Below are 72089 nucleotides of genomic sequence, written 5' to 3'. Positions count from 1 at the left end.
GCGGCGTTCTTCATCAGAGTTTGACGTGAAACATCTGGGTACATTACTCCAACTGATGCAGCTGCGTTCGGCGCCAAATAATACTTCGTTTCACTTTAGGTCCGAGCAAAGTCAAAGCTACAGCAAAAAATTGGGTAGTGTGTATGCTTATACAGCCTAGAACTTGGTCTGCCTCAACAGGCGACGAGTCTCCCAGCTGTAGATAAGGAATCTAGCCAGTGCAGTACAACCGTTAGCCTGGGGCCTTAAACGTGCATCACGCAGTGGTGGTCTATGACCACACGCCGGTACGATGCTCATCCAGATCGAAATGGGCAGGGGTGGAGATTGAACCCAGGGTCGGGGGTTCTGCAGCGCGAGCTTTCGCTCCATGTGCTCCGAGCTGGTGTGCGTTAGCCCACCCCGCTCCAAAAACCCGCAGACCCATGGGGTTATGAAACCGTGTGGGTCCCATAGAAATTGTGTGGGTGTTATTGTCCCTATGGGCCCCCGCACAGCTTGTTTGGGTATGCGGGTCCCCACAGAGTGTGTGGGTGTATAGGTCCCCATGGGTCCCCGCACAGTCTGTGTGGGTCTACGGGAGCTGTGTGGGTCCTGCAGAGATCCTATAGGAGCTGTGTAGGACCAAAGTCCCGTGGGAGCCGTGTGGGTAACCCATAGGTTTTCATGACCCTATGCTCTGTGGGCAATCCCTGTGGGAACCTGTGGGGGAATGCATGCTTGACACCGTATTTCACTGCAGACCATTGCCAAGAACCGCCTGGTTATATCTTTATTTCCCGCAGTGCCATGCTCTGTAAAATTCTGGCCCTGCATGTACATCTTTCGTCCACCTGCAGTACCATGGACAACAAAGTGTCACTTTTGCCCTGCCTAACCAGGACAACCTGGGGGAAGGCCCCAATCGAGGTCATCTGAGCAAATATCTTTGATCCGTGAAGACGAAGGAACCATACCTGCTCAAAATCGCTGGAGAGCTTGTCGAGGCCAGATGGAAATCTGATAACCCTGTAGGCGATCTGGCATAGATGCGTCATCACTCGTGTTATCATAGCGTGGCACGTGCTCTCACTCACTCCAAAGCGTCCAGCTACATCTCGGATGGACGTTTTGTTGCCAGCATACCTGACAAGGAAACGCACAGAATACAGATCAATATTCTTCATACTGTACAACAGTGAGTGTTTTTGTTAAGTACACCGATTCAACAACATGCAAAAATAATCTAATTCAGGGAACTAAACTTTGCTTCAGTATAACTTGGCAAACAGCAAAAGCTACGTCCCCAATTCGCTAATTGCAGTATCCCGGCATAAGGCTCGCAACAGTGGGGACGTCATCGCTGTAGAACGGTGACTTTTGGCCCTTTATGAGATACGAGACATTGGTGATGAAGCCTGGGTCGGCTTGCTCGAACAGCGTCTCAGTGAGAGAAAACTCTGCCAAGGTTATCGTTTGAGTCTGAACTTGAGACGCGTGTCAAGCCTTGGCAGTGCTTTCTTTCTCCCAACCTAGGCCGATACGCTGCTTCGAGCAAGCCGGCCCTATGGTTCACACGCTATCGTTTGACTGCGTTCAAGAGCAGAACGGCACACTTGCAGTTAGTTGAAAGCTGTCACCTCGCAACGGGACTCCTCCGGCCGTATCGTGACACACCGTAAGGAAGTTGGATTCGGTTAAACTTTTAAGTGTGGAAACGCTTGCGGTGTGTTGCGGCGGGCCAATCAGAGGCCTGCCAGGCCCACCACAACACGCAAAAAGTCCATCATGTTTGTTTCTCCCCATTCGTCTGTGTCGTCGCAGAAACGTGCTTCTACGAAGTGTTTATACGTTCAACAGTCTTAAGGACTACCACGGGATGACGTTCACCAGTGACAGTGATAAGATATATTCACACGGGAAGTACTTTCCACTTCTTATACTGTCGGAATGTTCTCTCGCTGGCGGTACGGCTAGCCGGAGAAGGGTATGCCCACGGGTAGCCATTGGTACTTTGGGAGGTTTCGCCAGCATATCAGGGAATTCTACGCTTTTTAGTTCCTATCGCTACTTGGAAGGGGTTAATTCCGACCTCGTGTAGCCTGTATCAACTTTGTATAGCATGATATTTAGCTGAGCTGGCAATGTATAGAGATAGCGACTGATGGTCGTGCCAGAACTGTCATCTGACAGTTCTGGCACGCATCATATCCCGCCTGTTATGTTATACGCCTCGCAAGTGGGCTCATTTTCGTCTTCTGCGCATGAGAAAGGAAGTAGTGGTGACGTCAGAACGCCGAGCCCTGATTGGCTGATCGAGACCCCCTATCTCAGCGTTGTCTGCTCCTTTGCAACGTCGTCTACTCGCAACGTTGTCTGCGTCTGTCTTACCTTTCCTGCGACTTTCGGAAGTGCAGGTCTTTACGAGCAAGCTCGACTTCGCCTTTCAGAGAGGGCAGACGGAATAACTCGAGCGGTACGTTGTTTTCGTCTAACAGCTAGCAGACGCGCATCAAGGAGGGAAGTCAAAGGACTCACTGGCGAGGTGTCCCGAGGCGCCGAGGTCTGTTTGCTAAAAACTGAGAGTGAGCGTGTTAGTGTCCGCAAGTTCCCACCCCAATACTTTTTCCCTTTTTTCGCGTGCGGCGAGACCCCTCATTCTTTAACGGCGTCGGCGGGTTGGCGCAGTTAACGTCGTCTGCTTTACGTCTGCTAGTCTAAGCGATGGCTGCTTTACCTTTCCTGCGTCTGTCGAAGATTCACCGCTTTTTCACCGGCGAGAGTCACCGTTGCCTCGGGAAACAAGGAGATAACAAGAGGAAGAAATTGACCTCTTAATCTAACATTGAGGTCAGCGATCAAAGTATAATACGGGAAGGGTTCACAAGTGTCGCGCGGGCATATTCCATTCAGCACGCCAGCCGGTCGTTGGCAGACGGTTGCCGAGTCGCGGAGTGCCTGCTAGGCCTAACTGCGGCGCTCGCTTGGTCGCGTTCGGTGGAATCGTAGCCGTTGGAGCTTTGCACGGGTGTTTGTGGATCCAGCGTTCTTGTTCGTCGTGGTCTGTTTCAAGTACTTTTCCTTTTTTTCTTGCTGCTTGAAGTCAGGACGCGTGTGAAGCGCACGTAGAAAAATTAACGTCCATGGGTCGTCGCGACCGCGACGCTGTAGGCCATGCTGATTTGATCGTAAGAAGTGCATAAAGCGCGAAACACATGTACGACGAAACCGTCCGATCCGACGTGCGGACTGCCAGAATGTCCTTGGCGGGAGAGGGTTTTCGTAGCATCGGAGAGCGTTGAAAACCCTCGCCTTCGACCGTCGTATTGCGCGGTCGGACGTCGGATCGGACGGTTTCGTCGTACATGTGTTTCGCGCTTAAAGGCCGACGACCAGACGCGAGATTCTGCCAGGCAGGAGATCCTCCTCACCATGGGGGAGGAGGGAACAGGCAACGGTGGACAGGGTAGAAGGAGGGAGAGGAGGAAGGGTGGGAAAAGCGGAAAGCGCGAACTGGACGCCGGTCTTTAAGACAGCTTCGGAGCTGTCGTGGGATTTCTTCGTAACCTGCGCAAAACTTACGAAAATTTCGTTTCGTGAATACGAATTTGTTCTTAAGTTTTGTCTTACGCACATTTTTGGCATAAGGTCGTTTTGTGAATCTGGCCTCTGCACTTCCGAAAGTCGGCCCAGAAAGGTAAGACACGCAGACGACGTTGCGAGCAGACGACGTTGCAAAGGAGCAGACGACGCTCAGATAGGGGGTCGCGATCAGCCAATCAGGGCTCGGCGTTCTGACGTCACGGCTACCCCCTGCGCAAGAAGCAGACGAACTTGCCCTCCGCATTGCGACATGCGTCAAACCCTCATGAGGGCTTGAAATGCTCCGAGAAGACGACAGCGAGGTCGCTTTCGCACACAGCATATAACTTCTCTACAAGTGGCATTGCTAATTAATCAATTTCCGTAAGAGTGGCACCCCCTGCTGCATTCCTGGTTTGGGGATTAGCTTGATCGGAAAAGATGCACAGTATTAGGACTTACCATAGGAAGACGAGAATGTGATGCTCAGGCGTCTTCTGCGGTGTTCCTCCGTGAGTTGACCTGTCAGGGTATGCAGTTGATGCCGCGAAGTCGGCAATCAATTTCTCGCAGGTACTCCTGTGAAGCCTGAAGTTCCGTCGAAACTACGGTGAAAAGATATTTGTTAGCAACGTGCCCCTAGAACTCGCACTACTTTATAACATACCTCCTCGTCGCTGTACCTGGAGACGACGGTCTCGATGTAGCCCTCGATTTTTGGCCTCGGCTCGGGAACCGAAAACATCAAACAAAAAGCTGTTTGAAACAGAAGAATATCCTCCTCTATGTCGTCCCTGCCGCTCCGATCCGACTCAGGGTATATAAACAACAAACTGGCGATGGCGTGCGGGTCTACGATGGAAAAAGGGGGAAATGACAAGCGGTCATCTACTTCCATGTCCTCCATTTTGCCCTCGGTGTGACGCGGTCACGCGGTCATGGACGCGGTGGCGCGATGGCTCGCTCAACGATTCGCGTTGGCTTAAGCATTGCATTCCGAGTGACTTGAGATCAGTTTTGTTTTCTCCTCGACAAATTCGGATGTGACGACACCGACGTCACCGGATATCGACTGGTCGCCCGCTGGCCCGGTCGTTTGGAGCTCGGGCGAAAAAAGCGCCGGAAAGTTGCCGGCGCTTGCCGATGAACCGCCACCCGAACGATGCGCGCCCGCCGGATCCCGACCACGCGAACGCTGTTGCCGGGCGTCCGGCAAAAAAAGTTACCGGAGATTGACCACGCGAATTCGCCGTATGTTTCACGCACTGCACACGCTGCCAGAGGCTTGTACACGCGCTCCCCAGCGTTTAGTCACATTACGCTGTTTGTGGCCTGGCGTCAACGCAGGTGTGAGGCGTCGGTCGCAATTGTGCCCTCGGTGTAAAAAATTGAAAGTTCATCAAAACGCGATCACACCTCGTGGCATTTTTCCTGAACCTGACACTCGCTTTAGCTATGCACATCAGGACGTTGTGGGACCATAACCATCATCGCAGGGTTTCCAGCAGTGGCGTAGCCAGGAATGTTTCACGGTGGGAGGTCCAGTGAGCGAAAAGGACGCCGGAGACGCCGTGTCTGTACCAGACTTGTACACGTTACTGAAAAAAAGTAACTGATTAAATTACAATTACTACAGTCAAAAAAGTAACCGATTACCGTTACTGATTACTGCCTCCCAGAAGTAATTGAACAATTACTGCAAAGTAATTGATTACTTTTCAAGTTACTTTCACGTTACTTCTTATTGCGATGACAGAAATACACAAATACACAGTAAAATATTGCGTACACAATTTTGTTTGGTTATTGTTCCCTTTTTTGTATTCAGACCCGGACCTTGTCGTGTAGCTGACGCGTCGACCTAAGCAACAAAGCCCACTAAAAAGTCAATAGCGAGTTCCCGCTTCCCGTCGACTTTATCAGCAATCTGCAACGAGATCCGGAACTCCCCAGCCAAGGCTGGTGGCGCGCTTGTAGAAGAGCGTGGCGTAAAAGAAAAAAGGATTTGCCGACTAATCCTAGTTTTATTTTTTTTAGATGTTAAAAAAATGTCAATCATTTTTGCTCCATGGCTGAGTGACTATGCTGATTTTTGTGAGAAAAAAGAATTGTGGGATGAAAAATGTAATTGGTAATTGTGTAATTGATTTTGTAATTGATTACAGAAAAAAAGTAATTGAATTACTCCGAGCGTTACAGCTTGACAAATGTAATTGAAGCGTTACAAAATTACACTTAACTGTAATTGATTACAAGTAATCAATTACTTGTAACGCGTTACGTACAAGTCTGGTCTGTACCACTGCTTTCTCAAGGGTGGTGGATGTTCGTTCCGCGCGTTCGTGGTTTTCGCTAAGCGTGCTGCGGACAGTGTGTGTGTGTGTCTTTCTGGTGCACCTGCTCGGTTTTATTTGTTGGACTACCGCACATCCAGGAATTTACGCGGCGAAATTGGGACTACTTTGATAGAGATTTTTTGCTGCAAAGAACTCAGTTGTTCCTATTTGGTCTGATGGCTTTTGTCTGCAGCTGTGCAAATTGTTTCACTTGTATCGACCCTGTGAAATTAAGACATTGATCTTTCAGGCCTATATGAACTAGCCATGTTTTAATTTGTTAGCGAATAGTCCAGCATTTGTTAAACATACACCGCCCACAATTCACAGGCTTCTTCTTTTACGCCTTCCGTTGGCGTACGAAAAAAAGCACGGTAAGTACCGCTTAATTGTGGCAAATCAAATGATTTCCGGTAAATTCTGGCTCTACTGGAAGAGAAGAGAGCCCCATAATTCAGTAAAATAATTTTTTACTGGAAATAAAATTCCAGTAAAAAATCTTTTTCAATAGGCAGTTATGACATTATACAATAATTCTTAGACAGAAAAATTCACCACGCGTGAATCATGACGAATATGAACTCGGGCCTATTCACATAAAGCAGAAATCTAATGAGGATGATGGGACATGTATTGGTAATACGGAATACAAGTCACACAAAGAGTTAAGCGCAATACATATGAGAAAGCAAAATACTTTTAATGCCGTGTTGAATCAACCTGAAACTGGGGTAGAGAAAACTCATCGAAACGTCGTTTTGATTTTTCTTAACCCGGTCTCCTTGAGACTGTGATAGAGAAGACACATCAAAACCTTGAATAGACAGAAACTTTTGAGACGTCGTCCTGTCTATTTTCTGTCTCGTTTACGTTTTGATCTTTCTTCTCAACCCTGTCTCCTTATTATAGGGGTAGAGAAGACACATCAAAGCCTTGAAGAGAGAGAAAATTTGAGACGTCGTCCTGTCTATTTTCCCTCTCGTCTACGTTTTGATCTTTCTTCTCAACCCTGTCTCCTTGTTATAGGGGTAGAGAAGACACATCAAAGCCTTGAATAGACAGAAAATTTGAGACGTCGTCCTGTCTATTTTCCCACTCGTCTACGTTTTGATCCTTCTTCTCAACCCTGTCTCCTTGTTATAGGGGTAGAGAAGACACATCAAAACCTTGAAGAGACAGAAAATTTGAGACGTCGTCCTGTCTATTTTCCCACTCGTCTACGTTTTGATCCTTCTTCTCAACCCTGTCTCCTTGTTATAGGGGTAGAGAAGACACATCAAAACCTTGAAGAGACAGAAAATTTGAGACGTCGTCCTGTCTATTTTCCCACTCGTCTACGTTTTGATCTTTCTTCTCAACCCTGTCTCCTTGTTATAGGGGTAGAGAAGACACATCAAAGCCTTGAAGAGACAGAAAATTTGAGACGTCGTCCTTTCTATTTTCCCTCTCGTCTACGTTTTGATCCTTCTTCTCAACCCTGTCTCCTTGTTATAGGGGTAGAGAAGACACATCAAAACCTTGAAGAGACAGAAAATTTGAGACGTCGTCCTGTCTATTTTCCCTCTCGTCTACGTTTTGATCTTTCTTCTCAACCCTGTCTCCTTGTTATAGGGGTAGAGAAGACACATCAAAGCCTTGAAGAGACAGAAAATTTGAGACGTCGTCCTGTCTATTTTCCCTCTCGTCTACGTTTTGATCCTTCTTCTCAACCCTGTCTCCTTGTTATAGGGGTAGAGAAGACACATCAAAGCCTTGAAGAGACAGAAAATTTGAGACGTCGTCCTGTCTATTTTCCCTCTCGGCTACGTTTTGATCTTTCTTCTCAACCCTGTCTCCTTGTTATAGGGGTAGAGAAGACACATCAAAACCTTGAAGAGACAGAAAATTTGAGACGTCGTCCTGTCTATTTTCCCTCTCGTCTACGTTTTGATCCTTCTTCTCAACCCTGTCTCCTTGTTATAGGGGTAGAGAAGACACATCAAAGCCTTGAAGAGACAGAAAATTTGAGACGTCGTCCTGTCTATTTTCCCTCTCGTCTACGTTTTGATCCTTCTTCTCAACCCTGTCTCCTTGTTATAGGGGTAGAGAAGACACATCAAAGCCTTGAAGAGACAGAAAATTTGAGACGTCGTCCTGTCTATTTTCCCTCTCGGCTACGTTTTGATCTTTCTTCTCAACCCTGTCTCCTTGTTATAGGGGTAGAGAAGACACATCAAAACCTTGAAGAGACAGAAAATTTGAGACGTCGTCCTGTCTATTTTCCCTCTCGTCTACGTTTTGATCCTTCTTCTCAACCCTGTCTCCTTGTTATAGGGGTAGAGAAGACACATCAAAGCCTTGAAGAGACAGAAAATTTGAGACGTCGTCCTGTCTATTTTCTGTCTCGTCTACGTTTTGATCTTTCTTCTCAACTCTGTCTCCTTGTTATAGGGGTAGAGAAGACACATCAAAACCTTGAAGAGAGAAAATTTGAGACGTCGTCCTGTCTATTTTCCCTCTCGTCTACGTTTTGATCCTTCTTCTCAACCCTGTCTCCTTGTTATAGGGGTAGAGAAGACACATCAAAGCCTTGAAGAGACAGAAAATTTGAGACGTCGTCCTGTCTATTTTCCCTCTCGTCTACGTTTTGATCCTTCTTCTCAACCCTGTCTCCTTGTTATAGGGGTAGAGAAGACACATCAAAACCTTGAAGAGAGAAAATTTGAGACGTCGTCCTGTCTATTTTCCCTCTCGTCTACGTTTTGATCCTTCTTCTCAACCCTGTCTCCTTATTATAGGGGTAGAGAAGACACATCAAAGCCTTGAAGAGACAGAAAATTTGAGACGTCGTCCTGTCTATTTTCCCTCTCGTCTACGTTTTGATCCTTCTTCTCAACCCTGTCTCCTTGTTATAGGGGTAGAGAAGACACATCAAAACCTTGAAGAGACAGAAAATTTGAGACGTCGTCCTGTCTATTTTCCCTCTCGTCTACGTTTTGATCTTTCTTCTCAACCCTGTCTCCTTGTTATAGGGGTAGAGAAGACACATCAAAACCTTGAAGAGACAGAAAATTTGAGACGTCGTCCTGTCTATTTTCCCTCTCGTCTACGTTTTGATCCTTCTTCTCAACCCTGTCTCCTTGTTATAGGGGTAGAGAAGACACATCAAAACCTTGAAGAGACAGAAAATTTGAGACGTCGTCCTGTCTATTTTCCCTCTCGTCTACGTTTTGATCCTTCTTCTCAACCCAGTCTCCTTGTTATAGGGGTAGAGAAGACACATCAAAACCTTGAAGAGACAGAAAATTTGAGACGTCGTCCTGTCTATTTTCCCTCTCGTCTACGTTTTGATCTTTCTTCTCAACCCTGTCTCCTTGTTATAGGGGTAGAGAAGACACATCAAAACCTTGAAGAGACAGAAAATTTGAGACGTCGTCCTGTCTATTTTCCCTCTCGTCTACGTTTTGATCCTTCTTCTCAACCCTGTCTCCTTGTTATAGGGGTAGAGAAGACACATCAAAACCTTGAAGAGACAGAAAATTTGAGACGTCGTCCTGTCTATTTTCCCTCTCGTCTACGTTTTGATCCTTCTTCTCAACCCTGTCTCCTTGTTATAGGGGTAGAGAAGACACATCAAAACCTTGAAGAGACAGAAAATTTGAGACGTCGTCCTGTCTATTTTCCCTCTCGTCTACGTTTTGATCTTTCTTCTCAACCCTGTCTCCTTGTTATAGGGGTAGAGAAGACACATCAAAACCTTGAAGAGACAGAAAATTTGAGACGTCGTCCTGTCTATTTTCCCTCTCGTCTACGTTTTGATCCTTCTTCTCAACCCTGTCTCCTTGTTATAGGGGTAGAGAAGACACATCAAAACCTTGAAGAGACAGAAAATTTGAGACGTCGTCCTGTCTATTTTCCCTCTCGTCTACGTTTTGATCCTTCTTCTCAACCCAGTCTCCTTGTTATAGGGGTAGAGAAGACACATCAAAACCTTGAAGAGACAGAAAATTTGAGACGTCGTCCTGTCTATTTTCCCTCTCGTCTACGTTTTGATCTTTCTTCTCAACCCTGTCTCCTTGTTATAGGGGTAGAGAAGACACATCAAAACCTTGAAGAGACAGAAAATTTGAGACGTCGTCCTGTCTATTTTCCCTCTCGTCTACGTTTTGATCCTTCTTCTCAACCCTGTCTCCTTGTTATAGGGGTAGAGAAGACACATCAAAACCTTGAAGAGACAGAAAATTTGAGACGTCGTCCTGTCTATTTTCCCTCTCGTCTACGTTTTGATCCTTCTTCTCAACCCTGTCTCCTTGTTATAGGGGTAGAGAAGACACATCAAAACCTTGAAAAGACAGAAAATTTGAGACGTCGTCCTGTCTATTTTCCCTCTCGTCTACGTTTTGATCTTTCTTCTCAACCCTGTCTCCTTGTTATAGGGGTAGAGAAGACACATCAAAACCTTGAAGAGACAGAAAATTTGAGACGTCGTCCTGTCTATTTTCCCTCTCGTCTACGTTTTGATCTTTCTTCTCAACCCTGTCTCCTTGTTATAGGGGTAGAGAAGACACATCAAAACCTTGAAGAGACAGAAAATTTGAGACGTCGTCCTGTCTATTTTCCCTCTCGTCTACGTTTTGATCCTTCTTCTCAACCCTGTCTCCTTGTTATAGGGGTAGAGAAGACACATCAAAACCTTGAAGAGACAGAAAATTTGAGACGTCGTCCTGTCTATTTTCCCTCTCGTCTACGTTTTGATCTTTCTTCTCAACCCTGTCTCCTTGTTATAGGGGTAGAGAAGACACATCAAAACCTTGAAGAGACAGAAAATTTGAGACGTCGTCCTGTCTATTTTCCCTCTCGTCTACGTTTTGATCTTTCTTCTCAACCCTGTCTCCTTGTTATAGGGGTAGAGAAGACACATCAAAACCTTGAAGAGACAGAAAATTTGAGACGTCGTCCTGTCTATTTTCTGTCTCGGCTACGTTTTGATCCTTCTTCTCAACCCTGTCTCCTTGTTATAGGGGTAGAGAAGACACATCAAAACCTTGAAGAGACAGAAAATTTGAGACGTCGTCCTGTCTATTTTCCCTCTCGTCTACGTTTTGATCTTTCTTCTCAACCCTGTCTCCTTGTTATAGGGGTAGAGAAGACACATCAAAACCTTGAAGAGACAGAAAATTTGAGACGTCGTCCTGTCTATTTTCCCTCTCGTCTACGTTTTGATCCTTCTTCTCAACCCTGTCTCCTTGTTATAGGGGTAGAGAAGACACATCAAAACCTTGAAGAGACAGAAAATTTGAGACGTCGTCCTGTCTATTTTCCCTCTCGTCTACGTTTTGATCTTTCTTCTCAACCCTGTCTCCTTGTTATAGGGGTAGAGAAGACACATCAAAACCTTGAAGAGACAGAAAATTTGAGACGTCGTCCTGTCTATTTTCCCTCTCGTCTACGTTTTGATCCTTCTTCTCAACCCTGTCTCCTTGTTATAGGGGTAGAGAAGACACATCAAAACCTTGAAGAGACAGAAAATTTGAGACGTCGTCCTGTCTATTTTCCCTCTCGTCTACGTTTTGATCTTTCTTCTCAACCCTGTCTCCTTGTTATAGGGGTAGAGAAGACACATCAAAACCTTGAAGAGACAGAAAATTTGAGACGTCGTCCTGTCTATTTTCCCTCTCGTCTACGTTTTGATCCTTCTTCTCAACCCTGTCTCCTTGTTATAGGGGTAGAGAAGACACATCAAAACCTTGAAGAGACAGAAAATTTGAGACGTCGTCCTGTCTATTTTCCCTCTCGTCTACGTTTTGATCTTTCTTCTCAACCCTGTCTCCTTGTTATAGGGGTAGAGAAGACACATCAAAACCTTGAAGAGACAGAAAATTTGAGACGTCGTCCTGTCTATTTTCCCTCTCGTCTACGTTTTGATCTTTCTTCTCAACCCTGTCTCCTTGTTATAGGGGTAGAGAAGACACATCAAAACCTTGAAGAGACAGAAAATTTGAGACGTCGTCCTGTCTATTTTCTGTCTCGGCTACGTTTTGATCCTTCTTCTCAACCCTGTCTCCTTGTTATAGGGGTAGAGAAGACACATCAAAACCTTGAAGAGACAGAAAATTTGAGACGTCGTCCTGTCTATTTTCCCTCTCGTCTACGTTTTGATCCTTCTTCTCAACCCTGTCTCCTTGTTATAGGGGTAGAGAAGACACATCAAAACCTTGAAGAGACAGAAAATTTGAGACGTCGTCCTGTCTATTTTCCCTCTCGTCTACGTTTTGATCTTTCTTCTCAACCCTGTCTCCTTGTTATAGGGGTAGAGAAGACACATCAAAACCTTGAAGAGACAGAAAATTTGAGACGTCGTCCTGTCTATTTTCCCTCTCGTCTACGTTTTGATCTTTCTTCTCAACCCTGTCTCCTTGTTATAGGGGTAGAGAAGACACATCAAAACCTTGAAGAGACAGAAAATTTGAGACGTCGTCCTGTCTATTTTCCCTCTCGTCTACGTTTTGATCTTTCTTCTCAACCCTGTCTTCTTGTTATAGGGGTAGAGAAGACACATCAAAACCTTGAAGAGACAGAAAATTTGAGACGTCGTCCTGTCTATTTTCTGTCTCGGCTACGTTTTGATCTTTCTTCTCAACCCTGTCTCCTTATTATAGGGGTAGAGAAGACACATCAAAGCCTTGAAGAGACAGAAAATTTGAGACGTCGTCCTGTCTATTTTCCCTCTCGTCTACGTTTTGATCTTTCTTCTCAACCCTGTCTCCTTATTATAGGGGTAGAGAAGACACATCAAAACCTTGAAGAGACAGAAAATTTGAGACGTCGTCCTGTCTATTTTCCCTCTCGTCTACGTTTTGATCTTTCTTCTCAACCCTGTCTCCTTATTATAGGGGTAGAGAAGACACATCAAAACCTTGAAGAGACAGAAAATTTGAGACGTCGTCCTGTCTATTTTCTGTCTCGTTTACGTTTTGATCTTTCTTCTCAACCCTGTCTCCTTATTATAGGGATAGAGAAGACACATCAAAACCTTGAAGAGACAGAAAATTTGAGACGTCGTCCTGTCTATTTTCTGTCTCGGCTACGTTTTGATCTTTCTTCTCAACCCTGTCTCCTTGTTATAGGGGTAGAGAAGACACATCAAAACCTTGAAGAGACAGAAAATTTGAGACGTCGTCCTGTCTATTTTCCCTCTCGTCTACGTTTTGATCTTTCTTCTCAACCCTGTCTCCTTATTATAGGGGTAGAGAAGACACATCAAAGCCTTGAAGAGACAGAAAATTTGAGACGTCGTCCTGTCTATTTTCTGTCTCGTTTACGTTTTGATCTTTCTTCTCAACCCTGTCTCCTTGTTATAGGGGTAGAGAAGACACATCAAAGCCTTGAAGAGACAGAAAATTTGAGACGTCGTCCTGTCTATTTTCCCTCTCGTCTACGTTTTGATCTTTCTTCTCAACCCTGTCTCCTTATTATAGGGGTAGAGAAGACACATCAAAGCCTTGAAGAGACAAAATTTGAGACGTCGTCCTGTCTATTTTCCCTCTCGTCTACGTTTTGATCTTTCTTCTCAACCCTGTCTCCTTATTATAGGGGTAGAGAAGACACATCAAAACCTTGAAGAGACAGAAAATTTGAGACGTCGTCCTGTCTATTTTCCCTCTCGTCTACGTTTTGATCTTTCTTCTCAACCCTGTCTCCTTATTATAGGGGTAGAGAAGACACATCAAAACCTTGAAGAGACAGAAAATTTGAGACGTCGTCCTGTCTATTTTCCCTCTCGTCTACGTTTTGATCTTTCTTCTCAACCCTGTCTCCTTATTATAGGGGTAGAGAAGACACATCAAAGCCTTGAAGAGACAGAAAATTTGAGACGTCGTCCTGTCTATTTTCTGCCTCGTTTACGTTTTGATCTTTCTTCTCAACCCTGTCTCCTGTTATAGGGGTAGAGAAGACACATCAAAGCCTTGAAGAGACAGAAAATTTTAGACGTCGTCCTGTCTATTTTCACCTCTCGTCTACGTTTTGATCTTTCTTCTCAACCCTGTCTCCTTATTATAGGGGTAGAGAAGACACATCAAAGCCTTGAAGAGACAGAAAATTTGAGACGTCGTCCTGTCTATTTTCTGTCTCGTTTACGTTTTGATCTTTCTTCTCAACCCTGTCTCCTTGTTATAGGGGTAGAGAAGACACATCAAAGCCTTGAAGAGACAGAAAATTTGAGACGTCGTCCTGTCTATTTTCCCTCTCGTCTACGTTTTGATCTTTCTTCTCAACCCTGTCTCCTTATTATAGGGGTAGAGAAGACACATCAAAGCCTTGAAGAGACAAAATTTGAGACGTCGTCCTGTCTATTTTCCCTCTCGTCTACGTTTTGATCTTTCTTCTCAACCCTGTCTCCTTATTATAGGGGTAGAGAAGACACATCAAAACCTTGAAGAGACAGAAAATTTGAGACGTCGTCCTGTCTATTTTCCCTCTCGTCTACGTTTTGATCTTTCTTCTCAACCCTGTCTCCTTATTATAGGGGTAGAGAAGACACATCAAAGCCTTGAAGAGACAGAAAATTTGAGACGTCGTCCTGTCTATTTTCTGTCTCGTTTACGTTTTGATCTTTCTTCTCAACCCTGTCTCCTTATTATAGGGGTAGAGAAGACACATCAAAGCCTTGAAGAGACAGAAAATTTGAGACGTCGTCCTGTCTATTTTCTGCCTCGTTTACGTTTTGATCTTTCTTCTCAACCCTGTCTCCTGTTATAGGGGTAGAGAAGACACATCAAAGCCTTGAAGAGACAGAAAATTTTAGACGTCGTCCTGTCTATTTTCACCTCTCGTCTACGTTTTGATCTTTCTTCTCAACCCTGTCTCCTTATTATAGGGGTAGAGAAGACACATCAAAGCCTTGAAGAGACAGAAAATTTGAGACGTCGTCCTGTCTATTTTCCCTCTCGTCTACGTTTTGATCTTTCTTCTCAACCCTGTCTCCTTATTATAGGGGTAGAGAAGACACATCAAAACCTTGAAGAGACAGAAAATTTGAGACGTCGTCCTGTCTATTTTCACCTCTCGTCTACGTTTTGATCTTTCTTCTCAACCCTGTCTCCTTATTATAGGGGTAGAGAAGACACATCAAAGCCTTGAAGAGACAGAAAATTTTAGACGTCGTCCTGTCTATTTTCCCTCTCGTCTACGTTTTGATCTTTCTTCTCAACCCTGTCTCCTTATTATAGGGGTAGAGAAGACACATCAAAACCTTGAAGAGACAGAAAATTTTAGACGTCGTCCTGTCTATTTTCACCTCTCGTCTACGTTTTGATCTTTCTTCTCAACCCTGTCTCCTTATTATAGGGGTAGAGAAGACACATCAAAGCCTTGAAGAGACAGAAAATTTTAGACGTCGTCCTGTCTATTTTCCCTCTCGTCTACGTTTTGATCTTTCTTCTCAACCCTGTCTCCTTATTATAGGGGTAGAGAAGACACATCAAAACCTTGAAGAGACAGAAAATTTGAGACGTCGTCCTGTCTATTTTCACCTCTCGTCTACGTTTTGATCTTTCTTCTCAACCCTGTCTCCTTATTATAGGGGTAGAGAAGACACATCAAAGCCTTGAAGAGACAGAAAATTTTAGACGTCGTCCTGTCTATTTTCCCTCTCGTCTACGTTTTGATCTTTCTTCTCAACCCTGTCTCCTTATTATAGGGGTAGAGAAGACACATCAAAACCTTGAAGAGACAGAAAATTTGAGACGTCGTCCTGTCTATTTTCCCTCTCGTCTACGTTTTGATCTTTCTTCTCAACCCTGTCTCCTTATTATAGGGGTAGAGAAGACACATCAAAACCTTGAAGAGACAGAAAATTTGAGACGTCGTCCTGTCTATTTTCCCTCTCGTCTACGTTTTGATCTTTCTTCTCAACCCTGTCTCCTTATTATAGGGGTAGAGAAGACACATCAAAGCCTTGAAGAGACAAAATTTGAGACGTCGTCCTGTCTATTTTCCCTCTCGTCTACGTTTTGATCTTTCTTCTCAACCCTGTCTCCTTATTATAGGGGTAGAGAAGACACATCAAAACCTTGAAGAGACAGAAAATTTTAGACGTCGTCCTGTCTATTTTCACCTCTCGTCTACGTTTTGATCTTTCTTCTCAACCCTGTCTCCTTATTATAGGGGTAGAGAAGACACATCAAAGCCTTGAAGAGACAGAAAATTTGAGACGTCGTCCTGTCTATTTTCTGCCTTGTTTACGTTTTGATCTTTCTTCTCAACCCTGTCTCCTGTTATAGGGGTAGAGAAGACACATCAAAGCCTTGAAGAGACAGAAAATTTTAGACGTCGTCCTGTCTATTTTCACCTCTCGTCTACGTTTTGATCTTTCTTCTCAACCCTGTCTCCTTATTATAGGGGTAGAGAAGACACATCAAAGCCTTGAAGAGACAGAAAATTTGAGACGTCGTCCTGTCTATTTTCCCTCTCGTCTACGTTTTGATCTTTCTTCTCAACCCTGTCTCCTTATTATAGGGGTAGAGAAGACACATCAAAACCTTGAAGAGACAGAAAATTTGAGACGTCGTCCTGTCTATTTTCACCTCTCGTCTACGTTTTGATCTTTCTTCTCAACCCTGTCTCCTTATTATAGGGGTAGAGAAGACACATCAAAGCCTTGAAGAGACAGAAAATTTTAGACGTCGTCCTGTCTATTTTCCCTCTCGTCTACGTTTTGATCTTTCTTCTCAACCCTGTCTCCTTATTATAGGGGTAGAGAAGACACATCAAAACCTTGAAGAGACAGAAAATTTTAGACGTCGTCCTGTCTATTTTCACCTCTCGTCTACGTTTTGATCTTTCTTCTCAACCCTGTCTCCTTATTATAGGGGTAGAGAAGACACATCAAAGCCTTGAAGAGACAGAAAATTTTAGACGTCGTCCTGTCTATTTTCCCTCTCGTCTACGTTTTGATCTTTCTTCTCAACCCTGTCTCCTTATTATAGGGGTAGAGAAGACACATCAAAACCTTGAAGAGACAGAAAATTTGAGACGTCGTCCTGTCTATTTTCACCTCTCGTCTACGTTTTGATCTTTCTTCTCAACCCTGTCTCCTTATTATAGGGGTAGAGAAGACACATCAAAGCCTTGAAGAGACAGAAAATTTTAGACGTCGTCCTGTCTATTTTCCCTCTCGTCTACGTTTTGATCTTTCTTCTCAACCCTGTCTCCTTATTATAGGGGTAGAGAAGACACATCAAAACCTTGAAGAGACAGAAAATTTGAGACGTCGTCCTGTCTATTTTCCCTCTCGTCTACGTTTTGATCTTTCTTCTCAACCCTGTCTCCTTATTATAGGGGTAGAGAAGACACATCAAAACCTTGAAGAGACAGAAAATTTGAGACGTCGTCCTGTCTATTTTCACCTCTCGTCTACGTTTTGATCTTTCTTCTCAACCCTGTCTCCTTATTATAGGGGTAGAGAAGACACATCAAAGCCTTGAAGAGACAGAAAATTTGAGACGTCGTCCTGTCTATTTTCTGTCTCGTTTACGTTTTGATCTTTCTTCTCAACCCTGTCTCCTTATTATAGGGGTAGAGAAGACACATCAAAGCCTTGAAGAGACAAAATTTGAGACGTCGTCCTGTCTATTTTCCCTCTCGTCTACGTTTTGATCTTTCTTCTCAACCCTGTCTCCTTATTATAGGGGTAGAGAAGACACATCAAAACCTTGAAGAGACAGAAAATTTGAGACGTCGTCCTGTCTATTTTCCCTCTCGTCTACGTTTTGATCTTTCTTCTCAACCCTGTCTCCTTATTATAGGGGTAGAGAAGACACATCAAAACCTTGAAGAGACAGAAAATTTGAGACGTCGTCCTGTCTATTTTCCCTCTCGTCTACGTTTTGATCTTTCTTCTCAACCCTGTCTCCTTATTATAGGGGTAGAGAAGACACATCAAAGCCTTGAAGAGACAGAAAATTTGAGACGTCGTCCTGTCTATTTTCTGCCTTGTTTACGTTTTGATCTTTCTTCTCAACCCTGTCTCCTGTTATAGGGGTAGAGAAGACACATCAAAGCCTTGAAGAGACAGAAAATTTTAGACGTCGTCCTGTCTATTTTCACCTCTCGTCTACGTTTTGATCTTTCTTCTCAACCCTGTCTCCTTATTATAGGGGTAGAGAAGACACATCAAAGCCTTGAAGAGACAGAAAATTTGAGACGTCGTTCTGTCTATTTTCTGTCTCGTTTACGTTTTGATCTTTCTTCTCAACCCTGTCTCCTTGTTATAGGGGTAGAGAAGACACATCAAAGCCTTGAAGAGACAGAAAATTTGAGACGTCGTCCTGTCTATTTTCCCTCTCGTCTACGTTTTGATCTTTCTTCTCAACCCTGTCTCCTTGTTATAGGGATAGAGAAGACACATCAAAACGTAGAATAGACAGAACATTTGAGACGTCGTCCTGTCTATTTTATTTGTCGTCAACATTTTGATCCTTCTTCTCAACCCTGTCTTCCTGAGACTGGGGTAGAGAAGACACATCAAAACATAGAAGAGACAGAAAATTTGAGACATCGTCCTGTCTATTTTCTGTCTCGTGTACGTTTTGATCTTTCTTCTCAACCCTGTCTCCTTGTTATAGGGGTAGAGAAGACACATCAAAGCCTGGAAGAGACAGAAAATTTGAGAAGTCGTCCTGTCTATTTTCTGTCTCGGCTACGTTTTGATCTTTCTTCTCAACCCTGTCTCCTTGTTATAGGGGTAGAGAAGACACATCAAAGCCTTGAAGAGACAGAAAATTTGAGACGTCGTCCTGTCTATTTTCCCTCTCGTCTACGTTTTGATCTTTCTTCTCAACCCTGTCTCCTTGTTATAGGGGTAGAGAAGACACATCAAAACCTTGAAGAGACAGAAAATTTGAGACGTCGTCCTGTCTATTTTCTGTCTCGTTTACGTTTTGATCTTTCTTCTCAACCCTGTCTCCTTGTTATAGGGGTAGAGAAGACACATCAAAGCCTTGAAGAGACAGAAAATTTGAGACGTCGTCCTGTCTATTTTCCCTCTCGTCTACGTTTTGATCTTTCTTCTCAACCCTGTCTCCTTATTATAGGGGTAGAGAAGACACATCAAAGCCTTGAAGAGACAGAAAATTTGAGACGTCGTCCTGTCTATTTTCCCTCTCGTCTACGTTTTGATCTTTCTTCTCAACCCTGTCTCCTTGTTATAGGGGTAGAGAAGACACATCAAAACCTTGAAGAGACAGAAAATTTGAGACGTCGTCCTGTCTATTTTCCCTCTCGTCTACGTTTTGATCTTTCTTCTCAACCCTGTCTCCTTATTATAGGGGTAGAGAAGACACATCAAAGCCTTGAAGAGACAGAAAATTTGAGACGTCGTCCTGTCTATTTTCCCTCTCGTCTATGTTTTGATCTTTCTTCTCAACCCTGTCTCCTTATTATAGGGGTAGAGAAGACACATCAAAGCCTTGAAGAGACAGAAAATTTGAGACGTCGTCCTGTCTATTTTCCCTCTCGTCTACGTTTTGATCTTTCTTCTCAACCCTGTCTCCTTGTTATAGGGGTAGAGAAGACACATCAAAACCTTGAAGAGACAGAAAATTTGAGACGTCGTCCTGTCTATTTTCTGTCTCGTTTACGTTTTGATCTTTCTTCTCAACCCTGTCTCCTTGTTATAGGGGTAGAGAAGACACATCAAAGCCTTGAAGAGACAGAAAATTTGAGACGTCGTCCTGTCTATTTTCCCTCTCGTCTACGTTTTGATCTTTCTTCTCAACCCTGTCTCCTTATTATAGGGGTAGAGAAGACACATCAAAGCCTTGAAGAGACAAAATTTGAGACGTCGTCCTGTCTATTTTCCCTCTCGTCTACGTTTTGATCTTTCTTCTCAACCCTGTCTCCTTATTATAGGGGTAGAGAAGACACATCAAAACCTTGAAGAGACAGAAAATTTGAGACGTCGTCCTGTCTATTTTCCCTCTCGTCTACGTTTTGATCTTTCTTCTCAACCCTGTCTCCTTATTATAGGGGTAGAGAAGACACATCAAAACCTTGAAGAGACAGAAAATTTGAGACGTCGTCCTGTCTATTTTCCCTCTCGTCTACGTTTTGATCTTTCTTCTCAACCCTGTCTCCTTATTATAGGGGTAGAGAAGACACATCAAAGCCTTGAAGAGACAGAAAATTTGAGACGTCGTTCTGTCTATTTTCTGTCTCGTTTACGTTTTGATCTTTCTTCTCAACCCTGTCTCCTGTTATAGGGGTAGAGAAGACACATCAAAGCCTTGAAGAGACAGAAAATTTGAGACGTCGTCCTGTCTATTTTCACCTCTCGTCTACGTTTTGATCTTTCTTCTCAACCCTGTCTCCTTATTATAGGGGTAGAGAAGACACATCAAAGCCTTGAAGAGACAGAAAATTTGAGACGTCGTTCTGTCTATTTTCTGTCTCGTTTACGTTTTGATCTTTCTTCTCAACCCTGTCTCCTTGTTATAGGGGTAGAGAAGACACATCAAAGCCTTGAAGAGACAGAAAATTTGAGACGTCGTCCTGTCTATTTTCCCTCTCGTCTACGTTTTGATCTTTCTTCTCAACCCTGTCTCCTTGTTATAGGGATAGAGAAGACACATCAAAACGTAGAATAGACAGAACATTTGAGACGTCGTCCTGTCTATTTTATTTGTCGTCAACATTTTGATCCTTCTTCTCAACCCTGTCTTCCTGAGACTGGGGTAGAGAAGACACATCAAAACATAGAAGAGACAGAAAATTTGAGACATCGTCCTGTCTATTTTCTGTCTCGTGTACGTTTTGATCTTTCTTCTCAACCCTGTCTCCTTGTTATAGGGGTAGAGAAGACACATCAAAGCCTTGAAGAGACAGAAAATTTGAGAAGTCGTCCTGTCTATTTTCTGTCTCGGCTACGTTTTGATCTTTCTTCTCAACCCTGTCTCCTTATTATAGGGGTAGAGAAGACACATCAAAGCCTTGAAGAGACAGAAAATTTGAGACGTCGTTCTGTCTATTTTCTGTCTCGTTTACGTTTTGATCTTTCTTCTCAACCCTGTCTCCTGTTATAGGGGTAGAGAAGACACATCAAAGCCTTGAAGAGACAGAAAATTTTAGACGTCGTCCTGTCTATTTTCACCTCTCGTCTACGTTTTGATCTTTCTTCTCAACCCTGTCTCCTTATTATAGGGGTAGAGAAGACACATCAAAGCCTTGAAGAGACAGAAAATTTGAGACGTCGTTCTGTCTATTTTCTGTCTCGTTTACGTTTTGATCTTTCTTCTCAACCCTGTCTCCTTGTTATAGGGGTAGAGAAGACACATCAAAGCCTTGAAGAGACAGAAAATTTGAGACGTCGTCCTGTCTATTTTCCCTCTCGTCTACGTTTTGATCTTTCTTCTCAACCCTGTCTCCTTGTTATAGGGATAGAGAAGACACATCAAAACGTAGAATAGACAGAACATTTGAGACGTCGTCCTGTCTATTTTATTTGTCGTCAACATTTTGATCCTTCTTCTCAACCCTGTCTTCCTGAGACTGGGGTAGAGAAGACACATCAAAACATAGAAGAGACAGAAAATTTGAGACATCGTCCTGTCTATTTTCTGTCTCGTGTACGTTTTGATCTTTCTTCTCAACCCTGTCTCCTTGTTATAGGGGTAGAGAAGACACATCAAAGCCTTGAAGAGACAGAAAATTTGAGAAGTCGTCCTGTCTATTTTCTGTCTCGGCTACGTTTTGATCTTTCTTCTCAACCCTGTCTCCTTGTTATAGGGGTAGAGAAGACACATCAAAGCCTTGAAGAGACAGAAAATTTGAGACGTCGTCCTGTCTATTTTCTGTCTCGTTTACGTTTTGATCTTTCTTCTCAACCCTGTCTCCTTATTATAGGGGTAGAGAAGACACATCAAAGCCTTGAAGAGACAGAAAATTTGAGACGTCGTTCTGTCTATTTTCTGTCTCGTTTACGTTTTGATCTTTCTTCTCAACCCTGTCTCCTTGTTATAGGGGTAGAGAAGACACATCAAAGCCTTGAAGAGACAGAAAATTTGAGACGTCGTCCTGTCTATTTTCTGTCTCGTTTACGTTTTGATCTTTCTTCTCAACCCTGTCTCCTTATTATAGGGGTAGAGAAGACACATCAAAGCCTTGAAGAGACAGAAAATTTGAGACGTCGTTCTGTCTATTTTCTGTCTCGTTTACGTTTTGATCTTTCTTCTCAACCCTGTCTCCTTGTTATAGGGGTAGAGAAGACACATCAAAGCCTTGAAGAGACAGAAAATTTGAGAAGTCGTCCTGTCTATTTTCTGTCTCGGCTACGTTTTGATCTTTCTTCTCAACCCTGTCTCCTTGTTATAGGGGTAGAGAAGACACATCAAAGCCTTGAAGAGACAGAAAATTTGAGACGTCGTCCTGTCTATTTTCTGTCTCGTTTACGTTTTGATCTTTCTTCTCAACCCTGTCTCCTTATTATAGGGGTAGAGAAGACACATCAAAGCCTTGAAGAGACAGAAAATTTGAGACGTCGTTCTGTCTATTTTCTGTCTCGTTTACGTTTTGATCTTTCTTCTCAACCCTGTCTCCTTGTTATAGGGGTAGAGAAGACACATCAAAGCCTTGAAGAGACAGAAAATTTGAGACGTCGTCCTGTCTATTTTCCCTCTCGTCTACGTTTTGATCTTTCTTCTCAACCCTGTCTCCTTGTTATAGGGATAGAGAAGACACATCAAAACGTAGAATAGACAGAACATTTGAGACGTCGTCCTGTCTATTTTATTTGTCGTCAACATTTTGATCCTTCTTCTCAACCCTGTCTTCCTGAGACTGGGGTAGAGAAGACACATCAAAACATAGAAGAGACAGAAAATTTGAGACATCGTCCTGTCTATTTTCTGTCTCGTGTACGTTTTGATCTTTCTTCTCAACCCTGTCTCCTTGTTATAGGGGTAGAGAAGACACATCAAAGCCTTGAAGAGACAGAAAATTTGAGAAGTCGTCCTGTCTATTTTCTGTCTCGGCTACGTTTTGATCTTTCTTCTCAACCCTGTCTCCTTGTTATAGGGGTAGAGAAGACACATCAAAGCCTTGAAGAGACAGAAAATTTGAGACGTCGTCCTGTCTATTTTCTGTCTCGTTTACGTTTTGATCTTTCTTCTCAACCCTGTCTCCTTATTATAGGGGTAGAGAAGACACATCAAAGCCTTGAAGAGACAGAAAATTTGAGACGTCGTTCTGTCTATTTTCTGTCTCGTTTACGTTTTGATCTTTCTTCTCAACCCTGTCTCCTTGTTATAGGGGTAGAGAAGACACATCAAAGCCTTGAAGAGACAGAAAATTTGAGACGTCGTCCTGTCTATTTTCTGTCTCGTTTACGTTTTGATCTTTCTTCTCAACCCTGTCTCCTTATTATAGGGGTAGAGAAGACACATCAAAGCCTTGAAGAGACAGAAAATTTGAGACGTCGTTCTGTCTATTTTCTGTCTCGTTTACGTTTTGATCTTTCTTCTCAACCCTGTCTCCTTGTTATAGGGGTAGAGAAGACACATCAAAGCCTTGAAGAGACAGAAAATTTGAGAAGTCGTCCTGTCTATTTTCTGTCTCGGCTACGTTTTGATCTTTCTTCTCAACCCTGTCTCCTTGTTATAGGGGTAGAGAAGACACATCAAAGCCTTGAAGAGACAGAAAATTTGAGACGTCGTCCTGTCTATTTTCTGTCTCGTTTACGTTTTGATCTTTCTTCTCAACCCTGTCTCCTTATTATAGGGGTAGAGAAGACACATCAAAGCCTTGAAGAGACAGAAAATTTGAGACGTCGTTCTGTCTATTTTCTGTCTCGTTTACGTTTTGATCTTTCTTCTCAACCCTGTCTCCTTGTTATAGGGGTAGAGAAGACACATCAAAGCCTTGAAGAGACAGAAAATTTGAGACGTCGTCCTGTCTATTTTCCCTCTCGTCTACGTTTTGATCTTTCTTCTCAACCCTGTCTCCTTGTTATAGGGATAGAGAAGACACATCAAAACGTAGAATAGACAGAACATTTGAGACGTCGTCCTGTCTATTTTATTTGTCGTCAACATTTTGATCCTTCTTCTCAACCCTGTCTTCCTGAGACTGGGGTAGAGAAGACACATCAAAACATAGAAGAGACAGAAAATTTGAGACATCGTCCTGTCTATTTTCTGTCTCGTGTACGTTTTGATCTTTCTTCTCAACCCTGTCTCCTTGTTATAGGGGTAGAGAAGACACATCAAAGCCTTGAAGAGACAGAAAATTTGAGAAGTCGTCCTGTCTATTTTCTGTCTCGGCTACGTTTTGATCTTTCTTCTCAACCCTGTCTCCTTATTATAGGGGTAGAGAAGACACATCAAAGCCTTGAAGAGACAGAAAATTTGAGACGTCGTTCTGTCTATTTTCTGTCTCGTTTACGTTTTGATCTTTCTTCTCAACCCTGTCTCCTGTTATAGGGGTAGAGAAGACACATCAAAGCCTTGAAGAGACAGAAAATTTTAGACGTCGTCCTGTCTATTTTCACCTCTCGTCTACGTTTTGATCTTTCTTCTCAACCCTGTCTCCTTATTATAGGGGTAGAGAAGACACATCAAAGCCTTGAAGAGACAGAAAATTTGAGACGTCGTTCTGTCTATTTTCTGTCTCGTTTACGTTTTGATCTTTCTTCTCAACCCTGTCTCCTTGTTATAGGGGTAGAGAAGACACATCAAAGCCTTGAAGAGACAGAAAATTTGAGACGTCGTCCTGTCTATTTTCCCTCTCGTCTACGTTTTGATCTTTCTTCTCAACCCTGTCTCCTTGTTATAGGGATAGAGAAGACACATCAAAACGTAGAATAGACAGAACATTTGAGACGTCGTCCTGTCTATTTTATTTGTCGTCAACATTTTGATCCTTCTTCTCAACCCTGTCTTCCTGAGACTGGGGTAGAGAAGACACATCAAAACATAGAAGAGACAGAAAATTTGAGACATCGTCCTGTCTATTTTCTGTCTCGTGTACGTTTTGATCTTTCTTCTCAACCCTGTCTCCTTGTTATAGGGGTAGAGAAGACACATCAAAGCCTTGAAGAGACAGAAAATTTGAGAAGTCGTCCTGTCTATTTTCTGTCTCGGCTACGTTTTGATCTTTCTTCTCAACCCTGTCTCCTTGTTATAGGGGTAGAGAAGACACATCAAAGCCTTGAAGAGACAGAAAATTTGAGACGTCGTCCTGTCTATTTTCTGTCTCGTTTACGTTTTGATCTTTCTTCTCAACCCTGTCTCCTTATTATAGGGGTAGAGAAGACACATCAAAACCTTGAAGAGACAGAAAATTTGAGACGTCGTCCTGTCTATTTTCCCTCTCGTCTACGTTTTGATCTTTCTTCTCAACCCTGTCTCCTTATTATAGGGGTAGAGAAGACACATCAAAGCCTTGAAGAGACAGAAAATTTGAGACGTCGTCCTGTCTATTTTCTGCCTCGTTTACGTTTTGATCTTTCTTCTCAACCCTGTCTCCTGTTATAGGGGTAGAGGAGACACATCAAAGCCTTGAAGAGACAGAAAATTTTAGACGTCGTCCTGTCTATTTTCACCTCTCGTCTACGTTTTGATCTTTCTTCTCAACCCTGTCTCCTTATTATAGGGGTAGAGAAGACACATCAAAGCCTTGAAGAGACAGAAAATTTGAGACGTCGTCCTGTCTATTTTCTGTCTCGTTTACGTTTTGATCTTTCTTCTCAACCCTGTCTCCTTGTTATAGGGGTAGAGAAGACACATCAAAGCCTTGAAGAGACAGAAAATTTGAGACGTCGTCCTGTCTATTTTCCCTCTCGTCTACGTTTTGATCTTTCTTCTCAACCCTGTCTCCTTGTTATAGGGATAGAGAAGACACATCAAAACGTAGAATAGACAGAACATTTGAGACGTCGTCCTGTCTATTTTATTTGTCGTCAACATTTTGATCCTTCTTCTCAACCCTGTCTTCCTGAGACTGGGGTAGAGAAGACACATCAAAACATAGAAGAGACAGAAAATTTGAGACATCGTCCTGTCTATTTTCTGTCTCGTGTACGTTTTTCTGTTTGTCCTCAGCCCTTCACCTGCCCCGCCTGCACGCTTACGGTATTTTCCCTTTTAACGCAGTTACACACGTATGAAAGAGTGAACTCAGAAGTGTGATGCCGGTGGTGACAATGCGCAATACATATTGGTCTCAACTTTCAGTGGGAATCGACACAGATTCAGAGTGTTTGGTGAGCGTCGCGACGCCATTACTTTGCATGCTCTTATTGTTGCGCCAGTCACCCCGGGTCTGCTGAAAACGGGCCGCTGTCCCGGTGTTTCTAAAAGGACCGCGGCCAGCCGTGTGCAGGTGAGAATGCCTCCACCAGCCGGATGTGGTCAGCGGACCGTGTTTTGAAAACCCCTGAATTAAACCGTTATACCAAAGAAGTCGTGGGGATCCGTCAACTTTGCGTTCAAAGCAATTTCTAAACCCCTCTGACATCTCAATGCCGAAACGTTTGGTGTGGGTATCAAAATTGCACAATACATATTCAAAGGTGACTTTCAATTGTTTAGAAGTGGGTGGTAACATCGGAATCTGAAACCGCATTTTCGCTGCATCGAAACAACTTCATAGTTCAAATGACATCACACAAGCACTTTGTATTTGAAGATGAAGGCGGAAAATCTTACATCAGCATAAGGTCATTTACGTCATATGTAAGCGTATTTAACACGGACACGCAGCACTTGTGTTTTTCCCAGTTCGGAATCAAAAATCAACCTAGGAGGTCCTTGCCGATATTGGGAGGAATGAATTCACTCTTTCTCATATTCGTATACACCATTGCCTTGCTATACGGTAAGTGAGGAAAACGCCATTAATTAGTAAAGTGATATCCGTTTACTAATCAAGCAGAAAGCATTGGCGACAAAACATATATTTCTGACTCAAGTCTTACCTTTGCGCTAAGTCTCTCTCAGCATGTGCGTAGAGATCGCGCATATGTCTTTTATTTCTGAATACATAAGCTAATGCGCAGTCACTCAGTTAGAACTAAGCTTAGAATTTCTCACGTTGGTGCTTGTCGGGGGGCGTCTATTCACATTAACTTGTTCAAAAAGTTAGTCGCGATTAAAGCTTGATCAAATGTCTATCTTTGTTTCTCTTCATTTTACCCTACAAAAAGTTGTCTTGAAACTTAGCTGAGTGATATTGATCTCTACAACAATATATTTTGAGAAATGCTCGAAAAAAAAAATAAAGCAATACAAGTCTATAAGCGTGTGTGAGAAAACTCCTGCAAAACAGGAGTTTTCTCACACACGCTGAGAAAACTCCTGCAGGCCGATTCTTGAATATGCCTCCGAGCTATGGGACCCTTACCAACAGTACCTCATCAACGACATAGAAAGTATTCAGAATAGGTCTGCCAGGTTCGTTCTTAACTCCTATAATTGGCGTCAAAGCGTGACTGCCTTAAAAGAGGAACTCAAGCGGGAGCTTCTCCAAACTCGCCGTAAATGCCTTCGGTTAAAACTACTACACGCGATCCATTACGAACTCTCTGGAATTGATAAAGGAACATACTTACTTGAACCACAATTCATTTCCCAAAGACGTGATCACTCGAGGAAAAGTAGACCTTTCTCATCCAAAACTGACATTTTTAAACATTCTTTCTTCCCGAGCACTATTCAGAGCTGGAATGAATTACCGGAGGAATTAGTGTTAGAGAAAAACAACTCAAACATTTTTCAAGCTCTGCTTGGCCTTTAGCACTCAATGTATGTTGTCTTCGTTATGTGTTATTCCTTGTTATGTGTATATTGGTGCAACAATGAGCGCGTTTCTCTGCGTTACATTTTCGCAGGGCTGGTTTCATGTTGTTCTATGCCTTGCTGCAGGCTGCGAGTGTTTTTACTTAATGTTCTGTGACGCCCTTTGTTTTTCTTCTTTTTGCCCCTCCCCCACTATAATGCCTTCACGGGCGCTGTGGGGTACATGTAATAAATAAAAGTAATAAATAGACAATTGCATTTCGAAATGGACAGTCAGTGATTAAAAATGATCATGAACTTCCCTGTTTGTTTTACCAGTAAAACAACACCCCTGACAGGCTCCAATACAAACTGACGTGCCTAGGGTTATCTAGTTGCCTTTTGCCACCCTCTGCAATTATTTAGACTTGAAATAAACTTATATTTTTAATAGAACTATAGCAGCGCTGTAAATATCCCTGTGTTTTAAATTAAGCCTCATCAGCATTTATCTTCACTGAAGAGTGCCGGGATTTGGTATACCAATATAAAAACATCAGTTTTACGTTTAGCCTGGAATATTGTTTTGCACGAAATAGCAGACTATTAGTTTATGCATGAAAATTTAGTCTTGGTATTCTTGGTACACGTGATAACTAGGAATGGACGTTTCTTCAATACAGAAGATTGTTCGTTGTTTCGCTCTTTCATGTCCAAGTCTAGAATTCACTTCCGTGGTGTGAGGACTAAAACATTCCTCACTCCCGTGGAGAATACGGTTTGCTAGTCAGTAAGGCTCATGGCTTTGCGTTGCCTTCTGTCTGTTCGTACACATCTGCAGTGAGCATGGTGAGTGTATATTGAAGGTGACGCGATAATCATTCGATTCAACTGTTGGTTAGACTACATTGGTCAGAGGTGAATGCTAAGATATCAACCGTTAGATTCTCTCTTAACTATCTGTCGTTACCCCTTAATAATAGTCCTTCTTACCCATATCAGTGTGTTAAAACCTCACCCGTCGCACCTGCCGAACCAAAAAAACGCGACACGGAAGAAATTACTTCCTCATTATTTATTGCACAGATGTAATGTACTCATGAGGAATTCAGAAATAAGTGTTTGGAGAATCTGTTCCTTCCCGGTACCGCCTTGACGAGTGTTGCGTGTCTAGCGGGCGGCTACACGTACTATCGAACGTCCGCGAAATACTCTGATGCTTTTTATTATAGAATTGGCCAAATTAATTAGAGGGTACTATGAGAAAAAAGGTCTTACTATTCAATAACTTTTGGTTAGTTACTCTTGTCGCATATGCTACTAACTTCTTACCAACTACAGCGTGTAGCAGGCGTGCTCTTAACAGTTAATACTTAAAAATGTATTAAAGGGAACTAGTCTCATTAGCAAGACTATGAAAAAACCACTACGTTGGTTCAGAGTGAATGATAACTGCTGTAAAATATCTTAGTTCCCACTTAAGGAGAAGCTAGAAGGTGCTAGCTATAGCCCAATTCAAAGGTCCCAAATATTATTTGCATTGCTCGCGCGGATATAATTGCACCGTCTACACTTTATATTGCACAAACATTACGCTCGCCATAAATCGGCTGAACTCACTACACACAGGGATCACGTAAACAAACGCAGCACGCGAAAACACGTACACGATCCCACGCTACACCGATCACTTGCTGCGTCGTTTGCTATTTTTACTTTTATACCGGCCTTTCTCAAAGCACGCCTTTTCTCCGGTGACAAACTTACCAACAAATAATTTACAAACAACCTGTCCTTTTGCCGCTAATATCGTTTCTCGACATTGAATATTAATCGAATAAGGGATTAATCTCTTAGTTAACATGCCACTCACGCTGTAAATCGTTGCTCCAGTCGATATTACTACCTGCTCCTCTGAGTTTCACAGCCCATGTTTCCGCCTCTGTGTATATTTGTGAGTATAGTGACTTATTGGGGATTCAAGTATTGGATAAATATGGCGGTCTAAAACAGATCGTGCAGTACCATGTGCAAGCTCAGCGCGCCACGGTGCGGCATCATCAAGCAACCATTTTTCTCAAAATGGCCCCGTATGTTATCTCAACGTTACGAACCTCCAGCAATGTGGTGGCGTAACCGAGTTTTCAGGGGCTTGATTTTTTTAGAAAAAGCAAAGACGAGATAAGAGATGGCCAAATTACTTTAGTAAATACGTTTCCGAAACTGCAAAAAATAAATAAATTACATCACACATTACCGCAGACTAAAAGTAATTACATTGCAATTACTTGAGAGTAATAAAATTACTTTGACATTTATTTTCAATGCATTTAATGAGTCATTCGTGCTCATTTTATCTACAGTATATGTACCAAAACTCAGGTCTTCCTGTTTACACCGCAAAAACACGATGCACCACGAACTGAACGATACTGAACGGTCGTTCTGCTGGCGGACCCGACATGAGCGTTAAACAATATGAAGTGCGAGTGCGAGAGCGCCACTAGGGCTGAGAACGTCACGCTTAATACTTAGAGAAAATACCATTGACCACCAATACTGGAAACTCGAGCCAAATACATGGGGTTGTCAGGAGGCACAGAAGTGCTGCCATCTCTCGGTGTGAGATGGTAAACTATGAGCTCGAAATTAAAAGCATGACAGTCATTCACTACACTATCTTTTCTCGTCACACTATCAGGAATTGTGAATATACGGCAAATCGGTCTGCCGATTTCAATTGAGCAAGTGCTGATACACGTAATTTCTAATAATGAGGAGCGCTTCATATTAGCACTAAGTATTTATATTATATAGACCTATGTATTATACCTGGTACGAATGACCTACTGGCAATTAATGACTTTCTAGTAAATTGACAGTTTATGGACCACTCTAAAGTTTATAGTTCTTACTAGCTGTAGTGACTGGCTCTTTACAGTTGAAAATAAAGCACAGCAATTTAAATATTTAATTGCTCCATAGGTCATTATTTTAAATTATATGAGATGCACTTCCAATGAGGCTGGAAATGCTACACGACGTAGTAATTACAGCCAGTAAATGCTGCACTGGCTGTTTAACGAAGAGTCAGTATTTATAAGAAAGTAGAAATAGTGTCCGGTTCAGTATTACCTGCCGTTATGGGGGCCTGGTTAGCCTCTAATGACTGCAAACACTATTGAATTGTACTTCTGAGTTATTTGGACAAGTATAAACTAGATTGCTTTACAAGGGCTATTAAATTTTACGACGACCGTGGACGATGCTGAACGCATGCGGCGAGCGGCATCTTCTGCCGGAAGGCCTACGCCAGCATCGGGAGCGGTGCCCAAGACCGCATGGAACAAGGGTGCACCCGCCACGTCAGCCATCCCCTTGGCAGACGACATTGTGGGCGACCTTTCAGCACAGGATGACGGTGACAGGCGCAATGCTGGTCAGGCAGCTGCAGCGTTGGACGACGACGGCTTCACACTCGTGAAGCGAAAACGGCGCGCTCTGGCGTCATCCGGAACTGCAAAGTCTGATAAGGTACTTGCCGTGGCTCGCCACGCAAGGGCTCTCTTCATATTGAGGTTGGACTCAAAAACATCAGTTGCAGACATCGAAAACCTTATAGCCCCTTTCTTGGACAGCAAAAGTGCTCGTGTCACGAAGTTGCAGACGAAATTCGAATCATATTCTTCGTTTCATCTCGCAGGGGACTTCTCAGTTTTTGAAATCTTGAACAAAGCAGAAGTGTGGCGAGAGGGTTCAATCTTCGACCAGTTTTTCGGCAAACTAGACCGCTCGAGAGTACATGGGTCTGAATCTTCATCTTCACCAGTTGTAAATGCTTAAAACACTTGAAATGTATTATCTAAACACTCGGGGCCTCCGTTCTAAGGCCGTTGAGTTTATGTCTAATATTTTGTTAAGCCTATCTGAGATCATATGCTTAACTGAGACCTGGCTTTGTCCCGGCATTTCTATAAATCGCTATTTTCCTCCAACTTTTACGGTGTTTCGCAAAGACCGAGTTTATGCTAACACGGGTATGAAACTCGGGGGTGGTGTACTGATTGCTGTAAATTCTTTAGTTCAGTGCCACAGAAGGAAAGATCTCGAATCCTATACTGAGTGTTTCTGGGTTGAACTATCAGCCAGCGATGGTTTTAACTGTTTAATCGGAAATTACTATTTTCCTCCCCTTTTCAGCGATCTTGAATTTACCGAACATTTTGAATCACTGCAGAAAAAGGTCGACTTTTCCAAGTTTCGTGTCCAGATTCTAGGCGATTTCAACTTCCCTGGAATTGACTCGGGCGCCGGCATTAATTTTTGCACAACTGGCGTGACTTCTAGAAAAGCCGCCTGGCTTTTCTAGAAGTTTTTATCAGTAAAATTAAATTCAAAATTCTCGTGGAAATGTTGTAGATATGTGCTTATCTAACGCGCCGTTCGAGCCGGCGGTATCAGCTGTAAACCCACTCGTACCCGTTGATGTTTATCATCCACCGTTCAAAACAAAATTCTGCTTATCATGTAGGCCACGTGTAAAACGTACTTCTGCTGGGTATTCTTATTCTCACGGAAATTATCTCGGTTTATATAAGCTTACAGAGAACTATGACTGGTCAATTGTCTTAAACGATGGCATAGTTGACTCCGTCACAGAAAGGTTGACCGCGATAGTTAAGAAAGCTGTGGATGCCTTCGTTCCTAAACGGTTGACGCGCAACTCCCGTTATCCCAGTTGGTTCTCAAAAGATTTAAAAAATGCATTACGAAAGAAACTGCACTATCATCGCTTATACAAGAAAACAGGGCTAAGTTTATAGTATTAAAAAGTTCAGTATTCATCGTTGTCTCGTTAAGAAACTTTAAGAACAAGATAATCGTTTGCACTTAGATGGCTTCGAGCAAAGCCTTAGAAAAAATCCGAAAGAATTCTGGTGCTTTGCTAAGCAACACTCGCATGGAAGCAAAGAAAGTATCTGTCTTCGAGATAATAATGGGTACCACTGTTTGCCGGCTGATATCGCGAATAGTTTTGCTGACTTCTTTAGTTCGTGTTGTCCCCCTCCTATGAGTAGTTCTTTTAGTGCCACTAATGCCGGTTGTAATGCTTTTTTGTCTTCGTTTACTGTTGGCGCAGAAGAGATCGTAGAAGCCGTGAAGGAACTGAAACCCAAATTATCGAGCGGTGTTGATGACATACCTATGTTTATTATAAAAGGCTGCTGCTCTTTACTTGCCCCTTTTTTGATGCACATTTTTAATTTGTCTCTTGCAGAAGGACACTTTCCCGAGCTTTGGAAAGTGTCTGGAGTTGTTCCTATTTTTAAAAACGGTGATTCGACATTGGTTAATAATTGCCGTCCTGTGTCATTGTTATGTAGTTTTGCAAAAGTTTTTGAAAAAGTAATATATAAACGTGTTTACTTTTACCTTAGCCCAATGATATCTGCATCTCAACACGGTTTTTTTGAAGGGTAGGTCAGTTGAGTCAAATTTATGCTCGTTTTTAAGTTACTGTGCACCAGTAGTGTCAAGTAGGGGACAGGTAGATGCAATTTATTTTGACATGTCAAAAGCGTTTGATTGTGTGTCATAATTTACTGCTACAGAAGCTTGCCTTGCATGGTTTCAGCCCGCATCTTTGCGCGTGGTCTTCCACGTATCTCATTGGTCGTTCAAACTCTGTTCGCATTTCTGATAGCTACTCTGACGAGTTTATTTCAAGTTCTGGTGTACCCCAGGGATTCATCCTGGGACCACTTTTATTCCTTTTGTTCATAAATGATCTTGCTTCCCGTATTACAGATGCAAACATTCTTTTGTTTGCCGATGATGCTAAGCTTTTTATAAGTGTGAGGTCACTATCTGATTGCTCCCGGCTCCAGGCTTACATAGAACGTGTTTCTGAATGGTGTGCCAAAAACCGCTTGTCACTTAACCCCAAGAAAACTAAATCAATTGTGTTATCCAGAAAGCGTGACATACTTTATTTTTTATATAATTTGGGAGGGACCCCGATTCCTCGGGTTCCTTTTATCTAGGATCTTGGTGTATTCATCGATAGTTCACTATCCTTTAAGAATCACGTGTCTATAACCGTGAATGCAGCACTGAGAGTGTCGGGAATGATTTCACGGTTGTGTTGCGAGTTTTCTACGCCCAGTTGTTTACTGCACTTGTTTAAGACATTAGTGAGGTCAAGATTAGAATTTGGCTCAATCATTTGGAATTCATTAACGTTATCTCAGGCTCTTTCAATAGAAAATATACATAAACGAATGATTAGAATTGGGTATGACCGTTATATTGGAAGGAAATATTTTTACCATTATGAAACGTTACTTGTTCGATTTGCGTTGCACAAGCTTGCTGTGCGGAGGCAATACAGAGATTTTATATTACTTCACAAAGTTGTACACGGAGAAGTGAATTCAATTGATCTTTTGCGTTTCATAGACTTTCATGTTCCCTCAAGGGTCAGTAGGAATGTGCTGACCTTTTACCCATCGTGTATGTCATCTGTGTCTCCTTTATCGAGAAACCAATTAGCATTTAATGAGACCCATCTTGACATTTTTCTTTGTTCAAACCAGTTTATGCTTTATGTGCGAAAGTGGGTGTCCTTGAATTACCTATTGTAAGGCGGGTTCTGTATAGTCTTACAGTTTCTGTTATCTGTTTATATTTTCATTGTGTCAAGTATTTCAATGTTTGATATAGTGCTGTGTTTTAATTTTCTTTGTGTGCACCACATCCTAGACTGAAACGTTGTTTGTGGGCACGTAAAATAAAGATTTATTATTATTATATTATTATTATTATAATGGCTCTGGCCAATATCCTAAGCTATTTCGGGGCAAATAGACTGAGCAGCTATTTATTAGGTAGTTCCACTTGTGATAGACTTTAATGACCATTAGTGACCATTTCGTGATATTTGTAATATGTTTCAGATTGGATTTGAATGACTATTATTTGATATTTGATTTTATTTCCTAAATATATGGCGGACTTGGGTTCCAAATGACTTTCACTGATAATCAATGACTATTTGTGACTATTTGGAGTTATTTGATTGCGAGCGGAATGGCTAATTTTGACTTTTAGATCAAAATTTGACATGACAGATATGTAGTATAAATGACTTCTAGTTACTTTCAATGACTTTTGGCCACTATTTTGAGTTATTTGATTATGTGCAGACTGAGTGGGCTTCATATGGCTATTATTGTCTATATGATCATGTTTATAAATTTAATGGCAGATTTGGGGTCCAAATGACTTCCGTGACTATCAATCACTATCAGTCACTATTTTGAGTTATTTGATTCTGAGCAGACTGAGTTGGCTTACAATAGCTACTATTGGCTATACATTCATATTTATAATTCTATGGCAGATTTCGGGTCCAAATGACTTCTAGTGATTCTCCATGATTATCAGTTCCTATTTTGAGTTATTTGATTGTGTGAAGACTGAGTTGGCTTCATATAGCTATTATTGGCTATATGATTATATTTATAAATTATATGGCAGATTCGGAGCTCAAATGACTTATACTGACTATTAATGACTATTGGTCACAATTTTGAGTTATTTGTGTGCGGGCTAAGTTGGCTTTATATGGCTAATAATGGCTATACAATATTATTTTTTATTTATATGGCACATTCGTGGTTCAAATGACTTCTAGTGCCTATCAATGGCTATTAGTCACTATTTCGACTTACCTGATTGTGTGCCGACTGAGTTGGCCTAATATGGCTATTATTGGCTATATTATTATGTTTATATATTATAAGGTAGGGTTAGGGTCCAAATGACTTGTAGTGACTATCAATCATTATCAGTCACTAAATCGACTTATTTGATTTGATGCAGGCTCAGTTGGCTTCCAATGGCTACTATTGGCTATACAATCATATTTTTTTTTGTTTATATGACAGATTCGGGGTCCAAATGACTTCTAGAGACTATCAATGGCTATTAGTCACTATTTCGACTTACCTGATTGTGCGCAGACTGATTTGGCTTCATATGGCTATTATTGGCTATATTATCATGTTTATAAATTATATGGCAGATTTGGGGTCCAAATGACTTCTAGTGACTATCAGTCACTATTTCGACTTATTTGATTTTATGCAAGCTGAGTTGGCTACTAATGGCTATTATTGGCTATAAACATCTGTTATTGACCTGGTTGGCTCGAATTGCCAAAAAATGGCTATTAGTGCTTATTGGTCGCAATATTCTGCTATTCTATACTTATGAATGAAAATGGCTTCGTGGCTATTGTTAGCAATACCATATCATCTTAACAATATCCCCTTAAATCGCTTCAGAATGAACATTAGTGACAATTAGTGAGATAGTATTCATGATGTTTTGATTATGAATGGATTCAAGTGCCTACTATTATTGGCTATGGGCCTACTATTATTGGCTTGGCCAAATCGGCTTGAAATGGCTATACATGTCTATCAGCGACTATTATTGGCAATTTATGCAATTGGAGTGTGTATAGATTTGAATGACTTCAACTGGATGTTATGGGCTATAGGCATCTATTCTTGACTAGGTTGCTTGGATGGGCTATTTTTGGCTATAATCATCTGTTCCTGACCTCGGTGGCTTGAATTGGCTACAAATGGCTTAAAGTGACTAGCATTTATAAGTAGCAGCTATTTCTTTGTCTACAAACTGAAATTGCTTCATGCGGCAAGTTTTGGCTATTACCATCTACTTTTTTACCAGACTGGCTTTAAATGGCTATGAATGGCTACTCGTGAATATCAATTCAACGACTATGAATGGTTATTCATGAATATCCACTGAATGACTATGAATGGCTATTCATGAATATCCACAATTATACTTGGTAAAGCCATTGCTAGCCTATTAAAACCAATCTGATTAAAAATGAATGATAATAGCCAACAATAACTACTAAAAGCTAGTCCGGTTAGTAAGCACTAAAACTGCTCATAACTATCAAGACTAGCCACTAATAGCCATTTGTAGCTATTTTAAGCCAATTTAATAAATAATAAATGCTTATATTTATTAATTGCCGCTTGAAGCCAGTTTCGTCCATGAACTGTGAAATACCACAGAATTGTCAATTATACTCACTAATAGCCACTGCAAGCCATTTGAGGTGATTCTGGCCAGAAATAGATGTTAATAGCCAACAATAGCCAATAAAAGCCATTCTAGTCAGTAAACATGAAACCTGCTTATAAATATTAACACTAGTCACTACTAGCCATTTGTAGCAATTTTAAGTCAATCTAAATGCTTACAGTCAGTAATAACCACTTGCAGCCAGTTTCATCCAGAAACCCTGAAATAGCACATAATTGTCAATTATACTCTCTAATAGCCCTTGCAAGCCATTTGACGCGAATCTGGCCAGAAATAGATGCTAATAGCCAACAATAGCCACTCAAAGCCATTCCAGTTAATAAACATAAAGCCTGCTTATAAATATCAACACTAGTCACTACTAGCCATTTGTAGCAATTTTAAGCCAATCTAAATGCTTATAGCCACTAATAGCCACCTGTAGCCAGTTCAATCCAAAAACAGTGAAATAGTGCATAATTGTCAATTATACTCACTAATAGCCATTGCTAGCCATTTGAAGCCAATTTAGTCAGAAATAGAGGATAAAAGCCAACAATAGCCACTTAAAGCCATTCCAGTTGGTAAACACAAAAAATCGCTCATAACTATCAACAGTAGTCACTAATAGCCATGTGTAGCCAAATCTTGTCATTGCAATACAAATAAATGCTTATAGCCAGTTAGTGATGGGCAAAATACACGGAAATATGTATCAAATAAAAATACAAAATACTTCGTCAAAAATGTATTTAATTACAAATCTAAATACATTTCCAAAAAAGCATTTAAGTACAAGATACAAATACAACCAAATGTATTTGGTCTCCTCCAAATACTTTTTCAAATACATTCCTCAAAATTTGCGTCAGCGACTTCAGGGCACCTGCAACGGGTTTCTGGGTATCTCATTTTAATTTTGCATCGCACACTCGGGAGTTAGTCTGCGAGGCTCTTGTAACGTACTAGAAATACATTCACAAAAATGTAATCAGCTTGGACGTAATAGGTGAAAAAAGTGCAGAGCTTCACGCAGCCTTTTTTGTCGATTACATTTTAGTATAGACCAACAAAGAACCAAGACGACCAAGACGCGCAGCAGTAGCTAGAGAATGTTTTATTGTTGCAACTCGCACCAGCTACGAAAATCTGGACGACCCGCGCATTTAGAATGTTCCAGGCAAAAATATGGATGGAAATCAGGCTGGAAAACATCACAAGTTGTTACAGGCACTTATTTAGCCAGTCTGCCTGTGAATGTCGATTTCGTCACTATTCTTGCCCTGGACTAGCACCGTAATCACAAAGTCACTAAACGCGTGTGCTTGATTGAGGGACACTGCATTCGATGCAGAACGTAGTTTTCTTCCTGCTCTGGACAGTGACAATAAATTTGAGGGATGTATTTCCGCCCACAAAATTGTATTTAATTACAATTGCATTTGAAATACCCACGTTTTAGTATTTAAATACACACGTCAAATACATTACACAATTTGTAATTAAATACAAATGCAAAATACATAAAGTATTTGAAATACGTATTTAAGATACTTGTATTTGAAATACTGCCCATCCCTGTAGCCAGTTATAGACACTTGTGGCCATTCTCATCCATAAACACTGAAATAGCACATAATTTGCAATTATACTCACTAATAGCCATGGCTAGCCGTTTGAAGCTAATCTGGTGAGAAATAGATGCTAATAACCAACAATAGCTACTTAAAGTCATTCCAGTTAGTAAACACTAAAACACCCAGAAATACAACACTACTCACTATAGCCATTTGTAGCCCCCATTTCAATCAAATATATCTAAAATTTGATGCATAAGCCAATAATAGCCGTGAAGCCATACTCATTTTTAGGTACCGAAATAGCACCTAATTGTTTAATGATATCATCAATATCCATCAGCAGCCATTTCAATTCAATCTGGTCAAAAATAAATACAAATAGCCAACATTATCCACTCGAAGCCACTCCATTTTGTAAGTATAAAAATAGCTCAAGTAATAATTATCTACTAATTGCAGTTTGTAGCCATTTGCAGTCAATCTATTCCAAAATAGGTGCGTATAGCCAATATTAGCCACTTGAAGCATTTCTCATTCATAAACACTCAGACAGCAGATAATTGTTAGTATGCTGACTAACAGCCATTAGTAGCCATTGAGCCAATCTGGTCAGAAATATATTCTAATAATCAAAAATAGCCACCTGAGGTAATTCCAGTTCATAAACAGAAATAGCTCAGTTTTCATTACTCATTAATATTTGTAGCCATATCTATTAAATATATATAAAAGTGGAGGCTGATAGCCGATAATAGCCAGTTGAAACCATATGCATTCACCAATGCCGAAAGAGATAATGGTCAATTATGTCATCAATAGCCATTGGCAGCCATTTAAGGTCAATCTGGTCAAAGAAGATGCTAATAGCCAACAAAAGCTACTTGAAGCCGTTCATAAGTGTAAGCAAACAAAAAAATCACATAATTATCAATAATAATCACTTCTAGTCACTTGGAGTCATCTCAAGTTGGTCTCATAAAAAATTGATGCCTGTTGCCAATTATGGTCACTTGGAGCCAAGGGCATAATAAGACATGCTTCGGTAGGAATAAAACAAATAAATAAACAAGCTCAGAAAAGGTTAATAATCATTGAGATTGTACACAATCGCTATACAAACCCTGACTGGTCTATACAACACACAGCATTTTGACATCGAAATACCAAGAGGTTCAATATTGTCACGGGTGGTGACTAATAAACAAGAAATAAACAGGAATAAATAAACGTTTAATGTGGCGAACTTGTGCCAAAAATAAAGAAGGAGACAGAAGAAAGCAGAGCGTCGCGGGCGTCGAAGTCGGCGTGTCAGCAGAATCGAGCGCTAGGGCGAGACTGACTCGACAAGGTCGCGGGCGGCCTCTTATCTAGAGTGCGCCGCTATCTCGAAGATTCGGCGAAAGCGGTTCGAGCGTCGCGTGATCGGGGCGAGAATGAACACGTACTTTCTAGAAAACAAAAGCAGGGATAAATGATAGAAATTACGTGCGGTACATGAATAAACGGGAACTTTCTGGAGGACCGTGACCGAGCGTTTTTTCTCAGCCTTGCGCGCGGCATTACTCCCCCCTATAAAAGTGCATCGCCCCGATGCAGTGTAAAATAAATCAAAATAAAAAAGAACGATAAACTAAAGAGTCTTTTGGAGCACAAAAGGTCCACAGTCCTATCGAGCGTAGTACGGCTTCAGGCGCACGACGTGCACGACCTCAGGTCGTGGTGGGCGGCGTGACGATGATCGTGTTCCGTCGGGCATCACCTCGTAGTTCAGCTCGCCGAGGCGACGAAGTACCTTGTATGGTCCAAAGTACCGTTTCAGCAGTTTCTCACTGAGGCCGCGGCGACGGATGGGCGTCCAAACCCACACCCTGTCTCCGGGCTGGAAGTGAACGTCCCTGCGACGAAGGTTGTAGCGGCCCGCGTCGGCGCGTTGCTGGTCTTGAATCCTGAGTCGGGCGAGCTGGCGGACTTCTTCGGCCCGTTGAGCAACCACCTGGGCGTCGTCGCTCTCACTGTCAGCTGGCTCATGGGGCAGCATCGCTTCCAGCATGGTCGTTACTTTGCGCCCACGCACCAGTTGAAAGGGTGTCACTCCGGTGGTCTCTTGTACGGCCGTGTTGTAGGCAAATGTGACGTACGGCAACACCTCGTCCCATGTCTTGTGCTCCACGTCGACGTACATGGAGATCATGTCGGCGATGGTTTTGTTGAGTCTCTCCGTCAGCCCGTTGGTCTGCGGGTGGTACGCCGTGGTGCGACGATGGCTTGTGTGGCTGAGACGAAGGACTTTTTGCGTCAGCTGGGCCATGAATGACGATCAACGGTCTGAGATCAGGACTTCGGAAGCGCCGTGCCGGAGGACAATGGACTCGATGAAAAACTTGGCGACTTCAACAGCCGTTCCTGATGGAAGGGCTTTTGTCTCGGCGTACCGCGTGAGATAATCGGTTGGGACGATTATCCATCGGTTTCCTTGCGTCGACGGTGGGAAAGGTCCGAGTAAATCCATACCGATTTGCTGAAATGGGGCAGATGGCGGCGCAATAGGCTGAAGAAGTCCTGCCGGTCTCGTCGGTGGCTTCTTCCTTCGTTGACACTCGTGGCAAGATCGGGTGTAGTGGTGTACTGTCTTCGCAAGCTTGGGCCAGTAGTACTTTTCGCGTATCCTCGCAAGAGTCCTGCTGTAACCAAGGTGTCCCGCCGTCGGGTCATCGTGGCAGGCTTGAAAAATTTCTTCTCGAAGACTGGAAGGGATCACCAACAGCCACGCCGTGTTGCTGTCGCTGAAGTTCTCCTTGTACAGTACGCCTTGTCGGATGGAGAAGGTTGGCAGTGTTCGAACAAAACCGCGGGGAACGGCGCTTTCTTGCCCCTCTAGGTGTTCGATGAGTGCTCGCAGCTCAGGGTCGTCTCGTTGGAGTGCTGCCATGTCGCTTACATCCAGAGCGCCGAGGAAACACTCATCGTCGTCCTCTTTGGTGCAGGCAGGACCGCCCTCGACTGGGGCCCTTGACAGGCAGTCGGCGTCATTGTGCTTCCGGCCGGACTTGTACACCACGGCCATGTCGAACTCTTGCAGTCGTAGGCTCCACCGAGCGAGGCGTCCGGAGGGGTCCTTCAGATTCGCCAGCCAGCAGAGCGAGTGGTGGTCTGTGACTACGCGAAAAGAACTTCCATACAAATATGGGCGAAACTTTGTTATTGCCCATACGACAGCGAGGCACTCCTTTTCGGTCGTTGAATAGTTCCTCTCCGCTTTAGACAGCGTCCGACTTGCGTATGCGATAACTCGCTCGGCTCCGTCCTGCACTTGGACTAGTACCGCACCGAGTCCGGTGTTACTAGCGTCGGTGTGGATCTCGGTTTCAGCAAACTGGTCGAAATGGCCAAGAATCGGGGGCGTCTGGAGTCTTCGTTTGAGCTCGTCGAATGACCTCTGGTGTTCTTCTGTCCACTCGAACTTTACGGCGTCCTTCGTGAGGTGTGTCAGCGGTGCGGATAGCTTGGCGAAGTCTCGAACAAAGCGCCTGTAGTAGGCACAGAGTCCGAGAAATCTTCTCACGGCCTTCTTGTCAGACGGCGGCGTAAATGCAGCTACGGCGCGGGTCTTCTCGGGGTCAGGTAGAACACCCTTGTTGTTCACGACGTGGCCAAGGAACTTTAGTTCCCCATAGGCGAACCGACACTTTGTTGGCTTGAGTGACAGGCCGGCGGTCTTGATGGCTTGAAGCACGGCTCGAAGTCGTCTGAGGTGTTCGTCGAAATCTCGTGAGAATACCACGACATCGTCCAGGTAGACGAGGCAGCTCTGCCATTTCAGACCTGCCAGCACGGTGTCCATGACGCGCTGGAAGGTGGCTGGTGCTGTACAAAGTCCGAACGGCATCACTTTGAATTCGTATAGTCCGTCGGGAGTGACGAAGGCAGTTTTCTCCCGGTCACGTTCGTCGACTTCAATCTGCCAATAACCACTCTTCAGGTCCATCGACGAAAAATATCGGGAGTGGCGCAGTCGGTCTAACGTATCATCGATGCGGGGGAGCGGATAGACGTCCTTCTTTGTCACGGCGTTCAGTCGACGATAGTCCACGCAGAACCGCAGGGTTCCGTCCTTCTTCTTTACAAGGACGACTGGGGACGCCCATGGGCTCCTTGAGGGTTGAATGATGTCGTCGTCGAGCATCTCCTGGACTTGATCTTGAATCACTTTCCTTTCCTTTAAGGAGACCCGATACGGCGACTGGTGGACAGGAAGTGCGTCGTCGTCGGTAACAATGCGATGTTTCGCCATTGGTGTTTGGCGAATCTTTGATGTCGTGGCAAGACAGTCACTGTATTCGGCAAGGAGATCAATCAGTTGCCGGCGCTTCGTAGCTGGGAGCTCGGGGTCAATGTCGAGCGGCGGCGGCGTCGTGCTTTTCTGCTGCGGCGATGAGGTTTCCTCGGAGATTGCGGTGACCACCGCTGGCGCTTGAAGCTCCTCGACGTGGCCCACGGTGGTACCCTTCGTTAGGTGCTGCGGCTCCTCTCGAAAGTTCGTCACAAGAACAGTTGTACGTCTTTCTTGGAGATCCGTTACGCCTCTTGCGACGCCAATTCCTTTTTCGAGGAGCAGTTGGACGCTGCCTTCCAGAAGAGCTTCACCGTGCATGGCGGCGTCGGCCATAACGGTGACGAAAATACTCGACCGCGGCGGTAGGTTCACATGGTCGGCGATAACTCGGATCGCGGTTGACGTCGTGTTGGTCTCCACCGGCGGTAAAACAGGTTTTCGCAGCGTCAACTGGTGTGCCCCGAGGTCGATAACGGCGCCATACTCGCAGAGAAAGTCCATTCCGAGGATAACGTCCCTCGAACAGTCTTGCAGAACGACGAACTTCACAGGGCACGTTTCACCGTGGATCTCGACGCGAGCAGTGCATCTCCCGACTGGCGTGATGAGATGTCCTCCGGCAGTTCGTATTCCGATACCGTACTGATATTCGCATACCGACTTCGACGCCCGCGACGCTCTGCTTTCTTCTGTCTCCTTCTTTATTTTTGGCACAAGTTCGCCACATTAAACGTTTATTTATTCCTGTTTATTTCTTGTTTATTAGTCACCTCCACCAAAATGTCACGGGTGGTGACTAATAAACAAGAAATAAACAGGAATAAATAAACGTTTAATGTGGCGAACTTGTGCCAAAAATAAAGAAGGAGACAGAAGAAAGCAGAGCGTCGCGGGCGTCGAAGTCGGCGTGTCAGCAGAATCGAGCGCTAGGGCGAGACTGACTCGACAAGGTCGCGGGCGGCATCTTATCTAGAGTGCGCCGCTATCTCGAAGATTCGGCGAAAGCGGTTCGAGCGTCGCGTGATCGGGGCGAGAATGAACACGTACTTTCCAGAAAACAAAAGCAGGGATAAATGATAGAAGTTACGTGCGGTACATGAATAAACGGGAACTTTCTGGAGGACCGTGACCGAGCGTTTCTTTCTCAGCCTTGCGCGCGGCAATATCACGAGCTTGTGCTTCCTATGCTCCATCAAAAATTGAGAATATTTCATAGACTATCAATTTCTCTAGTGAGTCAGACCCACTTGATTCATTTCCGGGAAAAGTGGCGAGTTGTCCACTCCACACCGCCAGGATCGCTTTCTACTTCTGTCTCCCATTTTACCCCGGAGTTTCCTGTATTATTCTCAAGGGTATTTGCTTAGAGTATGAAACACGAGTTTCTATTTTCGCCTACACCCCCAGGGGAAGTAGAGCAGGCAGGCAGACGTCCAGGCAATGTCGATGTGGATGGTCGCTATCAGGCTGTTATATAAATAGTAGCTTGAAAAGTGTTGTGGTTCATCATCACGAGAGCCGAGTTACACTGGACTGCCCCTTGAATTATCATAATATATATATAAAAACAATGTCTTTTAAATCATGACACTCACTCTCTGTTATGTAGAATTAACGCAGACATGCGAATGTCCAAAACCCTATTAAAGTTTCCCAAGGACTCAGGACTTGGGAGACCCCTGGTATGCCTTTCAAGATATACCAGAGGTCTCCCAACTTTATAGCTAAGGGACCGGGTTAGGTGTTTTTCACGGCCTTGAGGGCCAGAAAATAAGCAAGTAAATAACAAGAAGCGTTTGGTGAGCGTCGCAACGCGATATCTTTACACGCGATATCTTTACAGTAGGGAGGGGCGTGCTTGGTGACGGGCGCCGGCCTGGGGGTTACTGCGAGAGCCGCGGCCAGTCGCGGGCAAGTGGGGCGCCCTCCGTGTTTCGGATCCGACCCGCGTATTGTGCTTTCGAGAACCCCGACTTAAACGGTTATCCGAAAGAAGTCACGAGTATTCATCAGCTTTACGCTCAAAACAATAATAGTAAAATTACTGAATCCTTCAGACATCTCAGTGCCGAAACCTTTAATGAAGGGTCAAATTATCACGAGACATTTTAAAATATATCTTCCAGTCTCTCGGAAGTGGGCGGTAATACCAGACGCTAAAAAACCAGACGCTAAAAACCAGACTTGGGAAGTAGTCCCTTACAAGTAACGGTTTACTTGGAATCCGTGACTTCCTAAAGTGATCTTGCAATTGCCTCTTTACTTTTTTGCACCAGTAATTTGTAATGTAATTTTGTTACAAAATATTTTAACAGATTACTTTAAATACAGGTTACTTTTTTTAAAAATATGAACGCAACACAGAACTGGAGCAATATAAGGAGAAAATTTAGCCGCACAAAGACAGAGCGATTCCGACAAAAAGGAAAACATCGAGAGGAGAAGAATGACCAAAATAATAACTCGATTTTTTATGACCGGTCACTAGACGCGCTAGAAAAACGTTGAAGGCATCTAGAAACATGTGAGGAAAAAAATATCATGGCGACAACGCCGAGTAGACTCTTTCCCTTTCCATCGCCTTTAAATGGTGCTTTACATCTCCTGGGCAACAGAAAATTCTTCGGATTTATATGTTTCTGACTTTTACAGCGTTTCACCCTTGCCAACTTCTTCGACGGCTCTCGCCACCTGCACAAAGCTACAGGCACGAGACTGCCACTTTGAGACGTGGCGAACACGCTCGAAAGGCCAGTTTCAAAAGGGAGCTTTCGTTGGTCGGTTCCTGACCTCCGAATCTCCTAGCATATGAGGTAGACGCTACTACTGAGCATGCGCCCTTCTAGCTTTGTCTGCAGGATTCCAGAAATCATTTTTGGTCGCCGTAAGCTAGCTGGATAGTGGGTGCGGTTGCAGCGTCTGTTGTCTCGTCAGTTTACAGGTGAACGGAGGGCACCTACATTCTTTCTCTTAAATAAAGTATTTTATTTTTTACCGGGACTACCATAATGCGGGCGTTTGAGAAATGGAAAGTAGTGTTACAGAACGTTCTTGTAACATCAAAATTGTTTCTTATGTTTTCTTGGTAGGTTTACGTGAAAAGTGACGTGAAAGTAATTTGCCAATTAACGAGTAAAGTAATTCGTTAATTTTAGCACAAGTAATTTGTTACGCGAATAAATTAGATTGGAGGCTCGGCAATTTGTAATTGCAATACATTACATCTTTCGAGTAACGGGAACAAGTCTTCTAAAAACGCCTGTGCGCAGCGGCAAAACCACTTAATTGTTCAAATGTCATTAAAAGTGCGGTTTCCATCTACGGATGAAAAAAGGCAGATCCTTCGCCGCTCACATCAACATAAGATCATTCAACGCCTACGCGTAGCACCTGAAGATAACGTAATAATTGAGGCCAGCTGATTAAATTTAAATATTTCTAAAACCCAAGACGGAGACAAACATGGAATAAAGACAAGACGTCTCTATTGAGACGTCTTTTCTCAAGACGGCTCAACTTGAGAAGTCTTGTGTTTGTCTCCTCTTTGTAGCTCCCGTTTTGAGTTTTAGAAATGTTTACGTAGGAATGGACATTTTTCTCCAACCTGAAATAGAGCAGCCTGCAAGGAACCTGCCGATATTGAGAACAATATATTTACGGTTTATTATCTTACATACGACTTCATATATACTACTTGTTGAGTAAGAAAACCAAAAATATTAGCGAAGTGATACTAATTAACAAATTTAGCGAAAAACATTAACAACACATGAATTTTTGACTCCGTGGTTACCTTTGCGCTAAGTCTCACCCAACATGCGTGTAGAGATCGCGCATATGTCTCATATAATTTGATTATATAATCTAATAGGCAGTTACTCAGTCACAACTAACATTATTCTTTCTCACGATAATGCATCCGTTGCTTCTCGAGAGATCTGTATTGACTTTAACTCGTTCCACAACAGAATCGAAACTCAAATCAGATCGAACATATATTTCTACTTTTATGGGCTGCTCCCCTAATACCTGTCTTTCACATTAGAGACTTAAATTAATCTCGACAACATTGTATGTTGAGAAAACGATCGTATAAAAACAAAGCGCTACAAGGTAATAAGCATGTGAGAGACAACTTCTCCAAGGGAACTGCATTTTGAAGAGGACAGTCTGTGATTAAAATGATAATAAACTTTCCACTCTTTTTACAAATCAAACAATCCCCCTCAGAGGCTCCAATAAAGGTTGACGTTTCTATGGTTATACAGTTGTGTTTTGCCACCTTCTAAAATTACTCAGCCTTCAAAGAAAATTTTGTTTTATAGAACGCCAAAAACGTTGTATCTGTTTTATTTAAAGTTAATTTAGCACATACCTTTACTTCGGCGTGATATATTTTTTCGCTCTTTTCACGGTATGTAGACCAAAATTTTTAATACTAATTTAAAAGAAATGTTTGTGTTAATCCTGAAATCAGGCTTCATTCGAAATAGCAGACTCGTCATTGTGAATATACTTGGAGACAAATAACGCAAAGTGGGGACAACCACTACACTGTCTCTAATTTAGGGACGGTGTTGTGTTTGTTCCCTTCATTCGTTTCTTGTCTCGAGGTTTTTTCACTATGATCATACAAGAGCTCGGCTGCGCAGTAAATCTCATTTTAGCGAACTCTTAGACTACGCGTCAAAATGCTGGCTTTATAAGCTTGGTGCATGCAATCACTAATGACAAACATTTCTTTAATCCTTAAGATTTTTTTTTGTTCACGTGCAGGTTTAAAAAGCCCTCCTGTAGTTTTTTGGGAGCACCACTTTCCGCGCTCCCGTTGAGATTATGGTTTGCTAATCAGTGAAGTGCATGGCTTTCACCTGCCTCATCTCTGTCTGTACACATCTGGACCGAGGGTGGTGAACGTTCGTTGAAGGAGACGCGACAATCATTCGCTTCAACTGTCGGCGTGGTTTGTACCGTTAAACCGCACTCACACTGCTTATACATGACACAAAACGCAGTCTGTATTCATATTCTAACGCGAGTCACCGCGAGGTTCGTGCTTCAAATTTCACATGGCAATGCGTTCGAGAAAACATTTGGCACGCGCCATTCGAAACAAGGGTGTTGCAGTGGCTCGTGTTTCCAAACTATTTTTTTTTATAATGCATGAGCAGTGGCACTCTGGTTTTAGAGTTGTTCTTAAGTTTCCGCCATTGTCCCTCATAAAGCCCCTTCATACTGATTTCAGTAAATTAAAGCATCATCCTTTGCATGCGTCAAACTTATAAAACGAGACACCGCACGAATTATTTGCTCTTTGTTGGTCGTAAAACTGCGATGTTCTCATAACAATCACTTAATTGACAAAGGTTTCATGCGGGGTTCCAGCTTGACAAACATTCGTGCTGCTTAATTGCCTGCGTCAGCAAAAAACGCTGGTTCTGTTTTCGTTATCCTTTCGGCCAGCGTAATTAAAAGGTACTCTTAGAAATAATGTCGCAGTGCTTACTAACTTTCTGTTCGTAACTGCTTGTCACATATGTTACTGACCTTTAGCCACACCTAGTAACAGGTGTTTCCTTAACACTCACAAACCTAGGAACTTAGTGAAGGCAAATAGTCTCATCCGTAAGACCAAGTAGAAACCACTACATTGGTTTAGAATCAATATGGAACTCCTGAAAAATATATAGCTGCCACTTAGCTCAAGAGTCTGGGTGGTGCAAGGTATAACCCAATTCAAAGGACACAAATATATATGCAGTGCTTGCGCAGTTTGCTCCATATCTGTTTCACTTTATATTGCACAAATACTACACACATGATCAATCGGGTGGACGCATCACAAGCATGCAGACTTGTACACGCCACTAAAAAAATGTCAGCAATGCCTTTACCAAACGCAAAATTGTAACTAATTGCTCTTATAATTACTCTTACATAGAACTAAGTGACCGTTACTTCAAGGAGTAATTGGTTAGTCTCGCAGAGTAACTTTATCTTTATGTCGTAGGGTGAATAACAATAGAATATCAGTACGAAGTCCAAAATGAGTGGGGCACGGGTCGGCCGTCCCACAGCGCAGGGTTCTTTAGCTAGATGTCTGGTGCACGGAAAGGGTGACAGGAATGTGGGTAACTTGAAGCTTCTAGAAGAATAGGTAAAAAAATAGAACAAGATAAAATAAACATTTGTATTTCCAAAATATGAAAGCTGCTCTTTCATCATTTTGAGCAGCCTGCCAGTTACGGCCGTATTCTGTCAATTTTGGTGTTGAACTGTATTTCAGCGAAATACGGCACTTCCACTCTTGTTGTGACATTATACTAACTCTCGTAGTTACTATACGCGAAGAGGTCATTGTTAATTGTCTTGAGCTTTTGGAAGGCTCGCAATCGCTGGATATCCTCTTCTCTGTGTGTTCGAAAGCAAAGAAAGAGTGAAGTGACAAATATAACAGACCCGCAGAGACCTCCTGTACAAACTCGCCTGAACTTACAGTTCTTGTTTTCTTAGAAGTGAACGTTTCGATATTGGTAGATTTTGAAGTATTGTTGGAACCGAGAGCCGAGGTTTTATATAACTGCGCTTTCCTCTCCTCTTGTGGGCGAGCAAGCTGCAGTTAGCAAACAAAATAGTCAAACAAAAAATGAATCTAGGTGTTAGGCAACCTGAAGAAAGGGGTTGAGCCTCTGAAGAGTGCAAGGCCCAGCGCTTTATAAGTGCAAGTAATAATGTGATTTAGGTAATGCTGATCTCACAAAAAAAAAATAACAAATATGTTTCGTGTTTATATTCCCGCGTTTTTCTTAAGTGAATTAAAACAAAGATGTTACTGATTAAAATCATGTGCTTACCTTAATATCTAATGCGATAACCTTACAATTGATTTGCAAAATATGTAAATATTGCCTTACAAAATTACGTATAAATGTAATGAAATAGATGTAATTTCGTTACTTGTAAGATTACGTAAACGTCCACATACAGGGATGACATGCACAAACCGAGCTCACAAAAATAAGTACATGAATGCTCGCTACACAAATCACTGGCTCTCTCGGTAGCTTTTTTTTTTTTACTTTTATGCCCTGCTTTCTGAAAGCAGATTTACCTCAGTGATAATCGCAGAAATCAATAATGTTACGAAAAAGCCATTTTTTAAACTGTTTCCTTTTCTCGACATTGATTTCGAATGGTACAAGGGATACGTATCTTAGGAAACATAACTTTCCCACAGTAATAATTTGCGACGCGGAATGTTGCCTGTTCCTCCTCTGAACTTCAGAGCCCTTTTGCCGCCTTTCTGTATGGCCAACTTTATGTAACAATGAATCAACAGCTACAGAGCGGCAGCACGCCGTTTCACAACATGACTAGCTATAGTTATAAGTAATTGATTTGTTGGGCGTAACCTAACAAAATAAAAAAGTATATCATTGCCATTTTCGCACTAATTTCAAAATGCAACAATAACATTATTCAAGATGAGCCAAACGTATAGCATTCATTGTTTAGTCTTCTAGTTCAGTGCAAAGCACACACGGTGTGTTTCTCGTGTTCGTCGTTAGGTGCCATCGGTATTGTGTATCGTCGGTGCCTTCTGTGAGCTCGCCCTTTGTTCACCCGTGGGATTTTCACAATGTTTGGCCACCAAATGTCGTCACAGCAAACAAAGAAATCGATGGGCAACGTGTAGGCATAAGTGAGTCAGAGGGAACCCTGACCCTTTATTCTTCAAGGATAGCGGCAGCGAGGCCACCGGCCTAAATGAGAAGGAATGGGCATTGCGCCCGGCGATCCCTGCGTTCTGCTGGTACAGCTTTCCCTATGCGTATTCTGAGCTGAGGTGCGCTAATACGCCCCCCCCCCCACACACACACACACACACCTCGTGCGCCTAGCGGAAACTGAATGCTATCCAAAGATAATTTGACTTGGCGCCGTAGCCTGCGCGTGCTCCTATTTTTGTGTTTCGCCCAGCGCTGTGATTTTTCAGCAACAGAAGAGTTTCTCCATTCATGACCTCAAAGCAGTGCAGCCATGGTAAAATTCAAGGCATTACTTAAATTGTTGTCGCATATCTGTGTCGGTCGAAAGACAAATAAAATTCGACGTGATCTAACACGGTTTAAATTACCCTGTCATAGTGTCCGAACACCTCAGTCAAAGAGTTGGCTTTAAATTAAAAACGAATAAAACATTGGGAAACAGACGCCACTATGCTTCCATACTCGATCGGTGATCGAAACTCAGCTACATCGACCGCCATTCTCATACGAAATGAGTAACAGTAGAAGATGCGTGTCCGTCACGCCAAATCCAAACTGAAACCAAAACCAAGGAAGTCGGGTCCAACTTGGCGCGGTTATACAAACGTCAGTTCTGGCACCGCCCCCTGATAGATTTCTCTTATTGCCACAGAGAGACGTCCCTGAGTATAGCCCATCATTTTCGTGGCGGTTTTGAAGTGAAGAGTTCTCGTTCGCGGCTTCGATCGGCGTTCAAGCAGCTCGCGGAACTACGCACTTCCAAGGAAGAGCTCTGCGGCCGCCCCATTTTGCGACCCGGACGACCACTCTCAGCCAGAAAGTTCTGAGCACCTGCTAAGCTGTTGAAACCCGGTCAGCGCGACTCCCCACCTGTATTGTTCTTTAGGAGTTTACCGGACGTTTTTGAAAGTTTTGATTTATTTGTCTGTTCAGGATGCTTGCCGTTTCTGGTATTATCTTCCTCTGTGAGAACCAGAGAATACCAGGTCTCGTCGACAGCTCGGCCTTCGCAGCAGGCCGACGAAGAAAGCGAGCATCAAACAGTTCGCGACGTGGGCCATTCGATGGTCTTCGATGATTGATTCAGTAGAGATAATCTTCGAAATGTTTTCCCACCTATGTTTGCTTTCTTCGCAAAAAACAGCTGTTGGGTTCAGGGTAAATGGCGGAACAAATAAATCAGTTGTTTTTTTAGTGTCGTAAAAAAAAACATATTTTCATAAAATTCCCTAAAATGAACCGGATTCTGTCCGACTGTCATGAAGGGACTGTTTGTCGACACTATATATTGGTTATGATGTGTTATCTGAGATCTTTCTTGAATAAACCTTTTTTCGGGTCACGCAGCACCGTACGGTACGTGCAGTATATTGTTCGATTGGTGAGACTGGTTGGATGTCATGTTGTGAGCGAGGAATACCCATGCCTTTCGGCTTTCTTGAGTGTACTAATATTTTCGACAGTTGATACCCTTGTACACTCTAAAAAAAGCCCGTGGGTCTACTTCCCCGCACGACACTCGGAAAGCCAATCACCGCAACTTACGAAGGCAGCTCAGCGAATGAAGAAGTCGAAACATATGTTTAGACCAAGAAACGCAATCTGAGTTGTGACTTTGAGCAATGCAAAACGTCACGCTTGCATTGCTTAATATCACAACTCAGACTGCGTTTTTTTTTCTAAACATATGTTTCGGCATCGTCATTCGCTGGTCACCGCAACTGCCTCCGCAAGTTACGGTGATTGGCTCTCTTAGTGTCGTGAGGGACAGTAGACGCACGGTATTTTTTTAGAGTGTAGGTTGACACGGCTGAGTGCAGGGCATCGTAAAAATCTGCATAAAGCACAACAAACATTCCACCTGTTTTTGGCTTTGTTCTGTCGCGTACGGGGCCACCAAAAATAGCTTTCATTTGTTATGTTTTTTTTCAAAAACTTATACATTGTTTTTTTTTAAGCAGGGAGAAATTGTATTTGCCACAAGAAACAAACGATGAAATGAAACGGATAAATTTAGCCACAACCAGTGTCCGGAATTTCGCTTACGCAGGCTGTCACTGCTTTTTGAAGAACTCACAGCCCAGCGCAGTCGGCCAACACGAACGTACTGTCTCAAACCCGGGAACACACGGTGTAAACCACTTTATTCGAAAATGTCGCTGGAAATGTCTATAAAATTGAATGCCTAAGCACATAAAGTCGTAATAGAGAGCTTTCGATGATTGATTCCATACCTTCAATACCCCTGATAACGACAAGATGCTTGGGGAAAAACGGCGACGGTGTATCGGGCATTGCTGTCGGAGTCATCAGAACGATCTGCTAAAACTCTCAATTGATCACTTTCCCGATTTGCATAACTTGTATGGCAACCGCATTTACTGCCCGTGGAATATTTGAGGTGAAACAGCTAGTGGAAAAGCAGCAATGGCCATAGATGCAGCTACAACTAGCTTTTTGTTAGACTAGAATCAGAATTCTCTCGGTCCGCAAAGAGCAACAGTTTTTGTTTCGCGATGAGTTTGACTCCATTACAGAAAATGACTCCCTGCTTCTTTATCCTGACACTTTGCGACCGTAAACCCAAAATGATCCCAGCTATATCTCACGTAGGATACACTCTGCAACGATGTTGCTTATTCGTGGAAAATAAAATTATGCATTCCCAAATCGAATATAAAAGTCGTGCACATATTCACTCTTTTGCAATCACGATTTCCAACGCAAACTGTGTGTTTGAATATGCACTCCCTAACTGGATGGTTACAGAATCTGCAAGTCTAGCACGCAGAGACGAAAAGGATGCGCAGAATAATTGCGGAAAGCGCCAAAAAGAAAAACATATTTCTGCAAGAATCGTTAATGGTACCGAGGCTCTGCCGGAACACTGGCCCTGGATGGTCGCCATCTATAATTCAGAAGACACCTTAATATGCGGAGGGGTCTTAATTGGCGAAGAATATGTGGTAACGGCAGCACATTGTTTTCTGTAAGTGATTTTTGTTTTCCTATTGGATGTATGAATGTATTTTTATTTGTTTTTATATAATACTTAATTGCTGTCTCGCATTATCCCAGTCCGTTCTTCGTTAGTTTCAAGGGTTATTCAGCCACTCCCTGTGCAGTGCGATATGAGGCATGAAACAACACACGCATTTCCGCTTTTTTTGCAGCGTGAAGTTCGCTTTTGCTGACGGCAGATAATTAGACCAAACATCCGATAATCAAAATTTTCTTTAAAGTTTAAACATATACACTGGAAAGACCAGTTCAAACTGGTACCAGTTTCAAACTTGGTCATTGCTCCAGGTTGACCAGTTTCATAATGGTTGAACCGGGCAAAGCGGTTTGAACTGGTCACACTGGTTGACTGGTCATGGCGGTTGAACTGGTCATACTGGTTGACTGGTCATGATGGTTTAACTGGTCACGGTGGTTGAACTGCTCACACTGGTTCGACAAAAAATATTGTCATTTGTTCACGCCACCACTTTGCTTCGGATATATTTCTTATACACAAATGTAGACACAATACGCCTACTAAAAGCATCAACTGAACATACCTTGAGCGGATACACATACACAGCACATATAAACGTAAGTACAACAGCACACTAACGTGATCACTACTACCGAGCTCTGCGTTTCCGTCTTTTATACTGGTCATTTTGAACGTACGGAATTTCTCGGTGACCGCCTAAGCAATAAACAATTTTCCCAGCATGTGAACATTTTTCCAGCAATGTCATACCTCTGAGAGTATTTTAAACGGCTTAGGGGATGAATCTCTCAGTAAAAAGTAAACGCTGATCATGCCGTAAATATTTGAAAACGAATAAATCAAAGTGAGAAAGCCAAAAAATAAAGGAAGAAAGAGGGGTCAAATCGGGAACAAGTTTAGTCATTCTGGTTACCAGTCCGACCAGTTCGGCCAGTCCGGTGACCAGTTCGGCGTCTGGTGACCAGTTCGGCCAATCCGCTGACCAGTTCGGCCAATCTGGTGACCAGTGTGTCCAATCTGGTGACCAGTTAGGCCAATATGGTGACCAGTCAGGCCGATCTGGTGACCAGTTAGAAGGCAATCTGGTGACCAGTTAGATCAATATGGTTACCAGTTAGACCACTCTTGCTACCAGTGTCACCAGTTTGATTTCCTCTTAGAGCAGTATGAGCAGTACAAATACCAGTTACACCAGTCCAAATACCAGTCTGACCAGTTAGATTTTCAAACTGGACTTTCCAATAGAGCAATTATCGTGTGTCAGGCATTTAGATTACACGGGGTGAGAAATGGGGCTTTTAAACTCCAATATGAATATCGAACTTGAGGCCACTAAACGATATTGTGCCTGTCAACGGGGTAGGACGCAGGTTGTATCTCAAGTGCATTAATTAAATTTGTATATTATTTTTAAATATAAAACTTACTGAGTTCGGTAACAGTAACTGCCTCTGCTTTTTCCTCATAATTAAAGAAATCAAGACGCTCATGAGTTTTCAGTTCGTCTGGGAACCACACTCAAAACCAATGTTGCTCAATGCTACACTCCGCAAGATTCTAATATACGCGAAAAGAAAACCAGAAATGCGGAAGTATCTCCAAAATTAGATCAAGAATACAATGAGGATCCTGAAAGCCATGTGGTCTGTGTTGGAGTTGAAAGCATCTGCACCCCTATACAAGACAACTGTTTCCTCTTCATGGTACGTAAATAGCAACGGTCCTAACACCTTTAAATGTTGTGCATCATGCGTTTTTCTATATTACTTTCACAGAAAGACATTGCTGTTGTAAAATTAAAAAGAAAAGTCAACTATACTGACCATATTCAGCCAATCTGCCTTCCGAAAAACTGTGTCGATCCCCCTGCAACCAGTACATTTTATGCTGCTGGCTGGGGACTAATATACGGTAAATGGCCTGATTTTAATATTTACTACAGACGCGAATAATTATAAAATACAACTCCGCATTTTGGAATGATTTCAAATTTTATATATTAAACTTGTAATTAAAAAAAACTTTTCTAATGCATTTTGTTACATATAGCTTGTACGTTGATCAGACGGTGGTTGGTGTTTCGCACATGCTGGCATGACCAATAAAACCCGGGAATGTACAAACATTCGTATGGTTTTTATTATTATTTCAAATAAATATTTGATTTACTCGCAGAGTATTACAATCCATATGAATATGAAGATGATCATGAAGTCGAAGAAGAAATAGACGACCTTGAGATTCAGAAACCCATAAACAAAGCATCAAGTGAAGTAACTAGCGTCGAATCACAAACGGAACAAACAAATTGGCTCACATTTCAACACCCCAACACACTGATGGAACGAAAATTAAATCTCATGGATCAGGATCAATGCTCTGCCCAAATGAAAAGCGAAGTTCCTGGCTACATCATTTGCACAAATGGAGGAACATGTTTTGTGAGTAAAGAAATTCCTTGAATTGTGCTTCCTACAACACTCAAATATCATATAATAAATCTTAATTCTTCTTGCATCTAAGTTCATAAAGCAGGCAGTTCATTTTAGTGTAACCCTTTAGTCCTAAATGTTTGTTCAGCCGATCGTCCGTCCGTCCGTGTCATCATTTCGCCGCTGTTTAGCGAGGAAATCGACGTTGGCTGTCCTATCACGTTACAAAATCGGTTCCTGCGCTAAATTGAGCAGGAAAATCGGAATCACGTTACCTGAGCAACAATTTAGTTTCTTCGTTAAATATGGCGAGAAAATATGGGCAGTGATTTAAAAACCGATTTAAAGGTAATGCAAAAATTACAGAAGAAAATTACATCACATGAACTGTCAGGCGTTCTTCACAGTAATTTAGCTTCCAGCTAAATTTAACGAGAACATTTTTTACCCGCTAAATAATGCAAGGAAATATGTGTCACGAGACCTATGCACCAATTCATTTTTTTTCTAACTTTAGGGAGGAAATGAGCCATTGAATATCCTTCTCTCCCAAAAGGCTTTAACGTCTTCTTATCAAATTTAGACGAGTGTATCTTAAATAGTGCATCCCATGCATTCCAGGACTTTGAAGATAAATGTCGCTCTGTTCATCTGGTGAAAAACTAAGTTTGTCTCAAGCATCTTGATTTGTCTAGAAGTTTTGAATGATATTTATATTAATCTGAGGTATCTTCAATTTGCTTGTGTGACTAAACTACGTTCTCTACATGATATAGCACCTTGATTGCACATCAATATTTTCTACTCAAAGAAAGGATACGTTCGGAGCAATATTCGGCGCCACCATTCTTAATGAGATATGGAGATCGAAGAGATATATCTCCTTCATATGCGCGTGAAACCCGGCACGATCACCAATATTCCTGTACGTATATTCAATCCGCCGGCGAGCGAGAGCAATCAGACTATTAGTGTAGGGATAAATGCTTTTTACTATAGATATTATTAATCACCGGCAGTGACGAATATCGTCCAGTCGTGATATTCGGACTGCGGAACGAACAACCGCCCTGTAGACGCACATTCCGACGCAGGTAAACGGAAAACATGGCGGAGTATTGTTCAACACACGATTGAGCCCGAGCTATGAGAACTGCTGCGGGTCGAATGACATAAAAATGCATGCAGAGCAACGCTGGACGCGGGTGCGCCAGAGCGAAATCAAAAAAGACGACCGCGGGAGGGTGCAGACGGTGCACGGACGCCGCGGGAGCATTAGATGAGGTCTGGGTGGGTAGCGGTTCACCATACGATGCAACGCGAACGCTGTCGTTAGTGGCGCTGTCAGTCAGCTTCGAATGCGAATCGGCGCGCCACATTTATATAATAAGAAATTATTCACAGATCCGCATCAAGGTACAAAAAAAAAAAAACCTCTCACAAAAGCACTTGCGTGCTTGTGCGTGAGAACGGGTAGTCCATTCAAACTATGTTTTTACGTGGGTACTCCGTTATCACAATTCTAGAAACACTTTCTTCAAACATCTATTCAGTGTTGAGGTACAAAAGAAACAAAATAAAGACAAAAAATTTTCGTTACAATTTAGAAATCACGTACACACTACCAGGGAAATTGCAGTGTGACCAATGTGCCAAATATTCACAAACAACAAAAAGAACAGTCGTGATTCCAACAGACCACAAAAGCGAGGATAAGGTGTTGGAAAATAAACAATGGCAACTAATAAACCAGCGCGTTTTATCAAGGTATCTGGTGCAAATCTACAAGTAACTGCAATACTCTATCTAGTCAGGGAATTGGAGAACGCATGCAGATTTCGCTTCATTGTTAATCTTGTACTCGGCCAAGGTACGCAGAAGAAAATAAAAAAAAAGAGCTCGGGAGAACGACTAGTTAACCTTCAGTTTTCTGTATACACCATTTCCTCCTTTCCTTTTTTACAGATATTAAGGAGTGGAGAGTGTGAAATATTTAAGGAAGTTGGTTGACATATGCATGCACAGAAAATATGCGGAGCGTAGTTCCATAGTTAGTCTATATTTTTGGTATCTGAAGCTTTTCCGCGTTTCTCAGTTGCCTTTCTTTGATGGTGTTCATTTTGAACTCGGATATGAAGTAATGATTCGTGAGAATGACAAATTTGCGCAGTTGATGTACCGTCAATGGGTCAGGTTACGACAGGTGACCTTCAAGCACTACATATTTTGAAGTTTGGATTCATAGGCGATGTTCCGCACCATCCTTTTTATTAACTTAGTTATTCTTTGTGTTTCGAAGTCAGGATCCATAGATAATAATTCCATATCTGAGTTTTGACTCTGCTAACATTTGCTAAATTAATCGCCTTAGCCAAATGTCCGCGGGGTTCCGCCATCTGTATAAGTAGAGTGATATTGTTCGTAAGTGATTTATTAGATGATCTTCATGGGAATTCAACGACAGATACTCGGAAAAATACGTGGCCAGATATTTTGTGTTTGTGGTATATGAAAGTGGCGTACAGCTGCACTGAGTGCATTGAGTTGTATGTAAAAAGAGCAGTTTTGTAAGGTTAATACGGATTTGGTGCGTTCGAAAGCACATTGGTTGTGTTTTTGTCATTGTTGTCAAATATAGATTTTTCAGAAAACTAGTTCAAATATATTAATGAGGCCACTTTGCATGCTTTTGACTGCATTGCTATTGTGTTTTATTTACCAGGACTAATGCTGTATCGTCAGCGTATTCATAGAGGTTAGAGTTTAGAGGGAGTTAGGCAAGACCGCTCATGTAGATGTTAAAAAAGCATAGGGTCTTAAACAAAACCCTGAGCCCCGGCGCAAGTTGTGTACACAAAGTCAAACAAGCATTTTTCTTTCCTAACTCGTTGCGTCTGGTTGGAAAAGTAATTTTAAATAGATCTAGGAAGTTCCCCTGAAAGCCAAGGTTTTCTTTGTTAAGTAGTAATATAGAATAATCAGTTGTCTCAAATGCTTTTGTCAGGTAAAGAAGTGTTGGAAGCACTACATTATTAGAATCTATTTTCAGTTCACGTAGTATGTCAAGGCTTCAATTAAAAACGTAGTACAAAATTGTTTCCGAAAGCCTTACGAGGTGGGGTGTTGCTAATTAGTGAATCTTGCTCACAAAAGTAGGTCATAATTTTTAAAAAAAACTCTTTCCTTTATTTGCGAGATGACGGACATTACTGCGGCGGGCCTGTAGTTGCCCTAATTCATTTTACCCTCTTTTTTCTAAACAAGTCGGACTATCGCAACCTTAAGGTTATCGGGTATAATACCTGCCTTCTATGTTCCATTTATTACAGCCAGCAAAACATGATTTAAGTTGTTATAGTTCACTTTTATGTATCGAGGTCATAGTTGATCACATCCCTCCGGTTTTATGACTAACATACTGTTAGTTATATATTCTAGATCTGTATTTTTTGTTTGTGGTATAGGTATGCCGAGCAATGTACATTAAAAGAGTGGCTTTCCACTGTCTGTGTATTGTTTACTACCTCGCGCAAATCTTGTACAACTTTAGCGAAGTTGTTATTGAAATTGTTACTGAGAGTTTAGTAATCGGTGACTCCAACGTTTTTCTTTATACATTCCTCAATCCTGTCTTCAGGTGGTTTTCCCATTATTTGATTCACAATATTCCGCGTTTTCCTTAGGTTTTTTCTACAAATCTGTAGTCGTGTCACATCGAATATCTTTTTTGGTAGTCTAATCTTCTCCGTAATTCTATTCTGTACCTGTCTGAACTCTTTCTTTAGTGTTCCATCTTTGGAGTTTTGCTTACATATATTCCAATATTTTTTTTATAACTTAGTTCTAATATTTCGTTGTTAATCCAGACAGCTCCCGACTTCCGCTGTTCCAGTTTGGTGGTTTTACTAGAGCATTCATATATTCCTTTTAATATGGCTATCACTCTTTTGAAAAGGTTTAGGTGGTCTAGGTGCAGCAAAGCACTCCGGTTATATATTTTATTATTGCTTTCTATTTTTTGTTATATAGAATTACCTTGAATCGTTTTCCCGGCGAGCTTTTAGATTCGGCCTCACGCATAATTTTAGAGCGACAAAGTAGTGATCTGCTACTTTTTGTTTCATTATTGCCGCGATAAAATTTTCGGTACATTTACGCAGTATTATATGCTCGATACACACTTTTGTCACTTTATCGCCGCGGTATTCTTCACGTGTGTAACCGTCAATCATACTTTCCAGTTCGAAGTTTTACATTATATCAAGATTTTCTTTTACTCCGGTTTTGCTGGGGCACATAACATCTATGATGAAATCGCCTGCTAGTATGACATGGTCATTGTTATTAAAGCGTTCAAGAGTTTTATGAGCTCATCGTAGAACAAGTTTCTTTTACCAATGGGTGGTCTATAGAACGCAGCTCTCGTAAATGAAACTTCAGGCCTATGAACAGTGAAGACAAGAACTTCTGCATGATTTATAAACAACTCCTCACGGTCCGAAAACCAATCATTTTTATATAAGCTAATATTGTTCCTCTTTCGTGAAAATCTTGACGTATTGAAAGTGAATAGAATCTATATATATGAAACGGTGACGGTTCTTTTGCCCCAATGTTTACTTCAGTTAGTATTATTACATCGATATCATCAAGCGAACTAGTAAGGTATACGTTAGGTTCATCCCAGTCTTTTTAATGTTTCTGATGTTAATTTGAACGACATGTGGGAGCTGTCCTTTTTCCTTTCCTCTTTTGCTACTATTTTTTTACATATCTATTCCAGTCGTTAAGTATGCTGCACGTGGCCATTTTATCGAATTTTGTTCAAATCATCTTCCCTGTCGAAACGTATCACTGCCGATCCTTCGCTTTACCTGACCAGTATTTTTCCATTTCTCATGCAAACAAGGCTGTATCCCTTTTTCCTTGCACATTCCTTTGCGTTCCAGACCAACCATTTCTACCGCTTCGTGAACTTCTCATTGATGAAGATATTATTCACCTTTAGCGCTTTGCGTTTGCTGATTTACCGGTCTCTTTCCTATCTGTCGTTAAATCGGACAATGATCGAAGCATTCTTATCTTCTCTCGCTCTTAGTCTGTGCATGGCCTCGACCTCATCTGGCTCTAGGAAAAATAGGTTTAGCCTCGTTGCTAGATTTCTCAGAATTGTTGGTAGGCCTTCGTGTACGTTTGGGACAATCCCATGGATGGCAATGTTGCTCCTTGGTTTATATTGGTCCATATTTTCAACGGCCCACTCTAGGTTTTTTATTCGCGCATCATTGTCAAAAGTAAGCAGCTCGATCTCCTTTCGTCTTTTCCTTAGTTCGTTCGTGACAGTTGTCGGTGAGTCGATATTTTTTAGCTGATCGCCGTACTGTTGAGATAGAAAGTTCACTGATCTTCAATAACTTCAATGGTTTTCTCCTGGTTATCCAGTTTTTCGATCTTAGTGTCGTGTTTCACAGGCTGCAGGTACAGCTTCTTTTCGATGTTTTCAATCGTAGTCAACACCGCGGTCACCTTTTTATGTGTCTGCACTTTTTGCGCCAATATAGCCGCTTGTCCGTGATCTGAACTTTCGGCAGTGTCCTGGGCAATCTGCTCATCCCCCTGCTGTTTTTGACGGTGGGTGCTCAGTTTACAGGTTACACAGATCCAAGTCAGCGGATTTACCGCTTTTTCGGCTTTTTATGTGACACCCGAGCACTTCCCAATATAGTACAGGCTGTTGCATTTTGTGCATTTTAACACTTGACTATCATCCGTCCCTTCTTTCATACATGCTGAGCAACCATTTTCTTCGATGTGAGAAATGGCTCAGTACGGGAGAGCGCAGTCCAGCGAAGTGTGCGGTGCGAGAAAAAAGAAAAAAAAAAAGCACCCACCTGAGGAGCAGAAATAAAATGTTACGTTCCGCTCAGTCGCTCCGCCGGACTGCGCTGGTTCCCATTGCCCAGTTCGCTGTTTGCTTATATGGGATATATCCCGCGATGTCTGGTAGGCGTTGCGGGTTATCAGCCTCTTGTCTACATGGTCGTACGGTATGTCGTATGGCTGTAGTGATGTTGCAGCCATAGTCAATAGCCTGACCCGCTTTCTTTGTTTTTCAGAGCAGCAGAAAGAAAAACACGGCTCCTATACTTATCATAGACCCTCTTCGATATTGCTGTGAGTTTACAGATCCACAAGGCACACGCTCCCGACAATTAAATTCTTAATCTAGTCGTGTCACAGCAGCGACTTGACAGAAACCGCAACCCAAATGTCTGCTAAAGTTTTGATGGTAACCGGTCCCATGTTCAAGTGATCATGCTGTGCTCCTTTCTATCCGATGAACTCTACTCAACAATCGTCGCCCATGGGTGGTCTTCGCGCGTTCCTTTTGACAACGTCAACCAGTTTTGAGAAGGAAAGTTTAAAAGGAATAGTTCCTGAGATTACACCGCGATAAACATACTTCTGCATCTGTAGAATTATTTGTTTGTTCGGCTGCGCTTCATTTGTGAATCATGTTTGTGTGAAATGCTCGACATTTTAACTCACTATTGTTTTGCGACCACAATAATCAGCCCGCACTCTCATTGTGTCACTAAGGAAAACTTTTAGTTATTCACTGAAAGCACGCGCTAAGGAAGGAGTTAGCATCAAAGACTAGTTGTAGATTTTTTCGCTCGCACTTGTCATAAAACGAAGTATCATAATTTCTTGTTATGTCCAGAAGTGCGCATTGCTTGCGATCTAGATGGTAACGTTCTTGCACGTTTAGTTATATTCTCCACTGTTCTACACGACTAATAAACGAATAAAACTACGAGCTCTTTTGCTTGAACTCTGTAGAACAGCTCCCCATTAGAAATACCACAATCATGCTTACCTGAAAAAAAATCTTACTTCCTCTTGTTTATGTTTTATTGCTATCAAAGGAAATATCTGGAGACCCAACATCTGTGCAGCTCTGTGTGCATCAATATCGTAAATGTTGAGTTGCAGTGCTCGGTCTACGAATATCAAGGCTGGTCAATATATTGAAAGTTTACGTGAATAACGGCGGATATGTACTGCTCTACAATTGTAAAATTGAGAGATATAACCTTGTTTGAACTTTGTGGTAAACAAGAAAATTTCTCAAATAGATGCTTTCAATTTACAAGCAACACCTTGATGTCGGCTGTTTTGTTCGTTCTGGGTATTTTAGTCTCTTACAGCAGCACGTTGGAGGCATTACGGGCATGCGCTACTACCTGAAAACCTGCCAAACGCTGTAAAATTAGCAGTATTACTGCTAGTAAATCACGCTGAGAAACGTGTTATGTTTCATAAACACATATTTTTTAATCTTTCTGTTTAATATAAAAAATCAAATTGAGTCTAATAATTTCTTATGCTTTATTTTCAGGGAGACAGCGGAGGACCTTTGATGTACGAAGATAACGGTCGGTGGACTCTTATTGGTGTGACTTCTGATGTGCCAAATAACTGCTTTAACCCGGAGAGACCTTCGCTCTTTGTGAAGGTCTCGCACTTCGTGGACTCGCTTATTTCGAAATTTATGCAACTTGGAAGTCACAGTGACAAAAATGCTACGTGTGCTACGGAGGATGCCCGTAAAAATTGTGTAACGAAGTTCTTTCAGTTCTACAACGTGTCTTTAGAACCATAAGCCATCCTGAAGGCATCTACCTTCAATCAGTTCTACAACATGTCTGTAGAACCATGACATCCAAAAGGCGTCTACCTTCTATAAGTTCTACAACACCTGAGTAGAGCCATAAGAGATCCTGAAGGCAGCTACCTTCTATAAGATCTACAACATGTGTGTAGAACCGCAAGATATCCTGAGTTAATAAAAATTTAGGAAAAAATGTTTACGCCTGTGTACAGTTTTATTTGCCTGCATTCATGATCTCAGTTGTTTAGTGCAAATATGCGGGATTGCTCTCGATGAAAACTGGTACTGAAAATACGGTGAGTGGGCAGGGGAGCTGGTGGAGTGGGCTCTATTGTCACCTTTTCTACAACTGTAAACTGGCTGTAAACTGGATTCCCTTCTTCTGGCGTAGTCACCGGTTAAATTCATGCTGGAAACTGTCATTCCTCCTGCTATACTCGTGCTCAAAATGAAAGAGATAACCTTTTTTTTTTTGTTTTTAGCAAGATTCTTTTATTCGTAGTTTCGAGATGACATCTCTGGTCACTAAAGTGATATTTCCTTTCCCAGCAGGGTTATTCCGAACGCACCTTGGAAATGCAATTCGCCAATTGATTAAAGTAAAATGTTTAGCAACGCTTATCTTCAAAATCATAATTCGCGGGCTGTAGCACTTCACGGAGCGATCGATGAAATTTGCTTAGAGGGAGTAAACGTCACGTAACATTATGTTGTCAGGTCGGTCTTTCACGTGAGACCATAATGTCAAATGTCTTCGCGTCAAGCGACGTGGTCACGAGACGCGGTGACGTCACGTGATCTTACGTCGCTTGACGTGGACGTATGACCTGACATCACTCAACGCCGTCACGTTTCGCGAAGTACGGACATCAAGTCTTGGTTTTACGCAATACCCTAACATTATGTGACCTGATAGAAGTAACAAAGAACGTGCAGGTCAGCTGGTGAACTTTTCCCAGGTAGCACCGAGTTCTGGGCCAAAACTTGGCTTTTGGCTGGGAGTTTAGGGCATTGAAATGCCCGAAGAAGCCAAAGTAGAGCCAAACCTGACCTCCCTTGGCAACAGTCTGGGTATTTTGGCCCTAATTTGCCAAACAAGTGCCAAACTTAGGCTTCACTTTTTGATAGTTGGTCTGTCATTCGGCACCTTCGGGCCAAAATCGCCACAGATGTGCCAGAGTTAGGCTTACTACCTTGTAGTGCGGTTGACATCTGGCATCTTTGGGCCCAAGTCGCCAAACGAGTGCCAAAGTTAGGCTTAGCTTCCCGATAGTTCGGCTTTCATCTGGCAGCTACGGGCCAAAGTTGCCAAACAAGTGCCAGAACGAGGCTTACTGCCTTGAATTTCGGCTGATAAAGGTATTTGATGTACGCGGGGGGTCTTCATCTTAATTATATAGAAATCAAGTTTTATTCGGCTGGCCAGTTTATCTTATTTTCGGTGTCTCTTGATTTCTCCAGTACAAAGGTTGGCTGAATGTTCGGACGCGGCTGGACCAGGCTTTACAAACGCAAATTGTGCCGGATGTTGTACTCGCGCGTAGGTACACACGTCAATATCGGGACGCGCCGTGAGACTGGTTCTACATTAAGGCGTGCTCACACCGGCGATGCGATCTAGTCGCGCGATAACTTTCATCGCAAAAGCGACCATCGCGGGCAAAGAGCGACGGGATTTGAGCGGACGCTTGCTGAGCCGACTTTTTGCGATGCAATCTAGTCGCGGAGAGGCCAAGATAATCAACGGCGTTCAGAGCGAGAGTTTTTGAGAAGCGACTCGCCAACGAAGGCGTTGGACTCGGTCATCGTGTACGCCAGATAGACCATCTAATTACTTTTTTTTTGCGATGCGATTTATTCGGATCGCGCGACCGCTTACATCCCCGGTGTGAATCCGCCTTTACAGAAAGTGCTACCATTGAGCTAACACTGTGCGAGACTGATGTGCGCGCGTCTGCACAAGAGATATCATTATTAGGTGGCGCATTGCAAAAGCGAGCGTGGCTTTGTGCGTGTCTTGTATTCTGATTGAGCACTGTCAGATCCTAGCGATAACAAAGAGCGGAAACGACCGGGGCTCCGTGGCGCGGCTCCCGCATCACACTTGGGGAATGAAAATGAAATCCCGGAACTTGTACTAATTTAGCGTGTTGGTACATTTTAAACATTTAGAAAGTGGAGACACAAAAAGGACGATACAGACAGGACAATCTTTCAACTTCAACAACATTTATTTTCGGCTTCAAGCTCAAAGCCCGCCCGCTCCGTTCAAGTACGGGAAAGAAAAATCTTGGCGGAGGAAGCGGAGGAAGTGTACGCGATCCCTCTGTCCTGCGGGACCAGGTACATCGGGCGAACGGCGCGATGCCCCAACGACCGACTCCGAGAACATCAAATGGACGCCGAAAGAGCTGCTTCGTATTCTCAGCACCCGATCGTCATTCACGGGAGAAAATGTCCCGGCTGCGCTCCTAATTTCGCCGACACGACAGCCATGGGAGGCCAATGCGAGCGAGTCGGGGGCGGATGGCGAAAAGCCCGCAAGACATAAGCACCCCTTTCATTTCGCTCTCAAGAAAGGAGATTATCTTTCTGAGGCCCACAATGGAAGCCGAACGCTGAAGGGCCATACGCGCATTCGCGTTTGAATGCGTTTGAGTGCGTTGCGGAGTCTTGCGGCCAGGCGCGGTCGCTTGCAGAGTGACGCGCGCCTTCCCGCAACGCTTGGTAGCGCGACGCAAGCGAGTAGAGACTCGCTCAACTTTCCGAAGCGTTGCGGTGCGTTCGGGTGCGTTCGACCAATCAGAAGCCGAAAGAGGAGAGGGGATGACGTGTCGCTCGCCCCACCCGGCCGACTCGGCGAGTGTATCCGGTTCGCCGGTCGCAGTGCTTGCTTTTTCGTTTTTGGGAGCGGTGGGGACTGCATTTTCCAAGGCTGCGATGGTTCAAGCTTGACAAAACGTCGGGGAAGCCGGCGAGATTGTCCCAAGATCGAACACCGACGCCGTCGCCGTGCGCCGCCATGTTGCCTTGGATTTCGCTTACTATTGGTGAGCCACTAGCGACGATAGCGCGTTCTTATTGGCTCTTGACTGCGGTTGACTGCGTGTCAACGCAACTGTGCGTACAAGCTTGGCGCAAGCGGTCTTCGCAACGCAACACGTCCGATTGCCGCTACGGTACGCACCGCGCTCAAACGCGAATGTGCGTATGGGCCTTTGACAGACTAGGAAAGGCGACAAGGTCACCGGCAGAAGCGGCCTTTCCTCTCATGCGTTGTTGATGCCCCTTCGACCTCGCCTTTTGCAAATCCTCCTTACCTGCTTTTGTGTCTTCGTGTGGCTGTCAGCGAGCGCGACAGCCGCTTTAAGCAAATCAAAAGGGTGGAGCGAAACGCGTGACCCGGCGTGACCTCACTACGTAGGGCGCGTAGGACAAAAACGTTTGAACGAAAATTTGTCACGTGACTCACCCTGTCACGTTGATGGGATCTCTGGGGCTGCCGTTTTCGCCGTTTGCCTAGTTATAGAAATAGGCGGGCCACGTAGGTCCGGTTTTCGAAATGCGCTCGTCAGTATTCTGTTGCTTTCGTGCGTTGCAGACGCGGCCGTGTTTTTTTCGTCGTAAACGGCCGGAATACGTCAATGCCAATATTTCGGTAACAGCCTTTTCTTTTTCACCGGAGTTCGTGGAATTCTTGTGATGTGTTTGTGGGACACGCTTCGACAAAAACTGCTCTTCGCCGACGACGAGACGTCAGTTGAATGTGCGCAACCTTCTTTCTCGAGTGTGTTTGTGGGGTGCCCTGAGTTGGATAAGGATTACATGATATCGCTCTTTTATTAGTAAGTACACTGCAAGCATGCTTCTGATAGTAGTCCTGCTTTCCTCTCAATCTCCGCAGTTTTTTGTGTGATGAGTTTTGCTTGGCATGAGGACAGTGTTAATTCTATTTGATAATTTGCTTTTCGTTTTACAGAGAAGTGTGACCATTATAAATATGTTTAGAATAGACTGTGTGTAATGATAGTGGTTTAATAAACTCCTCGGAGCGATCTAAAAAATTTGTTGGTCCGTATATGTGATTGGATACGCAACAAATGATATGCAACGTACACATACTTGCACGACATTCGGCCAATACGGAGCAGACGCATCGTAGATTATTCGCAGAATATTACGCGAACGCTAGGCCGGGGCGAAACAGCTGTACGGCAATACCTGCCGGGTATCAAACGGTGGGGCAAAACTGGACTTTTGAGCGATATTGGAACCGACTTTCGGCCGGTACTGGCACGATACCGCAAAGTATTGCCGTGCTGCTTGGGAACGGAAGTGATGACATCTGACCATCGTGTTCCCAGCGCTTATTTCGTTTAATTCTCTTCTGGGCCGCTTGAAAGAGCACTTCTGTGACACTCCAGAGATATTCCAAACTTGGGCTGGCCTCTCGGCTTTTTTTGCCACTTTTGGCACTTATTTTGCACTTCAGTGGGTAGCCAGAGAAGAGCCAAACTACGGCATGGGCCGAATCGCCAAATTAAGATTTATTGCGGCAGTTATGGCTCAGGTCTGGCAGTTACTTTGGCAGAACTGTGGCGCACCAGAGAAAGGTCAAACTTGGTGTGGCCAAAATACCCAAATTAGGCGTTGCTCTGGCAGTTAAGGTTCAAGTCTGGCACTTACTTTGGCAGAACTGTGGCGGACCAGAGAAAGGCCAAACTTGGCATGACCGAAATGCCCAAATTAGGTGTTGCTTTGTCAGTTATGGCTCAAGTCTGGCACTTACTTTGGCACAGCTGTGGCGGGCCAGAGAAAAGCCAAACTTGGTGTGACTGAAATACCCAAATTAGGCGTTGCTCTGGCAGTTATGGTTCAAGTCTGGCACTTACTTTGGCAGAAATGTGGCGGACCAGAGAAATGCCAAACTTGGCATGTCCGAAATGCCCAAATTAGGCGTTGCTTTGGCAGTTATGGCTCAAGTTTAGCACTTACTTTGGCACAGCTGTGGCGGGCCAGAGAAAAGCCAAACTTGGTGTGACCGAAATACCCAAATTAGGCGTTGCTCTGGCCGTTATAGTTCAAGTCTGGCACTTACTTTGGCAGAACTGTGGCGGACCAGAGAAAGGTCAAACTTGGCATGTCCGAAATACCCAAATTCGGCGTTGTTTTGGCAGTTATTGCCCAGGTATGGCACCAACGTTGGCGCTCCTCTGGCGTTCCAGAGAAGAGCCAAACTTTGGCATACCCTAGGATCGCCCAACTACGGCTATAGTTAGGCACCGTACTTTGGCACTGATGATTGCCATGGTGCAAACACCTAACTGCGCCAAAGTTGGGCCCTTATGTTTGCCAGACCTTTGCCCAAGTTGGGCATTCTTATGGCGTGCTACCTGGGTTAGCATCTTCGAATCCTCGCGCAGAGGAACAAAAAGAGGATGACGAATAAAGTGGGCTCAATCACAGCTGTGATGCTTCTTCCCGCTTCCTTGTCCTCATGTGCGTACACCAACCGACCCTCCGTCGCAGGAATTCAGATACCACCCGACACAAGCCTTTCCTGTTCAGAACCTTGAACGGCATTGAACTTGGCGACCGAAAAGCTTAATCTGACCCCAACTCCACGGTCATTCCTTCGACCCCGGCGCAAACAAACAAGTCAAGCGACATCGGGCACTCCTTCGCCCGTTACTGGTTAGTGACCAGATGCTAACGTCAAAATTTGACCTCGACCTCTCGCGCAACATCAAAGGAACCAATTTTGTGACATGTTTTGCCATGATGTATGCACGAACGATCAATCAGAGGACGGATAAGCAATTTTCTGTGGGTATGAGATCTCGTTACAAAGCTTTTCCGTGCCTTTAATCTTATACTTCGTGCTCTCAAACTGCGATTTGTGTAGTTCAAAACAGCCACTAAACTGGAGTTTTAACATGCCTTCGGAGCTAGGGATCGCTGGCAGATCAAGAGAAAAGGCTGAATTTGAGTTTCTTGAACTCCGGTGTGCAGCATACGATCTACGCGAGGCGCCGATAGGCTACCTTTTGTTCGCTCAGGCAATGAGCGTTTTCTGGCCTCCCAAAGGAAACTACCCAGGTACCACAAGAGGTGGGGCCCACGTGGGGCCCACGTGGGCAATAGGGGCTCGGGCAGCCACTACGAAACCCACGTTGGTCCCACGTCGGCGCAGCGTGGGCATACCCAGCTTGGGCTGCACACAGGCCCTTGCGTTGCCTAGGAGCCAATGCGAGAAGTGATTTATGAGAACTTGTTTTAGGTAGTACAAGCTTTAGTGTTTCAAACTGTCACAAATGTAGAAGCGTGCCTGCTCAGCTGTGGGACATGATAAAGAAGAAACCTCAAAGGAATCAAAACTTCCTAACACCATCGAAGCACAGGTCTAAGTTGGGGCAAAACGAGCGTCAACCTAGAAACGACCGTATCGCACTTCGAAAAAAAAGGGGAAAAAAAGTCAGGACGACAGTTGTATTTACGTCACCAACGAGAGATAAGAGACGCGAACCTTGCAGGTACTGGCAAGAATCTGAAACTTTCGATCGCCTTGCGGCATTGAACCTAGCCGATGTCGGACGTCGAAACGTGTTTTTTCTTTCAGAAATAAAAACAAAACTCAGCGAAGATGTCAGAAATAGCGCAAGGCCTTATCAGGTGTCCTGTGCAACCCAAGATGAGGGCGTCACAGTTTGCTCCATACAAAAGCACACGCGGCCTAAGCAATACCCTCGAGGGTCTCATCTCGGCTGCGCGAGAGTATGCTCAGTTGCGGCTGCCCTACAATACCGCTGTTGATCCCACTTTGGCTATTGGGGGGCAGAGTTATCGCAGATATAGGCTTGAGGGGGGCAAAGTGTGGACATCGGCAAATAGGGCTGCCGATGTAAAACCCCCGTGGGATCCACCTCTGCTCTAAGGGGGCCAAAATGTGATGATGTGGGATCCACGGCGGCTAAGCGTGAGCATGCCCGAGTGAGAATGCCGATATTTGGAGCCGGCAGGCTTGCAGGCATGCACCTAACGACAATGTTGGTTATGCAGGTTCTTAACCTTATCGGATCGGCGTTCTTGCTCGGCGTGGCTGGCGAGCGGGCAGTGTTCCCGCTATCGCCAGAACCATTTTCGACAACCGCAGTCGGATGACACGTGCCGACAAACAACAAGAGCGGACTACCAGTCGTCACCGACTTCAACCATCGTTTTGATAACGCCCTCGCCGACAACGGTCCACCAGTCTGCTTCAAGCATCGGCGGCCACGTGACATCAACCGAGCCTACTTAAGCGCGCAGCACTTCGGCTTCGCGGGATTTGGAGTCGGCACGCTTGCTGACATGCACCTAACGACACTGTCGGTTATGCAGGTTCTTCACCTTATCGGATCGGCGTTCTTGCTCGGCGTTGCTGGCGAGCGGGCAGTGTTCCCGGTGTCGCCAGAACCATTTTCGACAACCGCATTCGGATTGCACGTACCGACATACAACAAAAGCGGACTGCCAGTCATCACCGACTTCAACCATCGTTTTGATAAAGCCCTCACCGACAACGGTCCACCAGTTTGCTTTAAGCATCGATGGTCACGTGACACCAACCGAGCCTACTTAAGCGCGCAGCACTTCGGCTTCGTGGGATTTGGAGCCGGCACGCTTGTAGACATGCACCTAACGACACTCTTGGTTATGCAGGTTAGTTCATACTACCCTATTCAAGTGCATACACTGTTGTATGTGTTGCCGGCTCCTCACATGACAAGTGCTATTTCCCACTGCCGCAAACGAGTGTGTTTTGTGCGATTGTCTCGTAGAAATTTTCGCCTTTTTGCGAATCGGGTGCTTTACTTAATTGTTCTCCTGTTACTTTCCGGCGATGTTGAGCTCAATGCTGGACCTATTACTGCAGATGAAATGGATCTGCTTAGAGGTCTTCAAAGTGGCCAGGCAATTATCATGAGCAAGCTATATACTATCGAATCTAGGTTAGCCAAACAGGAAGCTCTGTTGACGGAAGTAAACAAAAGGCTCTGTGTAACCGAGGGGCAGGTCGAAGCAGTTAATAAACTAGTGTCTAAAGAAGCAAACGTAATAAGAGACCTTGCACAACAAGTAGCTCATCTGAGAATCAAAAATGTTGACCTCGAAACAGTCTTGTTCACGTTACTAAGAAAAGTAACTGATTACAATTACTATTACTCTTGGGTACACAGTATTCGATTAGATTACTTCATTACTCGACAGCAAAAGTAATTGGACATTACTTTAAGAAGTAACCGTTACTTGTCTGATTACTTTATTGCGTGAAGACTTACATCCTTAGCGGTCATAACAATGAACTACTTCTAACCTATATTTCACATTTTCACAAGTATTGAAGAAGAAAAAACAGTTTTCATTTCCTTTTCGTGGTCGTTGCACCTTCACAATGCGGACACAAGCATCCCAGTGAACACAGAACGTCTTGTAGACGTCTTGAAAGGTCTAAAATGAGCTCAAGACGTCTTGGGCTACGCAAGAT

General features: G+C 43.2%; 2 protein-coding genes across 2 annotated transcripts in view; one reads left to right on the top strand and one right to left on the bottom strand.

Annotated features, from left to right (window-relative positions):
• Positions 1-4393, bottom strand: part of LOC121833942 (putative nuclease HARBI1) — a 5564-nt gene extending 1171 nt beyond the window's left edge. Inside the window, exons 1-3 of the mRNA XM_042287657.1 lie at positions 4229-4393; positions 4024-4166; positions 957-1125 (exon numbers count right to left, since the gene is read on the bottom strand). Of these exons, the coding sequence (XP_042143591.1) occupies positions 957-1125; positions 4024-4166; positions 4229-4306 (390 nt within the window). The 5' untranslated portion in view covers positions 4307-4393. The remainder of the gene's footprint in view (positions 1-956; positions 1126-4023; positions 4167-4228) is intronic.
• A 22302-nt stretch (positions 4394-26695) lies between these two features.
• LOC115322545 (enteropeptidase-like) lies at positions 26696-63553 on the top strand. The gene is made up of 6 exons (XM_042287658.1): positions 26696-26744; positions 53224-53443; positions 54930-55158; positions 55231-55366; positions 55631-55896; positions 63290-63553. Exons 1-6 carry the CDS (start codon positions 26696-26698, stop codon positions 63551-63553), a joined length of 1164 nt encoding a protein of 387 aa, XP_042143592.1.
• The last annotated feature ends 8536 nt before the right edge of the window (positions 63554-72089 follow it).

This window comes from Ixodes scapularis, unplaced genomic scaffold, assembly GCF_016920785.2.
Source record: "Ixodes scapularis isolate PalLabHiFi unplaced genomic scaffold, ASM1692078v2 ptg000101l_1___fragment_2___debris__unscaffolded, whole genome shotgun sequence".
Lineage (NCBI taxonomy): Eukaryota > Metazoa > Arthropoda > Arachnida > Ixodida > Ixodidae > Ixodes > Ixodes scapularis.
The sequence above is the reverse complement of the archived record's forward strand: the minus strand, read 5'-3'. Positions and strand labels throughout refer to the sequence as shown.

What these genes read in the sequence shown, in the direction of transcription:
- LOC115322545 (XM_042287658.1), top strand. Translation starts at nt 26,696, where the DNA reads ATGAATTCACTCTTTCTCATATTCGTATACACCATTGCCTTGCTATAC. An exon ending in CACCATTGCCTTGCTATACG is followed by an intron (nt 26,745 to 53,223) that starts GTAAGTGAGGAA and finishes GGATGGTTACAG; the next exon opens with AATCTGCAAGTCTAGCACGC. An exon ending in ACGGCAGCACATTGTTTTCT is followed by an intron (nt 53,444 to 54,929) that starts GTAAGTGATTTT and finishes TCATAATTAAAG; the next exon opens with AAATCAAGACGCTCATGAGT.